General features: G+C 33.6%; 6 protein-coding genes across 6 annotated transcripts; 3 read left to right on the top strand and 3 right to left on the bottom strand.

Moving 5' to 3' along the window:
* Positions 1-1,688: 1,688 nt before the first annotated feature.
* Positions 1,689-4,942, bottom strand: LOC105769421 (glutamyl-tRNA reductase 1, chloroplastic). The gene is given in 4 exon segments (XM_012590043.2): positions 1,689-2,590; positions 2,592-3,178; positions 3,272-3,513; positions 4,431-4,942. Coding segments are annotated over 4 exon segments (1,653 nt in total). The 5' UTR covers positions 4,714-4,942; the 3' UTR covers positions 1,689-2,049.
* Positions 4,943-17,748: 12,806 nt separating this feature from the next.
* LOC105769414 (putative disease resistance protein RGA3) lies at positions 17,749-22,622 on the top strand. The gene is made up of 2 exons (XM_052631184.1): positions 17,749-21,653; positions 22,367-22,622. Exon 1 carries the CDS (start codon positions 17,901-17,903, stop codon positions 21,651-21,653), a length of 3,753 nt encoding a protein of 1,250 aa, XP_052487144.1. The 5' UTR covers positions 17,749-17,900; the 3' UTR covers positions 22,367-22,622.
* On the top strand, positions 22,509-29,073 carry LOC105766844 (uncharacterized; the record flags this gene model as incomplete). Its single annotated transcript, XM_052630240.1, is given in 16 exon segments — positions 22,509-22,619; positions 22,732-22,878; positions 23,294-23,424; positions 23,426-23,453; positions 23,542-23,604; positions 24,939-25,049; positions 25,156-25,238; positions 25,341-25,389; positions 25,597-25,671; positions 26,441-26,536; positions 26,761-26,841; positions 26,920-26,995; positions 27,462-27,505; positions 27,615-27,698; positions 27,834-27,937; positions 28,187-29,073. Coding segments are annotated over 16 exon segments (1,344 nt in total), but the record flags the coding sequence as incomplete, so codon positions are not given.
* Positions 29,074-36,871: 7,798 nt separating this feature from the next.
* LOC105769415 (protein DETOXIFICATION 48) lies at positions 36,872-39,055 on the bottom strand. The gene is made up of 2 exons (XM_012590034.2): positions 38,755-39,055; positions 36,872-38,633 (listed from the first exon to the last, which is right to left on the bottom strand). Exons 1-2 carry the CDS (start codon positions 38,887-38,889, stop codon positions 37,107-37,109), a joined length of 1,662 nt encoding a protein of 553 aa, XP_012445488.1. The 5' UTR covers positions 38,890-39,055; the 3' UTR covers positions 36,872-37,106.
* Positions 39,056-42,679: 3,624 nt separating this feature from the next.
* LOC105769416 (sucrose transport protein SUC4) lies at positions 42,680-51,164 on the bottom strand. The gene is made up of 5 exons (XM_012590035.2): positions 50,279-51,164; positions 44,397-45,145; positions 43,957-44,020; positions 43,818-43,861; positions 42,680-42,969 (listed from the first exon to the last, which is right to left on the bottom strand). Exons 1-5 carry the CDS (start codon positions 50,781-50,783, stop codon positions 42,811-42,813), a joined length of 1,521 nt encoding a protein of 506 aa, XP_012445489.1. The 5' UTR covers positions 50,784-51,164; the 3' UTR covers positions 42,680-42,810.
* Positions 51,165-57,460: 6,296 nt separating this feature from the next.
* LOC105771289 (protein ZW2) lies at positions 57,461-59,023 on the top strand. Its single transcript, XM_012592712.2, has one exon. It carries the CDS (start codon positions 57,861-57,863, stop codon positions 58,563-58,565), a length of 705 nt encoding a protein of 234 aa, XP_012448166.1. The 5' UTR covers positions 57,461-57,860; the 3' UTR covers positions 58,566-59,023.
* The last annotated feature ends 13,066 nt before the right edge of the window (positions 59,024-72,089 follow it).

Raw genomic sequence — 72,089 nt, 5'->3', positions numbered from 1 at the left:
TGGAACTAAGAAAAAATGGGTTTTCTGGTTTTCCATATGTTGAAAAAAAGCTCCTCATTTCGCAGCTTAGGGTGATTAGCCTTGAAGGGAGAGAGCCCTTTAGGTCCAGTTTTGTCGGAGGGGATCTAACTCTTAGAAATGGGGAAGGAGTAGGGACCCAAAAGATTTTCATGTTTTTCAATTTTGGGTCCCTTTGCAAATCCCCCAAATTCCTAAAGATTCTTGCAGGAAAGTTCCAAACTCCTAGCCAAGGTTAAAACATAATCCAATATATAATCCTGTAGATGGCCGTATAATTGGAAAAAGGCTTGTATCAAGGAGTTTACGTTGTGCTGTTTATTTAGTATGACATGTTAACAGAATTTGGCAGTGTATTTCGTTTCAAACTGATAGATGATGTTCATGCAATTTAAACCAAAATGCCAAACCAATCACAATTTGCCTTAGCTTGCAAGTCTTCTTAGTAGCGCAATTAGTGCTATTCTTTGTCAAAAAACGTATTCAAAACATCATGGACCCAAAACATTGCAGGTATTATAATGACGGAGAAGGGAACCGGTGGTTACAAAAACCTGCACGTCTTCTCATTTTCTAGCTCGGTTGTCCTTGGATTCAAAGCTCATAGCTGGTTTGTCCTGGGTGATAATATCAATTGGTGCCAAATGACAAAAATAAATGGTCCTATGTGTGAAGTCTCTGTCAGCATTATTGGTGAATAACGATAGCTGGGAGGGGGGGTCTAACCATAATTGGTTGATCTCTCATCTGATATTTGATGAACCATGTGGTTTTCATGGACCTTATTGTACAGTCAGGGTTCCCTTTTGGAGTCTTACTGTTGTCAGTGTGATTCCAAAGGCTATAACGATATATATCAGCCATTAAACTATCTTAGTTAGCAGGCAAGGTGTACCCTCCCTAGTTTGTATGTCTTCTTCCTTTTGGTTTTGAAAGAAATTCATTGGTCACAAAATTGTCTGCCATGGAGGCACCTGTTTGCACCCAATCCTCCACATATTGCTTCATTTGTCCTCTGGTGCAAGCCATGGACAACTGCAGCTCAGCTCAGCTTGGTTCCCAATCAACCTTTTCAAAAGGATTATAACTAAACTTCAAGTTTGAGAACACAAAGGCAGAGTGTTTTAGGCTGTAACTTCAGGTTTGCCCATAGATCATAGCCCATATGAATAGAAATACTTAGTATAGCCCAGAATTTAACTTCCATTGCTGCCCCTGATAGTAAGATTCCCAACCTCCACTATCCTGTAATGATAAACAAAATGAATTAAGCCCATATATGTGTATAGAGTGATTCCATTTATGGCTTTTTTTAACATTCCCTGGGAATCACACAAATACTTTATACCAAGTCTTTCACAAATTGCAAGCCAAGTAGAACAGCCAGGTATTTCAGACAGCCAAGGTGTACATCTAACCAATACATATTCATATTGCCGGTTCTACAGTCCACTTTCCCATGTAGTTCGTCGGTGAAACCAACGATTCTCTAAGAAATAGAGGAATATTTTGTTTCTAGATAGATTTCTATCAATGCAATGAAAGAACCATCCCTTCCCTGTTTCACTTTTGGGTTGGCTGTTTATAGACCGTACCTATCATTTTTTGGGGGTCATAATCAGCAATGCAGTTCACTTAACAAAAAAGAAAAAATAAATCTGAATAAATAATTTTACAGAGAATTTCAGCTTGATATTAAAACAAGTAGTGAATTAATTACAATGATTTATATTGTTCAAATAGGTATCTTACATTCTATAGATGAATGATACAGGGATCAAACTCACTTCATACTGCACACTACAAAGCCGAAAAAACACTAACAATCATGTTGTAGGACTGTGAAGTCAAATGAGATTCAAGCACAAGCGTCTGAATTGCACAAATTAATGAATTGAAAGATGACCCCACAAGGACCCTAAATAGATTAGTTACTCCACTAGAAACTCATGACAATGTGAGGAAAATTTCCTCTTATTTGACTGTGAGGGAGTGTAATTGGTCGTAACGCAAGAGATTCTATATTGACACTTACTTTTGGCTTTGTTCCACCTTGGCTCGAATTTTCTGCTCGAAAAGTGATATATCTGACTCGAGGCCAAACATTCTGTTAAGTGCATGCATGTTCTCAAGGGTCTCACTGAGAGTTCGATCGTCGCTACCGTCACACCTCAGGTGCTGCATTGGACCATGGAGAAGTTTATTCACAATTCCCCGGCTGAGATCATCCACAGCCCTCCTTGTTTTCTTAGGGATATCTTCACCCATCTTTGATAAGCATTTCTCCAACTCTGCAACTCGAATTCTCTCTGCGTAGGCTCTCAACTTCTTGATGGTTGGAACAGTTTCCAGTGAATCCCTCCATGCTTCAAACTGTTTCGATTCCTCAGCAATAATGGCCTGAGCTTCCATTGCTTTTCGTAGTCGGTCCTCTTTATTAGCAGCTACAACCTCCTTCAGGTCATCAACATTGTAGAGACGTGCACCTTCAACATCTGAGACACATGATCCCACATTTCGTGGAACAGAGATATCAACGAAGAGCCTTAAACCGCCAACTTCAGAACTGACAGGGGAGATCCTTGACATGCTCTTTCAGAAACAATGGGGTTTCTGATGCGGTACTGGTGAAGACCACATCAGCTTCAGCTGAACAAGCGAGCATGTCTGTCAAGGGCCTGTAAATAATTTCAACACCTTGCATCTCCTCATGGATTGCTGCAACTTTCTCCTCACTTCTGTTAACAACAACCATCTTGGTGCAACCTTTTGCCACCAAGTGCTTGATCACAAGCTTCCCCATCTTTCCTGCTCCAATAACCAACATTCGAGCAGTAGCATGCGAGGACTCAGGCAGCTTCATTAAAGCCAGTTCAACAGCAGCAGAGCTAACAGAAACAGCCCCAGCAGCAATGTTAGTCTCTGTTCTAACACGCTTCCCAACAGTAATTGCGTGCTTGAACAGCCCACTAATGTTCCTTCCAAAGCCAACAACACCTTGCCCAACTTTGACAACTTGTTTAACTTGTGCAAGGATTTGACCTTCTCCAAGAACAAGAGAGTCAAGACCAGCAGATACTTCAAAGATGTGCTGTGTAGCATCCTTGTTGTACAACAAAAACCGGTGCTCGCAAATCTCTGAAACTGGGATACCACTAGTCTGCAACGAATTTGCAGTTACTTAAACTACTGCCAATTTGGAGTTTTCGTAGAGGTAAATATCACAAACTATAGAGTCCAACGAATAATGTACCTTTGACATCCATTCAGTTACTTCTTTGACTCCACGATGCTGCGATAGAGCCACAACATATATTTCCATCCTGTTGCAGGTGCTGAGAACAGCAGCCTCTTCTATGTGATTCAAACCACATAATTCGGCAATGGCTCGTGGCCATTCTGCTTCAGGAATGGCAAGTTTCTCACGCATCTCCACAGGCGCAGTGTGAACACTAAGTCCTATGACCACAATGCTGCTCCTTTCCTTTGTATACCCTGGTATGGACCAATAGCAAGATTTTCAGGAATATTAACATGTATATTTTGCAGAAAGGATTATACAATGTACATTTGATTAAAATACCTGAAAAAGGGACTTAAATACAGTGAATTCTAAGTTAGAGATAAAAGGGTCCCATATCAAGATTTTGTTCTTAAAATCTAGAAGTTTCCAGACAGTAAAGGCATAAAATAGGGAACCATCAGTATTAGGAGTTTGTTCATGGAGACAATTTCCTTCCATGTTACTCCGACTCTTCAGTTTTTGTGATAGTACCATGTCCCACACATTCTCAGACAAGAGTATCGGGATATGATCCTCCAAGGACCCTCCAATTACATGAAGACTTCAGTAAAAAATTAAATACCCGTGTTGGACATATATCCATATTTGACACCCCTGAGTTCAACCAACATAGCTTTCCTCCCTCTTCTTCAAAGCAAATTCAATAAAAAAGAGATTGATTATGGTTTTATTCATACAATTCCAAGGTATATATAAAGTAAAGAATAGGTTCTATATTTCAAGGCATAGCACAAAGTTTGAATTTTTTCCCCATTCAACCACCTAAAAGAGGCAAATGCATGCTTAGTAGGTTGAAATAAAGCAATTCTTTTGCATAATATTTCTGTTTAGCTCATAAAGTATAAAACTATACAAATATACCAAATACAGAAATAAAACAATTTTAATTTAATTGATGCTCTAAAAAATCTAAATATTATAACTGGTCAAACATGTCTGCTTCTAAACATTGAAACTTTTCAGTCTAATCACATTGTTAAGCAGCAATTCATCCAATTACAAATTCACAATTCAATCTAAAACTGAATAACACAAAATTCAGCCAAAACAAGTGGAGGAGGAAGAAAAAAAAGAAGGAAAATTTAGCAGAAATTAAAGGTAAACGTACTGTCAGCAGCGGAAGTCTTGAGCTGTTCAAGAGCGGAGAGTGCAGAAGCCTTGGAAGGATCCATTTTATCGCCTTCGTTAATGGCGTCGGATTGAGCAACTTCACATCTAACTCCACCAGTCCTCTGAGCCAAAGCTTTTCTTCCACGATTAGGCTTGGAAAAAGCCTTCATTTGCTGGTGAGAAAGAGAACAAGCCCGCAAAGAAGAAGCAGAGGGCGATGAGCAAGAATTGATCAACAAACGCTCCAATTTAGCACCGGAAAAAGTCGAAGAAATCGCCATTGTTTTGGAGAGAGAAAAAACCCGAAAGCTCACGATCCGAAAACCCAAATTAAAGGGAGGAACAGAGCGTGAACTCAAGTATTTGTTTTTGTCCAAGAAAAAGGATGAAAAAGGGCCTCAGGGTAAAGGCTGGAGGTGAACTTAGTTTAATGGGTATGGAATTATAAGCAGAAAATTCAGAATTGACGGGTCGGGTCAATTCAAGCTTTCTGTTTGGGAAAAAGAACAAAAAAAAAAAAAAGTGGGAAAATTCGAGTTATTAACTTATGATATAAAAATGGAGGATTGGGATTGAGATTGGAGGATTCTGATTTTGTTTTCTGAAATATGATTGGCTGAAGAAACACACGTTTTATCCACACTCCTTTTGCCTTCGATTTTCATCCTTTTATAGGGTCCCCCTCTCCTCACCCTACTAATTATTACTTGTTTGGAGAGCAAGAATTTTTAATTTTCCTCTCAACGTTTTTCTTATTGCAATTTGTTCCAACCAGATGTGGTTTGGATTGATGTTTCATTAATCAAGCAAGATTTTAGTTTTTTGTTTTAAAATTTTCTTTAGAGGTTAAATGTTAAAATTAGAACCTCCAATTTCTGATTATAACTGTATAAACTAATCATATTTGATCCTAAGTTCTAACTGTATCAACTTTTAATTTGTTATGAACCAATTCTTTTTTTATAATATTAGACCTCAATTTCAAGTGAAGTACTATATATTTGAAAGCAGGTTAAATATAATCTGGTACTCAAACAAAAGGTTCATTATTCTTAGCAAGTTAATCAAAGTGGTTTTTAATGCTTTAATTGGTAAACTTTGTGATTTACAATAACTTGGACTATCCTACAATTTTATTTTTTATACTTCAATAAATTAATCTACATTTAAATATTATTTCATACACTTAATTTAACTTTAACTAAATTGACATGTCTACTGTTATAATAACAAGAAGAACACGAGCTTGAGTATAATAAAGATTGATGTATAATTATAAGTGTTTTTATCCGTTTTATGGAACCAACAATGTCGCTTCCCAGATTCGAACTTAATTCAAATGCCGAGTCCGCTCCCACTGTGTGTATAATAATACTTTAATTGCATATCAATATATCACTATTATTTAAATAGAGAATGGATGGTATAAAACTGTGATTCCACGTCATCCTTATCCATTTCTAATAGGAGAATGACAAATCAATTTTTTTCCTCTTGATTTTTAGCATTTTTAGTTGGATTTGATTTTTTTTTTCAAGAGGAAAAGGCTGAAAATCAGGAGGAAAAATCTTATTTGTTATTCTCCTATTGGAAAAAAAATAAGGATGACGTGGAATCACATATTCAAACAATCCTTTCTCTATTTAAATAAAATTTTCTTTTATTTTACCCTTTGCCTAACTTAATTATAGGTAAAAATAGAAGGAAAAAATATCAAAAGGAGAGTATCAAAGCATCGTTATAAATACGATTCTTCGAATTTGTCTACATTTACATTATCGTCGTCTAGCTGATGCTAACTAAAGATTGACAGCTTCACATCGTGGACCTCTTCTGGCCATTAAGTTCTTCTTTCCACATAGGCTATATGTATGCATATATATAATATATAGAAAGATAAAATGAAGAAAAGAGATAAGATGGGGCGAGCGGCCATTTGTGGTGGACATTGGGTTTCCAAGATTTCACTTCAACACAGGGATCTCCGGTCGCCACAACTTTTTTTTTTTCCTTACAAGTACTGACTACTGAACTGCCAAACATATAATGTTTTGCTCATAAATTTTCAGTTCACTCTTCAACTCTTAAATGTTACATGAATGAATGATCATGTTACTCATCCAACATGACCCACATTTAAGATGGTACCATACATAATCCCAATAGAACTTCTTAATATATTCATTGACAAAGCACATAAAATTAAGTTATGTAAGATTAGCCATTCATACAAGTTTATTCAGAATCACTTATGTAATGGATTATGATTTTAGTTTGAAAGAAAATTAATAAATTAAATTAGGTATGCATATTTCAATTATATCTTAAAATATCGTGTACAAAGAGTTTTAAAATATAAATTAGTGCGCATAGTATCCGTTTTTATTACGGTTTTTATTTAAAGTTACTTAGAAGTTAAGATGGGTATTCAAATGTTTCCGTAGGCACAGTTGTGATTGTTTGATACTCATAATCAATAATCAAGTGGAAAAATGTGCAGTAGGCACAACTTGGAGAATGTTCCAACCAACTTGAGGCAAATGGTTTTAACAACTCTATCGAATATCAAGGATTTATTAGCCTATCTAAATCTAACCCGACAATCTTGCCTTGATGCTAAAGGATATGCCTATATAATATATATAATTAAATAGATTTTAATACGGAAATGCTTTCTTCATCTTGTTTGTCTTAAAAACTCCCATGGCACAAGACAGAGCACCTGCAATTTTGTGTTCTACAAAAGCAAAAACAGATGTCCAATTAAGAGTCAGACTCGTGCAAGTGCTTAACATGGTGTTATTGGGAAGGTTTTGCTTGGTGTGAAGATTAGGGTTTTCCCAATACTAATAAAGGAAAGCTTTAGCTTGAAAAGGTTAGTTTTTTGTTTTCATTTCAGGTACAAGGTTGTAGTGCATTCCAAGAATCTTACACAAGTTGTCGCTCATAGATTTTAGTTCCATGAGTTCTGCTTTTTGCAACACTGTTCAAGGAAAAAAAAAAACCAGGACTCGGTATTTGGTAAAGCAAAATGAAAACCAGCCTATCTTTTTTGATGTATAAAAGTATCTTTATAAGATCTTGTTCCACAACCTCGGAGCACGGGTCCCGACAAAGCTGATTAAACTATGTGTACAGATTTCAATGAAGTTAATTAGTAATAAAAGGTTTAAAACTTCTAGTCGACAGTAATTAGCATCCATATCAGGTTGTTGGATTCTTCTCACTCTTCCCAGCCAGTTAATGGAATGATGAGTACTAGTTCAGCTGCATATACTTCTAACTGGCTACATCTCTATGGTACTCTCGGATTCGTCGTATACATGAGTACGAGGTATACAAGAAGGAAGCTAATAATAATGATAAGGGAGGCCGAAATTAGAGGCATTTACAAACCATATTGCTATCCATATTTAGAGAACTTTTTACCCAAAATTGATTTAGGTTTTGGTTAACCATCAAAATGAAATTTATTAGCGGTGCATTTGGTTCATTGAATCTTAAATTATTGTAACACTCCTAACTCGTATCCTTCGCCGAATTAGGGTTACGAGACATTACCAAACAAAACATAGTTCATCATGGTGATTTATTACAATTCATGCACAATTTACCATTTATGCCCATACCCAGATAACCATCAAATAAATTATAAAACATATTCATACTATGCCATCACAAACCGTACCTAAACAACCAATATACAAGCAATCACTTATACATAATTTAGTTTATGGTAACATATGCATTATAGTGAAAACACATCCATCAACTAAATCGTTACTCAACCAAAGCATATAACCAATATACCATACATATATATATCATGAAACATACTTCCGAAAATAAGCTTATACTATGATCGAGTATACACAAACATTAACATCATTATCAAGCCATTTTCGCATGGCCACATATATACAGATCAAAAGAACCATATCGAAACTAGCCTATACATGCCATAAGTCGAAAGTACAAACTTTTAAAGTACCGAAATAGCGATCAACAATGTGACAATGTTCCTGGATGATCCCTGAACTCGAGCTAACTTTCAAAATCTATAAAACAATAAAAAGACACAAAAAGTAAGCTTTGAAAGCTTAGTAAGTCATAAGAAATTAATTCAACACGAGAACATATATAATTTAATTCAAAATAGGCCGAAATTTAACTAATATCATACATATATAAAATCATTTATCTCATATATTCCAAATTACCATATTAAATCACTTCACTTACCCTTTTTTTTTTTGAACATGTAAACCTCATACGCACCTGAGCCATTCAGCTCAAATTCACATTCAAATTTGTTAAGTACACACAGAAATCATATAAAGCTCGTACAATGCCATATCCTGGATATGGTCTTACATGTTAACGCATATCGATGCTACTGTCCCAGACAGGGTTTTATACGAATCATATACGATGCCGATGTCCCAGACATGGTCTTACACGTTTTCTTACTTCGATTCCAATGTCCCAGGCATGGTCTTTACACGTTTCCTTACTTTGATGCCAATGTCCCAGACATGGTCCTACACGTTTCCTTACTTCGATACCGATGTCCCAGACATGGTCCTACACGAAATCACACCTTAGAAGTCCTAATATCATGTCATCAATATCAAATACATTTTTTAAGGTTCATCCAGAGCTATCGACTTCGTAATTAAATAATTTCATGCACGAAACCAATCAAGTTCGGCAATGTATAATCATATACAAATCAAATTCGGCAATGTATAACCATATACGAATCAATTCGACAATGTATAACCATATACGAATAAAGTTCGGCAATGTATATACAAATCAAATTCAGCAATGTATAACCATATACGAATCAATTCAGCAACTTATATCCATATACAATTCAATTTCAACAATGTATAACCATGTACAATTTAATTTCAGCAATGTATAGTCATATACAAATCAATTCGGCAACTTATATCCATATACAATTCAATTTCAACAATATATAACCATATACAAATTAATTTCAGCAATGTACAACCATATACGAATCAATTCGCAACTTATATCCATATACAATTCAATTTCAACAATGTATAACCATATACAAATTAATTTCAGCAATGTATAATCATGTACAAATCAATTCAAAGAACTTATAACCATATGCAAATCAATTTCGACAATGTATAACTATAAACAATTCAAATTCGGCAATATATAAAACAATCAAATTCGACAATATATATCTATAATTAATCAAATTCGGCAATGTATAAAACATATACATTTAAATTCAAAAACATTTATTTACTTATGAACTTACCTCGTTCAGAAACGAATGGATCAGAACGACTATTCAACAACTTTTAACTTCCCCCGATCCAAATCCGATTTCTTCCTTTCTTGATCTAAATCAATTCAAATTTAACTTATTTAATCAACTATTTATTCAATTTAATCCAAAACACACATTAGGGCTATTTTACATTTTTCCCCTAAGCTTTCACATTTTTACAGTTTAGTCATTATCACATAAAATTGCAAATTCATGCAATTTAGTACAAACCCGTGCTTAACCGAATTTAATATATGTTACTAGCAGCCCATATTTTCAATTTATTCACACTTTTAACCACCACATTTAACATTTTATCAATTTAACCCCTTTTTGACAATTTTGTCAAAAATCACTTTACAAAACTTGTATATCTAACATTAAACCTTCATGATCTATCATTAAACACTTAAACAACCAAGCATTCAACAATGGCATCATTTTAAATCTATAACAATTTCAAAAATGAAGGTACGAACTAGCTAGATTAAGCTGCAACGATCCCGAAAACATAAAAATAATTAAAAACGGATTAAAAATACATACCTAATCAAAGGAATATGAATGGCCGAATGTCAAGCTTAATAATGACTTCTTCCTCTTTTAATTTCGGTTGAAAAAAGATAATGGAAGATGATGGTTAATTTATTTCATTTGTTTTTTTATCATCAATTACCTATTTACAATTATAACCTTTAAAATATTACACAATATGCCAAGCCATCATATTCTACTAACACATTTGTGGTCTATTTACTACTTAAGGACCTTTACTTTAATGTTCTATAGCTATTAGACACCTTTAGCTTATAAAACACAACTTTTACACCTTAAGCGATTTAGTCATTTTTACCGAATTAAGCACTCAACCAATAAAATTTCTTTACGAAACTTTCACACACATATATTCACATGCTATAAATACCAAAATAATATTAAAATAATTTTTGATCTCGGATTTGTGGTTTCAAAACTACTATTTTGATTTAACTAAAATCGGTATTACAATTATGTTTTGTAATAAAATTATGGAAATATTAGATTCTTGGTGAAATGCGAGATTATTTTGTTTGATTCATTTGATTAAAATATAATATTCAAATGTTGGTTGATTGAAGGTAAGATTACCTAGAAACACATTTTACTCAACTGTCGATGTTACAAAATTTGGTTTTTAACAAGTATAGTTTTTAACAATTTTAATTCCTTTAATATTTTGTAATTTCAATTTCCAGAAAATTATGATAAATTATTACAATTTTTACTTTTTATTATAATTAATAATTAAATATATGATATTTAAAGAAATTCATAAATCATACTTATAATAATTCATGAAAAGTGACGCCAACCATAATTAATAAATTATTAAATAAAATATAATAATTATAATTGTAATGTATGAGATCTTTTGGTTCCCTATTAAAAATTTATTTTTAATTAGTCTTAAACTTTATTTTAAAAATGTCTAAATTGATTAAAATAATAAAATAAAAATAAAAGACAAATTGATCCAAAATTTAAAATTATGGTCATAATCTAAGTAACTTAAGGAATGAGTCGTAATAAAATTATAACCTACATTACAGCAGTAATTCTGTAATGTAAGATTACGTGATGATTAGAATATTGATAATCTAAACACTGTAATCTCATTTCGAAATGTAATATTGAGAAATCGTAATAATACATTGAACGAATAAATGCTTTTTCAAGTGAGAGAATAGCATTTAACTGCAAAGGCTAAATGGCCGAAAACATATATACAACGGCCCAAAGGCAATAGAAACAAAAAAGAACCATAAGATGATAGGGAAACCTCAACGAAAAACCATGCAAAAATAAGAGATTCATGATTAGATGAGACAGGGATATAAACTTAAAGTCTTGCCTTGATTTAGGCTCTGCTATTAAAATCTTTTTGATGCGTTGACGGTGTTTGGATTTGAGAGTCTAGAAAGGTGAATCTCCCTTTAAGCAACTAGCGCAAACAAAAAGGAGCTAGCTCTACCCAAACCATAAGCAAGTAGAAAAATGACGCTCCCAACTGAAGTAGGCATTGCCCCCTGCCTTAGATGAAATCATTGCCATTAATGGAAATGATAATAGAGGGTGGTATCGAAACTTTTTTTTTTAAATAGACTTTTTATTTTTAAAAGAGTGAAAATGAGAGTCGCCACCAATCATTTTTATTAGGTATGATCGGGTCACCTCATAATTTGATTATTTTAATAAAGTTTAGATTTACTAGAACGATGATTTTCGATTTACAAAATCTAGGAAATGGGTTCGGGAGTCGGTTATGCACGAGTAAGGGTTAGCACCCTCGTAACGCCCAAAATTGGTACCTAATTGATTAATTGATGTCTCAGTGTCGAGAATAGAAAGTTTGAAGAGAATTTAAACATGATCCTACCTTGCATGATGATATTTGGTTAAGATATCGCTCAACTAAATTTTATGGAAAAAGGGCTTTATTTCAAGTTAATCGAGAAGGAAAAAATCGTGCCCCGTAAGTTAGAACACGATCTCTCAATTTATCAAAAAAAATTAGAATAATCTACGTTTTTTATCATTACTTAAATCTTGCTTTTTTTTTTTAATTTTAAATAGGATATTCTATTACTTTGGTTCTAGGAAGATGCTATACTCCGTAAGTCAGGAGCACGACTTCTTTGAATCCCAAAAATAATGAACATTGCCTCGGTTTTGAATATTTTATATGCATTAGATAAAACGAGTGTAACCTTTAAAACGAAGTATATTTATTTGGGCAAAGTAAAAATGATAAATATATCGTCATAGCAAAATAAAATGAAATAGTCATGTAGGCAAAAAATGAAAGGATAATAAGCAAAAATAAAATAAAATAAATGAAGAAATTAAAAATAAGAATAAAAATAAAATAAAAGAAACATGTTGGTAACTAATAATAATAATGCAGCTATAATAATAACAAGAATATTAGTTTATAATAATAACAATGATAATCATATCGTAACTATTATCATAATAAGAATATGAGTAAATCAAACGATGATAACACGAATAACATAAAAATAAAGTGGATCAATAAAAGGAAAAATATAAATAACATAAATTTTAAATACTAAAATAAATAATATAGTAAATAAAGAGTCAAAATTAGCCAAATAAGGATTAAATTGAAATTTAAGAGAAACTTAAAGCATAAATCATAAAATAAATAAAGAAGAGGAATAAAGGACTAAATTTAAAATATAACAAAATTGACAGTCTAAATTATAAAGAAAAAGAACTTAAAGGATTAAATTAAAATAGGATAAAAACTTTATGGGTCAAAGAGAAATTATCCCTTTCATATTGACACGCGTCACTCCCCAAGGGGTTCACAGTGGGTCAGGGGACTAAATTGCACAGGAATTCAAATTATGAGGCGAAAATTAAAATAAATAAAATTGAACAGGATTAAATTAAAAATATGAAAAAAGTATAGGGACCAAATCTGACAATATCCTCTCGCCTTTAAAAACACGCGGATCCTAGGGGGATCCGGGTCGGGTCATTGGGTTGGCCTGAAACAACGCCGTTTTGGCGTCTGAAGTTATGCCCAAAACGACACCGTTTTATAGGCCTATATAAGTAAAAAAATGTTTAAAATTCATTTTGCTTCATTTTTTTTTAAATTCATTTGGCGGCTGTCGCCTCCGGTGGCCGGAATCTCAAAAATACCCTTTTTAGTTTCGACATTTTTTACACCTTTTTAGAACTCGGCCTTGCATGGCGCAGGTAAGAAAACTTTATTTTATTTATATTTTCGCAAAATAAATAAATAAATAACTTTTTAATCTTCTTGTTTTTTTCTTTTTTATTTCTCAGTTCTCTTAAAAATTATTCCCCGAATACAATCTGTCTTCTGGCTTTTATAGCCATTACACACTTGTTCATTATACATTTTTTCTATTTTTTTCTACTGTTCCTATTACTTTTGCGTGTTTGCGTCTATCCTTTTCCTTTCTGTTTTTGCAGGTGGCGGTGGAGGCTCAACAACCAGGAAGGAAGCCTGCCCTTGCCATTTTGGTGAAACGGCAGCAAAGGCGCGTCAGGCCACGGGACGAGGAGCCTCGGGCGGCGTGTATGCGAAGGGGGGTGCGGCGTAGGGTGTTTTAGGGTTTTTTGGTTTTACTGAAAGATGTTTAAGTTGTAAGGCCACTGAGCCATTAGGTTTTTTTATTTTGGGCCATTCGGGCCTATAAATTTGGGTTTGATGTTTTGTAAATGGACTGGCATATTTTGGACTTTTTATTTGTTTTTTGTTTTGTTTATTTTTATCTGATTTTTATTTGGGCCGGACAAAATTGGGCCCTTAGCAGTGGTATTACCCCCAGTCCTTGGATGATGAAATCGCAAGAAACACAAACAACGGTAGCAACAAAAAACATTTGTAACACTATGATCTGTCGTTAGAAAGGAAATCAAGGTAATGTTCCCTCCCTTAGACTGCGAAAAATCCAATCAACCAATTGTAATACTCAACCAATAAAGCCCAATCATATTTGTAAGAGTTTTGAAAAAAGCCCATGAGTAAATAATATGTGAGGGTTTAAAAAAAAGGAAACTTAATCGTCAGTTTCTTATCAAGCATACAGGAAGGAAGAAAGTCGAGTGAAAAAGAAGAGATGCTGCAAAGAGAAGAGGAACGAGGGAGATTGATTTTTGGTCTTCCAATTTAAAGATAAAGGTAAGAGAAAGCTGTCGTTTGATAAATAATGAAATTATTTGGATATATTGTGATGATGCGGGTAAACATTATTATGGAGAACAGCTAGAAAATTTATGAAATTTCTTAGGATTTTATTAATCGATTTGGTAAAAATATTGGGTTTGTTGTATTATCGATTAAGTGATAATAAAAATATGATCTTGGATTGAATCTAAGGGTTGGTAGATGAAGAAGAAAAACTTTGCATGAATAATGCAAGAATGAAAATAAAAGGAAGCGAATTTTGAGTTTTGTAAAGAAAGCTAATCAATTTTTACTAAAGAATGTGCATGCTGTTTAAGAAGCAACAGAAGTGGTATATTACGTAAATCACTAAAAATAATTGAGATATGAATGAAAAGATATTTAAGGGTTGTTTTCAATGGTTTAAACGAAACTAGAAAACGAGTGTTGTAATTAAAATATGAAACCTCTATGGGCAACCTTCATGACCAAACAAGGTAGGGCTCCAAACTTAAAAGTCTTACTCTGATTTAGGCTCAGTCATCAGAATCCTTTTGACGAGTTGAGAGTGTTTGAATTTGAATCCAATGAATGGGGTTTAGACCAAAAGTATTATCAAAATTATAATTTCAAACTAATTATTTTACAATGACCCAAGTTCAAAAAAAAAAAAAAAAACTTTTGAGGGATCAAACATCATTTATCTAATTTTTAAAGATACTTTTAAGATAGAAATTTTGTGAAGTCAAATGCAAATATTTTAAAATAGCGTTTAGAAACTTGGTTTAAGAATAGTGTAAATTGAGTGATGATACACATGCATATTCTTGATTATCTATCAAGTGCATATATTTGTTGGAGGCCTATTTAATAGTAAACTTGAAATTCTTCAGGAATTTATGAATTTGACAAATTCATGCGTTTTACACTTTCCAAATACTTATTATATCATAATATATGCCTTTCATATAACTTATTTTTATACCATCAATACGTTAAGGGTAATGTCTCATTTGGTATCTAAACTATTAATTTGTGTTTTATTATGGTACTTGGGGTTGACACCATTAATGAATTGTTAAACCAGTCAATGAAATTTTGATAGGTAGAATTGTTTTTAGGTCATCAAGTCCACATTGATAATATAATAGTATGTGAAAAATTAAATAAAAATAAATAACTAAACATATGATTAATAAAAAAGATGTATTGATAGTTTAAGTACCACATCAGACATTTTCAAAATGCATGTTCCATATTGGACATTTTATGAAAGTACATATATCATAGTAAAACACATCTTGATAGTTCGGATGCCACACTGGACATTTTCAAAGTACAAGTGTCAAATGGTACATTATCCCACATTTTAATGATCTAACTATCATATTCCATATTTCTTTCATGTAGATCACGCACGTCAAATTTGAAGTGATTAAAATTTATGTTTAGTATTGAGATAACATGAGTTCAAACCCTGTAGATCATAATAGATACGAGATGGCCTAACTGATCATGTCAAATAGTAAAAGTGTGTTGTTCTACAAACTTGTGGTTTGTAGTAACATGTGCCTCAATTGCACTAATATGTGTATAGTATAAACTTAACGAAAAAGCAGGTAGTCTTTTCCAAACACATTTCTTTCCACATTTAACAATTGTGATATATAAGTATTCAATATTTTTCTTATTCATAGTCTCAATATGATATCCATTAAGGCAAATATCTTTAAAACTCAATAAATTTGTTTTAGATTTAATAGAAAATAAAGTATCATCAATGACAATTTTATTCTTTCGGATAATAATATAATAGCTCTTTCAGAGCCTTCAATAATTTAAATTACTTGATCTTTTATTAATATAAGCATCACTCATTGTCAAATGAGAATTTTTTTATTTTATATTTTAGTATAGCATGTGTTGTGCCACTATTTGCAAGACACATGTTTCCATTGATCTTGGATCCAATAAAATTATGGCGAATATCTTTAAAACTCAATAAATTTCTTTTAGATTTAGTAGAAAATAAAGCATCATCAATTTGGATAATAATATATTAGCTCTTTCAAAACTTTTAATAAATTTTGAATTACATGATATGGTATTAATATAAGCATCACTCATTATCAAATGAGAAGAATATTTTGATCTTTTAGTATAGTATGTATTGTAGCATTATTTGCAAGACATGTGTTTCTATCGATCTTGGATCTAATAAAATTACGATGACTATTCATGTTTTCATTAAAACAAACAAAATTCACTATAAAAGTTAAAAATATGAACGACCTTAATTATTAACTAATTAATAATTTAGTCCAATGACTAAACAACTAAATTGTCAATTACTAAAACATTAAATATTGAAAATAAAAACATTTCATCTACGTAAACGCTAGAGAAAATAAATGAAGGAAAGACAAGATTGAAAATATTTGATAAACATAATTTTACCGATACATATTTTATAGAATTATAATTATAATAATGTTTTTAAGAATGAAAAAAGAAGAAGTAGGATAAAGATATATAATTTAGGATTACCATGAATTAAAAGAGAAATTAAATAATAAAAACTTTTTAAGTAACGAAAATTAATAGAATTAAGAGAGAATAGTAAAAAACAAAAGATGATTCAATTTTCACTCGGAGATATCAAAAAGCTTATACGTGTCATCTATTTATAGGCATTTAATCATCATAAGTTACAAAACTCTAATATATATAATTAAGGTAATCTATAAATTTTAGGATTACCACAAGAGTTAACAAAAAAAGTCTTAGAAGTTATAGGAGTAATATGGACCTCTATTTTACAAGTAATTTAATCTATTTACCTTTAAATAATATTAATTTAAAATAAATTTAATATGTATGTTTTAAAATATAATTCAATAGAATTTAAATTTTTTATTTTTATTTTTAGAGAAAATGTATTGTATTAAAATAATAAAAATAAATAAAAGGAATATAAAATTGAACATTCCAATTATATAGGAAAGCTACTTATTCATCGTTGTTTATAGGGTAAAATATAAACAATAATAAAATGCAATAACATTTATTGTTAAATTAACTTCAACCTATCAAAATAAAACACATCGCTCTTCACATCACGGAAATGAACATATGGTTCTTTCATCTGAAAAGTCAAAAGTTATTTATGAGTAAATTGATGTTCTGATTGATAAAAAACAAATTATTGAGATTTGTACACGTATTTAGTTACGTACAAAACTGTTCTCTTTTTCGATCAAAAGTTTAAAGCAGATATCGAACGGTACTCATTCAAAACAGCTAGATCTTGACTTAGCCTGTTGCCAGAGGTAGTCTCCCTCACATTCTTTCACTTAATCACCCATTCCTGTGTCGGCAACTGTCTCCTCACTCACTTTGCTTCTGCTTTTCTCCTTCACAATCAGCTTCACTCTCATTCAGGAATGGAGGTGGCTTCCTTAATTGTATCACCTCTTCTACAGGGGATCTATGGCAAATTGGCTTCTTATGTCAACGGTGTGGAAACTCCTAAAGTTCAGAAGAAGAATATCAAGAAGTTACAAGATAAGTTGTCCATCATTCAAGCTGTAATTCAAGATGCAGAAGAAAGACAACTAAATGATAATAGGGTGAAGATTTGGCTGTCAAAGCTTAGGGATGCGGCTTATGATGCTGATGATCTCTTGGATGAGATCACTACTCAACGTTTGCTGAGGCGTTCGCTGAAGGAAAGGGTTCCAAGTGAATGTTCGCCCTGGAACTGGAAGGATCCAGTCAAAGACAAGCTTAGAAGAATTCAGTCATCGATAAGTAAAGATACTCAAAGGAACGTTCGGATCACTACTTTCGCTATTCAATCCATCTTTAGTAGCTTTAAAATGCGAGGTAAGCTTACAGATATTATTGAAAGATTGGACGATATAGCAAGCGAGATGTCTACTTTCAGTTTCAAAGATGTGGTAGCTTATAAAAGCTCAGATACTAGAGAGAAGCGTGAAACTGGACCTGACGTGGATGAATCAGAAGTTCATGGTCGAGCAGATGACGTGAAAAAGATTGTTGATTTGTTATTATCATCCAGTGCTGATACTTGGGTGATTCCAATCGTTGGGATTGGGGGAATCGGGAAGACAACCCTTGCTCAACTAGTTTACAATGATCCGAGGCTGGATGGTCATTTTGATAAGAAAATTTGGGTTTCTTTGTATGACAGTTTCAGCACAAAGAGGCTTCTGACTGAGATTCTGGAGTGTTTGACTGAACATAGATGCGAATCCTCTCATATGGGTGTTCTTCAATCCCAGCTGCGAGACTCATTATACGGAAAAAGATATCTACTTGTGATGGACGACGTGTGGGGCGATGATCAAGAAGAGTGGGATAAAGTACGGAGCCTGTTAAGATGTGGAGCAGAAGGAAGCAAGATTATAGTCACCACCAGGACTGAAAGAGTTGCTTCTATAATGAGTAATGCTCCTTCCCACTTGTTGGAAGGCCTAGCCAAAGATGCTTGCTGGACTCTGTTTAAGCAGCAAGCTTTTGCAGATGGAGAAGAAAATGAATTTCCAAACCTATTGCCTATTAGCCTGCGGATTATAGACAAGTGCCAAGGCGTGCCTTTAGCAGCTAAAGTACTTGGTGGCTTGTTACGGTCCAAAAGAGAGGAAGATGAATGGTTGCGTGTGCAAGAGAGTGATCTATGGAGCCTTGATACAGGTGAGAACAGAATATTGTCAGTCCTGAGGTTGAGTTTCAATCACTTGCCATCAAATTTAAAACGATGCTTTGCATACTGTGCCATATATCCTAGAAATTATCATTTGAATAAAGAGAAGTTAATCCAACAGTGGATTGCTGGGGGCTTTGTTCAATCTGCTGGTGATAATCCTGACATGCTTGAGCAGATGGGCAATGAGTGCTTTAATGATTTACTGGAGATGTCGTTTTTCCAACTCACAAGCAGTAGTGATGCAGGGGAGTTCAAAATACCCAGTTTGATATATGATCTTGCAAAACTTATAGCTGGAAAAGAGTTCCTGACAATAGAAAACAGTGATCAGGCACAAGTGGTTACTGGTCATAATCTTGCAGAAACTCGATACGCATTGGTAGAGAATAATTACGGGTCTAGTCTCCTACCAAAAGCCTTATACAAAGCACATAAATTGTGTTCCCTCAACTTCTTGGCTTCCGGAGATATATCAATGGAAGCCCAAAGAAACCTAGTCCAGTGTTTTAGGCACCTTAAAATGCTGAATTTGAGTGGAAGTGGCATCAAAAAGTTGCACAGATCAATCGGTGATCTGATATATTTGAGATATCTTGATCTCTCAAATACTCCTCTCCAAACATTACCGGAGACAATTGGTCATCTGTGCAATTTGCGAACTCTTGACCTCTCAGGATGCACCGATCTGCTAGAGTTACCTGGAGAAATAGTAAAGTTAGTAAACCTGATGCATTTAAACGTAAAGGATTGTACAAGGCTTGCTAGCTTGCCTGCTTGTTGGTGGTCTATGGTGAGGCTTCGGACTTTACCAATAGTTATTTCTAGTAAGAACCTACGTTTGCTTCGTCACCTAAAAAATCTTCAAGGTGAGTTGAAAATTAAGTACCTCGAGAATTGTACAGATCCATCACTTAGGATGCCATACGGTGCCATAGAATTTGAACAGAATTGTAGAGATCCATCATTTAGGATGCCACGCGGTGCCAAAGAATTTGAACATTGTTTGGTTCTGAATCATTTGCAACTTCGCACATTGGATCTATTTTGGGGTGATGGCGGCGAGGGCAAGTTAAATCAAAACACATCCAGACAAACAAGACGATCAGAACTTCTTTCTCAACAACTGATAAACTGGCTTAAACCAAGCCCGAATATAAGAAGGTTGTCAATAAAAGGATATTTGGGATGCGAATTCCCCTTCTGGATGGAGTCCGATGCAATCCACAACTTGACAGTACTCGAGTTAATCAATTGCAAAACTGTTGAAACTCTCCCCATGCTTGGCCAACTTCCATTCCTCAAGTGTCTCAACATCCAAGGGATGGACAATGTGGTGAAAATCGATTATGAGTTCTATACTGGAGCTATGTGTCCGTTTCCATCATTGAATGAACTTACCCTTCAAGACTTCCCTGAACTAAGAACTTGGGAAGGCATGGGTTCAACAGAAGCTTTCCCTTGCCTCAAGAAACTATCCATCATGAATTGTCCACTCTTAAAAACAATGCCATCCTTTGGTTTTCCTTGCCTCAAGAGACTATCCATCATGAAATGTCCACTCTTAAAGACAATGCCGTCGTTTCCAACTCTTCAACACTTAATGCTGAAGGACTGTGATCCATTGTTACTTAGATCTGCAGCAGATCTAAGAACACTTTTGACTCTTGTTATTGACTCTTTCTGTGAGTTAGATTTCATACCAAAAGTACTACTGGAAAACTGTCTGCTTCTTGTGTCTTTGACAGTCATCTCTTGTCCCATGCTTCCTAGATTGCCTGCTAATTTGGGGAGAGTCACAGCTTTGAAGTCATTGAAAATTGGTTGGTGTGCGATGCTAGACAGTTTGCCTCATGGATTAGCAAATCTCATCTCTCTAGAGAATTTGGAAATCATCGAGTGCCCTTCTTTGGTTACTCTGCCAGAGCAAAGCTTAGAAAGATTGAGCTCTCTCCGATCCCTCTCTTTCGAAAACTGTAATGGCTTTACTTCTTTGCCGAGAGGAATGCAGCATGCCACGGCCCTTGAGCGCCTAACAGTTATGTATTGTTCGAATCTGGCTTCTCTACCTGATGGCCTTCAAAATCTCTTGGTGCTTAAGAGCTTGACCATTTTAAGTTGCCCGGAATTAGCATCTCTCCCAGACGGAGTTCAACATATGAAGATGCTACAAAATCTGGAAATCCGTATCTGTCCAAAGATCATGGCACTGCCGAAGGTAAAGGACCTCATTTCTCTAAGATCTTTGGCAATTTCAGACTGTCAAAATATAAAGTCTCTTCCAGAAGGCATCGAGCAACTGAGTGGACTTCAACACCTGTCCATTCAAGATTGCCCTGAACTTGAAAAACGATGCAAGAAAGGAGAAGGTGAGGACTGGCTGAAGATATCTCACATCCCATATGTTTATATTGGAGCATCAGTACTTCAAAACCGACGGGACACTGCAGCCAGCTCCTCAAGTTCTTAGGTATAATAATTTTTCTCATTGCTCTTTTGCTTTGTAACTATAAAAAAATGTTTAATTAGATTTAGTTCATTGTCCTTTCTTTTAATACATCTCCCTCGTTAATTTTCCGTCATGCTTGTATTCCTGCTGCTATGTGTTTTCAGTATTAACTAAAATTCACGACAAAAGTAAATGCAGTTATTGAACAATAGTATAACTATGTTGAGTAAAGATATCTTATTCATGAGGATTAAAAGCATTAGTTATTACCGTTATTCCTGTTATTTAGTTGACAAATTGGAGTTATGTGTTTTAAACTAATTTAACTGCATGCAACTCAACTCAATTATGCTAAATCTACTCTTAAATAGAGACTTTTGCTCCATTGGTTAAACACATCAAATATTAATTAATATCCCAAAAATATTAAAATAAGAAATAGGCATACATAATTGAGAACAACAATCAAGTATTTATCGCGTAAAACAGAAATTAATTAATAGATTTCATCATATGTTTCATCTTCCCTAGGTATGGATCATTACCGGAGTTTACAGATCAAATAAATAGACATTTCATATCATATAACATTCATGTCAGAAACCAATTGAAATCAAACATATTGTCTATTATACGAGCTCTTGGGGCCCAAAATGCGCATTAGAAACAAGTAGGGACTAGATAGAGTACTTATAGAATTTTTCAGAAAATATTAAAAATTTTCAAAGCTGCAGGGGTCACACTGCCATGTGGCCAGACCGGTGATTCACACGGCCAAGAGACACGCCCGTGTCTTAGTCTGTGCAGACATTTGAAATAGGGACACACAATCGTGTCCCAACCTGTGTACGTGCCCGTGCCTGTGTAACTCTCTGAGTTGGGTCACACGGCCAAGTGACACGCCAATGTGCTAGGCCGTGTGGGTATACTGACTTGCATACGACCGTTAATTCTCAATATGACATTCGAGGCAAAGCCATCCAGCTGGTATAGAACTTGCCCCTTTACAATGTCCTGTGCTTCTGCTATCTAGTGTTTCAAGATTTCTGCTGAAGCAAAAATCCGTCCTTTCTCAATTTTCTAAGTTTATACTGCACAGGTAGCAAAAAAACTTTATCAGCTGGACTACATATCTGGAGAAATTGAGCAATTTGCAACAAATATGTTGCTCTCTGCTGTTGATCGGCATGCTGCAGGTGCAGAGTTTTTGCATTCTGGGTCCGCTGATGAAAGAGGTGAAATGAAGGTTAGGGAGAAATTCTATAAGCTCCTTCTTGTTTGCTTTTCCAAGTGTGCCGAATTTCAACATTTAACCGGTGTCTTTTATAAATTTCACCATCATAGGATGTGAGATAAAGTTGGATTAGTATCTTCTTGGTGTTTGGTGCATATAATTTATTAGCAATTTCTGTTGTTTATTCACAAGGTACTTTGTGTATGTTTAAAAATTTCATACACTTTTTGTGTTATGCGGTCAAGTTCTATTTTGTGAGTTCTTTTTTGCATGCCTTGCCCTGAGAACGTGAACCATTATTTATAGCATATATCACCAAGTAACACAACCTACACATTTCTGCATGTACTGCTTCATAAAAATCTAGACCTTTGCTAGTATTAAATTTGTTTCAAATTTGTATTTTCTTGCCCAAAATTCTTCTCAGGTAGGAAGTGGAGATACATCCACTACTGGCAGCCAACTTCAAGAGCCCAGAGTTTCCGAAATTGACTCCATGATTGCAGAGTCGACAACTAATAGTGCTTCAGTAGTGTCATTTGCTGAAGCTCAAAGACTCATCTCTGTTTTTTGCTTTATGCACAAAGGTTTGCCTCTCTTGACTATTACTGTCTTTTAATGCTTATTTGAGGCATGTGTCTTACGGTTAATGGTCTTTTTTCTTTTTGGTTTCAGAAGCCTAGTCTTCTTCAATTCTTATTTGATGTTTATGGGCGAGCACCAAAAACTGTAAAGCAGGTATCTCTTTTCTGTTTTTATATTACTCATTATATAATTATTACTACCAAATTAGATCATGCTGTTTGTCCTTATAATCTGTTTTCTGGTGTGTGACAGGTTGATGTAGCTTCATAGTGCATGGTTTATAACTTTTTATAGGCTCGAAGAAAGTAATAGAGTAGCATGTGTTTCCTGAAAGTGACATAGTTTGTATGTGACTTAGGGTATGTTTGGTAAATCATTGAAATTTTCAACATTATATTTTTCAACGTGTTTAATAACTCATATTAATTTTTACATGATACAAAATTTTCAACAAACTAGTGTTGAATAGGATAATTAGCCTCATATTAAATTTTACATGATACAAAATTTTCAACAAACGAGTGTTGAATAGGATAATTAGCCAGAGAGCTACTTATCACTTATTGTGAAAATGCTTTTCATTTTACTTGATTTTGACATATATTATCTCTTTCTTTCTTTCTTTCTTTTACAAAATATGAGAAATATTCTATTAATAATATTAATAAGATTAAAATTATGAAATGAATAATTTTCAAAATTCAAGATTTACCGTTAATAATATGGTTATATTTTGGTACTTAATTTTTACTTATATACCAAACAGGTTTGTAATATAAATACAGCACTTCCAAAGTCCAGAACTTAATTTTTCAATTTAATTAAAGGCCCCATAGTTCTAGTAATTTCCTGGCCTCTAGTAATTTTTACATTGGATCTTTCTGAGCTTGCAGCAGTTAGGTTGATTTGAAAGTTTGAGTTTGGCCCTGGAGCGTGTCTTATACAAATGTGAGATTAAAGTGCTTGTAGGTAAGATTAAGTTCTAAATCCAAGGAGGTTTGATCTCATTGAAAGAAAACCACGGTCTTGGTTTGTCTGCTGTCTAACAAGTATTCTTTTTAAGTTGACTTCTTGGTTGTAAATCAGGACTGAATTGAATTAGGTCTAGCTACCTTGAAGTTCAATGTTCGTGGTCCTTGGCTGAAGTCAACTTACCTCCATGTTGAATAGAATCCCATTCGAGTGAAACTGTAGGCTGGATATGTCATTATCTTTTCTCTGAATACTAGTCTGGAATGTCACGAGAATCAGTGACTGGCTTTTATTCTGAACTTAGATATTGTGTAGTTACATGAGAAAACTTAAGATTCTGCCAGATGCTGGATTGGCCACGTGCTCTATTTAAACTTGGAAATGTGATCCTTTCTTGATCAAGAAAATTTCTTCTGGTTGAATAAATGAACCTCTATTGCAACCTATTTGTTACTTCATTTAATCATAAACTGTTACTGGTTTCTTGATTTGTATTCTATTTGCCGCTGATGCAGGTGTTTCATCGTCATATCCCTATTGTAATTAGAGCCTTAGGTCAGTCTTGCTCTCAGTTGCTCCAACCAATATCTGACCCACCACAAGGAAGTGAAAATCTTTTGACATTGGTAGGCTCCAGTTCCATTTCCATTTTGAAAATCTAGTTTACATTAGAAGTTTATTTTGTCTGTTTATTGTTGAATAACACTGATAGCAGTTCTGTTTCCTGGTAAGGTGCTGCAAATACTGACTCAAGAAACAATTCCTTCTCCTGATTTAGTAGCTACTGTGAAGCATTTGTATGAAATTAAGCTGAAGGTCATTTTTCCCTAACATTACGGCTCCTATGTTTTTTTTCCTTTTGCAGTCTATTATGATCTTTTTTCTGCCATATGAACCTTTGTGACTGATTACTTGCTGGATGCCACCATCCTTATTCCAATGTTATCTTCTCTTTCCAAAAATGAGGTTTGTTTAGAATTTTCCGTTTCTTTTTTCTTCCTTTGCTTATTAGCATGATTGTATGTTCATTGCATTTGAAATATAAAGACTAGTGGTGCTGATGTGACTTCACATTGTACATCCATGAAATGGCTCGTACTCTCTGCTAAATAACTTAATTTTCTTGCAAAAGTAACGTTATTCAAGTTGGCTGTATTCATTAACTTTTATCAGGTGTTACCTGTTTTTCCTCGGCTTGTGGACCTTCCATTGGAGAAGTTCCAGCTTGCGCTTGCTCACATATTACAGGTACATGTGAATGATACAATTTTGCAATTTCTTCTAGTATGATAACATATGCCAGTCATTTTCAGCTCCTAGGTATGAATTGTCAGGAGACATCAGGTCTGCATATTTTTGTACTTCCACAAATGACTTCACATTACTACATTGTTTTATCATTCTGAAGGAAGTACCAGGGCAGGTCTAGGATCAACAAATCTTGAAGATAGTAATTTTAGCATTTTTTTTCTTCACTGAGATATGTTTATAGGATCTTAATAATTATTTGGGTTGATAAAAACATCAGCTGGAAACAATAATGTCCACTTTCTTTCATGAAGCTGGACCTTTATGTGCAACTTTAATGCTTGTTTTAGTTTTGTTCTTCTTGGGGAAGTGAACTTACTTTCAAAGTTTGGGCCAATGCCCCTTGTGATTACTCTTTCGCTACTGGGTTTTTGTATTTACCATTTTCTTTCTCAAATTTTACAAAAAGAAAAGAGAAAATCGCACTGTATTTATAAGAGTAAACAAATGATTAAAGTGAAACACGATAAATGTGCGTTAAAGAGAACCTATCTGTATATTAGTTTTAATTTAAGTTCAGCAATATTTGTTGCACTATGTCCAGATATTAGTATGCACATCCTTTTTGTATCGCAAGCAAAAGAAGTAGTAAAAGTAGCAATCAAGTTGAGTCTTTCTTTATGGATATTTTGCAAGTCATTGCTCAGAGTTAATATGTTGATTAGTACATTGTAATTTGAGGTTTTCCTTTGGCTCTTGGTTCTTACAGGGTTCAGCTCACATTGGTCCTGCTTTGACCCCTGCCGAAGCTTTAGTTGCCATCCATGACGTCATCCCTGAAAAAGGTGGCCTTCCACTCAAGAAGGTAAATTTTTTATTTCCCTCCTGATCGACTGATTTTATATATAATATTATATGCTCCATACTTACAAGAGATTAATTTGGTACTTAACCAAATAGGGAGAAATAGAACTTTGGACCTGTAAACCCTTCAAAGTATTGTTCATTTTGAGGATTTATAAATGGTTGTATTTATCGCACATTGTTATCATAGTATTCATATATTGTTCTCTGTTTAAATTTTTCCAGATAATGGATGCTTGCTCAGCTTGTTTCGAGCAGAGAACAGTTTTTACGCAGCAGGTCTTAGCTAAGGCCTTGAATCAGATGGTATGTGTGTGCACTATGTATCTGGGGTTGATACCATGCTTTTACATTTGTAGTAATGTTTTCCTCAATGGAATTCAGGTTGATCAGATCCCTTTTCCTTTACTTTTCATGAGAACAGTTATACAGGCAATTGATGCTTTTCCCACCATGGTAAGTCGTAATATTGTTCATTTCATTTACACTTTGGTTCTAAATCATGTAGACTTCCTGGTAAAAACTGGAATGGAAGATTTTGTAGTCGGCAAGGTTTTCTTCTTTTTTTTTTGTTCAAGGAGTCTGTGTGAGTTTGACGTTCTTGACCTGATCAAAAACCATATCTAAATGTTGTTTTCATATGTTTATTGAATCATATGCGACAAACTACTGCTGAGCCTCTTTGAGATTCTCAACTCCAAAACAAAGTACGAGTGCATGATCAAGTCATTTGTTTTGATTGTATTATGATTTCATTTCTTATTCCTATGTGAATATTTTAAGGTCTTGTTGAATCGATTTTCTTTTGTAAACCAGGAGCTACTGCCCATGCATGATTCTTTATGGCTTCTATCAGCATATGAATGAAATCACATGATGCAAAGATTGACCAAATAATTTTCTCAGTCATATATTGTGTATCCAAGTTGATTTTGTCATGGAAATCCTATCCAAACTTGTCAGTAAACAGGTCAGTGACTCAACCCATCGTTTGCTTTGTAAGCTTTAGAAGTATGAACACCCATGCTGTTTAACCTTGCCAGGGGTCAACTAATATTCTGTCTGCTTGTTGAGCGTAGGTCTGGAGAATGCCAAAGTTGTGGGTTGGGTTCTTGAAATCTGTGGCTCAGACACAACCACATTCTTTTCCTGTTTTGTTACAGGTAAACTACAGGATCCACTGCATATGAATTCCCCATTTCCGAAGTGCATATGAAGAAGCTGTGGTTCTTTGTTATTATGTTTACGTTTACACTGTTCTTTTCCTGTTTGGTGCTTTTCCTGTTTGGTGTTTGCAGTTGCCGCCTCCACAACTTGAAAGTGCACTGAATAAATATGGTAGTCTCAGAAGTTCTCTGGCTGCTTATGCAAGCCAACCAACTAGAAAGGGTTCACTGCCTAGGTACAGTTCATCTTATTCTAGTTGAGAACCAAATACTTGAAAAGAAGATAATGTAATACTGGTTCCTATTCTTTTCTTCTTCTTGGTTCAACTAGTATTTCAAGCTTTTAAAACAAGTTATTACTCGGACAAAGTTGCTTACATTTCCAGCTTTTAAAAGTTTTTGACATTTACTGTAAGCATCTTTCTTTTTTTGGTACATATGGTGCATATAATTTCTCATATCTCTTTGTTTATACATTTTGGCAGATCAACACTAGCTGTTCTTCATCTTGCAAATGAGTCCCATATGCAGCAACCGCATGTATGAACCTTGCATCCTTCAGAAACTTCTTCAGCCCAGGGAGCAACTCTGACGTGATAACTTCTAGATGTTAAGATTTTAAGAAATTGACCGGCTGCAGCACCTCGAGCATTATGCAGATCTGATCAACTCCCCATGCAAGGGTTTGATTCACTGAGGAACATATGAATGAGCCTCTATATGACCATTGCTTGAGATCAGTATGAGATAACACGATAACCAGTTGCTCATGAAACAGCAAGGGGTCACCATTCAAGAGGTGGTCTGTTTCTTCCCTCCAAGCTCCTTCAAAGGTTGTACCATAGCGCCCTTTACATTTGAGAACCAACTTACTGCTAGTTTTTCCGGCACATGTGAATCAACGCCAGTTAGATTAGGTGCGCATTAACTTATCATGGTTCCCTTGTTTTGGCGAAAGGGAATCCTTCGATTTTGAAGGAAAAATCAATGTAAACATATCAAATGACTCGACCCTAAACTTTTAATATGGTTTAAAATTTGACCAATTAAAGTCCATATCTAAATTACACATGAAAGAACAAAAGAATTTGAACAATTATATGTTGTTTAAGATTTTCCGAATGCAGCATGGACATCAAATTAATCGGGTATGTGCATTTTGTGTGCCTCTGTACTATCTATTGTCCGCTGCTAAAATTTGAGATTGACATGAAACTTGTCTATATGATATAGGTCCAACGCTGTGGGCTAAAGTTGCTATATATTTGTAGCTGATATCTATTTCGTGTTTCTTGGACTCAAAAGACAACGACTGGTAAATATCGTATTGTAGGAAATAAATGACTCGTGCTTTTTCATCACTATTTCTCTACTTTGCTGACTTCTCTATTTTTTTTATTTTTAAGAAATCTCAGCCTCTTGTCCCCCCCCCCATCCCTCTGCTGTTCTCATTTCATTGGGTCTTGGTGTCACAGATGCTGCAATTATTTGTGGCATTGCGTGCTATATATGTCGTACGTTTTCTGAGTCTGGCATAAGAACTGTGCTCATTATTCAGCCTCAAGGTCATATATTATATAGGTTCTTTGACTTGTGAGAGAACCAGACAATTCTAGCGGTAATGTCAAATAATCTCAAAATTGCCTGCAGACATTTTACCAAGGTAGAAACTTAAGTGAAAATCTCTACTCTTAACTAACCTTATCATGACTTGTCTCTGAAGTTTTCCTCCTTTTATCTTATTAGCTAGGGTCTTCTTCAACAGGTCCATTATTACCATTCCCAGACAGAGTGTTGATTTGATTTAGCTTAAAGTTTTACCAATTAACCAATTAAACTTGCTGCTAGAAAAGACTTCTTTGGCTTCAAAATTTACGATTTACATTCTCAAATTATTAAATGCTGAGTTTTGAGGTGGAAATTTATGCCAATCAATTCCTGACTCAGAAGAAATTGATGAGTAACTTATCAGCTAAATGTCATCGTTTTAATGAAATGTAACTATGATGATTGTAACTCAAATAAGATTTGAATGTAAATGCCATAATCTGATACAGATTTTTGGTGATCTTCGTAAATTGATAGGATCTTTTTTGTTCATGATCAATTGTAGATCATATACACAAGTACATATCATATATGTTACTTGATTTAAAAGCTACAAACCTTGACTTGTCTTGCCATCAATAATTTGTTTGACAATAATTGTATTGGTAGTATACTTTCGTGTCATTCGTTGCCAAAACCATCGCTTAAAGTCTAAACATCAAACCTCCAATGTTATGGTACTTTACTTGAAGGAACTTCTTGTCGCTTGTATAATAACAATTTATCCAAAGGATTAGTGTTGATCGGAATGGGCATGCTTTCTTATTGCACGTTGCCAATGCTCAAAGGCCCAAACCTTTTTCATTTTCTATCTGTAATTGGAGAATCTGTTTTTGACTGAAAATGGTCTCATGGTCTTCAACATAATCATCAGCTATTACAGGCACTAGTGTTTGAAAGCTTTTGCAAATACCCCCCACTCATAATGGGAATGTTAACAGGGCAAGTTTAGCATCTTTTCCTTTTATTCCAATGAGATTATGTCTCATAATTCAACAGGTTCCCATTGTACCAAAGACTTTTTATATGGCTTATTGGACTGAGTTTTCTCAATCCCTCCCTTATTGGTCGGGTGGTTGAAACAAGAAAGGGAGAAATGAAGTAAAACCACCTAAAGCTTACATATAGTCAAACCACAAAAGAAAATCAGGTCAAAGTGTCAAAAACACCATGAATCTCCCAAATAGCCAACCCCCCCCCAAAATGTCAAAGTCACTAAGTCAGAAGTGGGAATCTCTTTTTATTGCTTGCTTAGCTTTCACTTCATTGCAAAAAAATACTTCGCAATAATAATCAAGCAAAGCAAATACACACTTAAATAAAAAACATAGTTCTCTCCCACTCCTTTTTAGCCTTATCAATCCACGTGTTTATCAGCTGAAGAACTTGGTGTTTACACAATTTCTTTTCACCCAAGAACATATATAAACAAAAAAACGATATATTGATTAATCCTTTATCCTTATAAAGCTTTGCTTTGCACTCTTTTAGTGGTAAAAGGCGTGTCTTATCTTGGATCATCAAGGGTGGCTGGCTTCGGTGAGTATTGCTTTTCTAATTCATTGACTTTTACATTAACAAAAATATCATATAAAAGTGCCAAGATTGACTTTTTTGTTGTTGGGGAGAGCTATTAGACATGTTTGAAAACATTGAAAACAAAAAGAGGGAAGGGTTTGATTGGGTGAGTTCTTGTTTAGAGGAACTGAAATATATAGCTCTCCACAAAGAGACAAAACATCAAATACCCTTACTATTTGTCAAACCTTTACAAACCCAAATTGCCCTACACAACAATTGACTATTCTCGTTTCCTCCTAGTGGTACCACATGCCATTGACACCCCCACACCAAAATAATACCGGTCCCATAGTGCATATACCCTACGGACATATATATACACACACATACTTGTGTGTGTATATATATATATATATGCAAAGCAAAATGCATTTGCAACAAGCAATACTTGAAATAAATATATAGGGGGATACTTTTGGAAAAAGACATTACCATAACTGTTCACTGCTGTGCTTTTTGATGTTCCTTGGTGACCATCCAAATGCCACAGAAGTGGCATCTTTGAAGGAGAAGTAATTTGACATGATCCCAAACAGCTAGCTAGCTAGCTATGGCTACCTATCCTAACATCGCTCATTGGCCAACACCGCATATTTTGATCGCTTGCTAGCCTGGCCATCTCATTCACTACATAATATATATAATAGAATCACCCCCCCCCACCCTATAGGTTAACCTTTTAGCTTTTTTGCACTTTCTTTTTCCCTAGTTCTAAAAAATGCTCCAAAGCATTAATTACATCCATTATTCAAAATCTTGTACATAGATTCTGTAAGATATGTAAGAGTTGTTGATTTTTTTTCCCATACAATAATTCAGGAACTCATTTATCTGAATATTCCTTATTAAACACCTAATTTTTATCTTAATTTTGATGCAAATGCTGTATGTATAAACTATTTATGTTACGTAGCTAAAGTTGGAAATCCATCTTCCAAATAATAAGCCATGATATCTCACATCCACATGAAAAACATATGTTCACTTTATCAACTTGATTGACTTTTTATGTACTGGTTTGGCATCTGTCAATATCGATCAAAGAAGGAATATCATGGCATGGAAATGCACTGCATAGGCCAAAAGGGTACACTTAGATATATAGGGTTGCATGCAATCCCAAAGGTGATGCCAATGGCTGCATGGGAGGGGGGGGGGGGCATGAATCAGGACAAGACAATGCAAATTTATTATCACTTTACGAAATTTCACAAGCGTAGCTTTGACAATATAGGCAATAACTGGCAAACGAAAAGCACGTATCAATAATATGGATCATTGAGGAGAAGACCTTTTTTGAAGGCTTTTTTATAACCGCAAAAAAGGGGTGGCTTTCGGCCAAGGGTCATTGAAAAAATAATAGTACTCATAGTAGTAGGGGTTTCCAAGCTTTTTTTTACACAAATTCAAGGCCCTATAAACACTTGTTATGGTTTTAAAAGATGATGGCCACTGGCCACCGCGGCATAGCTCAGTTTCATTTCACTGAAATGAAAAAGAAACCAAGAAAGATAAAGGGCCGACCACCCACCACAGCTTCCGCCCATAAAGGATGGTGAGTTGGTTTCTTTGAAAAGACGTTGTTACAAGGCAAAATTATAAGCTAAATGGCACATATACCTTTACCAGTTTTAGGTACTAATTGTTTGTTGTGGTAGCTTAATCAACCTGTTAATATACTGATTAGGACTTGAAAAACCCTTTCTTTAGTAACCCTTCTTAGTTCTTTTAGCTTTTCTTTTTTTGGTCACTTTCTTTAGTGCATTAACACTCTACTCCACTATTTTCAAGCAATTGGGGCGGTTTGATTAATTTTTAGGTTTCTTTTCTTTGTTTTGTTTAGAAATGTTGTTTTCTCGGGGGATTTTTTTAATCGGTGAAAATGGGATTCCTGTGGCACTCCAAATGATGCCATTGGAGGACTACTAAGTTCAAACAAAGTGGGTCGATGTTAGAGACGCGTGTCACGTTTTTAAGGAGCCACTTGTCCTATAAAGAATTGGAAATGGCTACCAATGACACATGGCATAAATTTATTCGATCTAAAAGTTCACATTTATTTGCTGGAATTCAAATGATGACTTGATAGATATACCCCATAATGGGTGGCATTGTGTGCAGATTCTCCACAACATGTTCTTTACTTCAAATGTTCATAAGATAATTACGTGATAGTTTATTGAATGCAAATACATATAATTATAATCAATTTCGAGTTTAATTCTTAAAAATCCCTACTTTTAAAATGATGAAAGAATAGAAATCTTAATTTTAGCAGCTTTATTGTGCATAAAGGAAAGCTATACTTAAAGCTCCAAAGGATGGCTTCTATTTTTCAGCTTTTGACTTTGTTTTTCTTTTGATAAAATAGAAAACCAATTTTTATAACTTGGTTTGAAACCAAATTTACCTAAGTTTTAGGTGAAACCTAATCAATTAGCTTGGGGATAAATCTTATTTTATTCAAGTGGTTAATGTTTTCCTCAATGGATTTGGAGTAGTATATAGTATATTATCTTTAGAGTTAAAATCAATATTTAAATAGAGTCACTATTTAGTACATTTTGTTATTCATCAAACCTAATTTCATAGTACATACCTCAAATAAAATAAGTAACTTTTTAACCATTACTTTGCGCATTAGTTGAGATAACATTCAAACACACCAAAATTAAATTAATGCATTTTATTTTTTAATTTTTTGCTGAAATTCGTACTTACATATAAAACAAACACTTAAAATAAGTACCCACTCACAAAAGAATTATTGAGTGAAGAATGCCATGATGAATGTCACATTAAGTAGTTTCATTAGGAAATTTTAACATAAGTTTGAGACCATATAATGGAAAAATATCAGAAATTAAATGTGTGATATTATATAATATAAAAATATCTAGTGTACTGATGTAATTTTGAAGGGTTCCAAGTCCATCTAAGGCTAAAGGGTAACCTAAGTTGGCTACTATATATGGGACAAGAAAACCTTTGGAAGGAGATGGTGGCCGTGCATGGATTTTACTTTCATTGTCACATTGGAGTGGGACTTTGATGGGGATCCTGCATTGTCATGACAATGGTGAATTTATAAATTTTTAGTAGGGGTTGCATTTTATATTTTTGAAATTTTTATTAATTTATAATTTCATCATTTTTTAAGAAATTAAACATTTTTTTTTATTTTGGGGGTCAAAGTAAAAATTTACCATACATTAACTTATAATTTTATCATTTATGAAGGGACTTAATTACAAAATTTTCATTATGAAAACCCCTGCTTGCCCCTCTTTAGACTTGACTTTGAACACCGACCCATTTCAATCCCGACGTTAAAGCAATTCTGTATTAATTAATTTGACAAGTTGTTTAATTAAAAGATTAACATATAAATTAAATTATCAAGATGATGAGGATATGGCATTGTAACTTTCTATGTAGTACTTTACAACTTTATACGACCAAAAAGTCCAAAAGCTACAACTTTTGGAATATATACAATATATATATATATATATATGAATAAATAAAAAAGAAAAACAGTAGAGCATATATACAAGCATAACCAAGTTCATGGAGTTGAAATATTTAGAAGGAAAAAAATGGTGTGCCACACGTTTTAAAGGAAATTCCTTACCACGGTTGCATGCTATATCTGATATATGGGAGATACGTAGTAGATAAGAAGATAAGGAAAACCAAAAGAAAGGTGGTGTATACTGTACAGGAAGAGCTATATATATATATATATATATATATAAAAAAAAAGAGGTTGAAGGTACCACTCACAATGGAGCACTTTGCATGTTATTATCCTCTTTTCTTTTATTTTTCTTATACTCTAGTGTTGCATGCACATGTTATATGGACAAAAAATAAGAACGATTAGGAGGTGGTGGTGGTGGAGGAAGGTGGTGGAGGTGGTGGTGGTGGTGAGAAACTGCCAAAAGCATAGGCAGCAGTGTGTCATGTGAGAAGTAGACAGGTAATAATAGGTAGATTTTGTTTCTTGAGTTGAAGCAGAAGAAGCAGGGGACCCCCCTTAACCAAGACCCTTCTCTTACTTCACACTACTCCCAATTATTACACTTTCTTGTATTCCATAAATATTCTCTTCCCAAGGTTTTCTTTATTGGTTTAATTATGACATTGGTCCTTGTACTCTTTGGGTTTTTCGAAATTTAATTTTTCTATTTTTTTAAAAAAATTTAATCACATGAAAATTAAAGCCTAAAATTCCTCAATTTTGAATTGTGTGACACTCTTCTATTCAAGTCACCAAATTGTTAGAAAATCATTGTTCATTGACCATGTCAACTGCGATGCCCTCAAACATTGAATGTAACATATTGAGTTCGTTGTCGACTCAGATTAAAGTTGTCATATTTAATGGTTTAATTTAAAAGTTAAAGTTCAATTGATATCACTTATTCAAATTTATTGATGTTATCAATTGGATTTTTATTTTAAATCAAACAAATAAATAGATTAAATTCTTGGAATTAAAAGTAGAGTGTTGATTTTCAAAAATGTCTAAAGACTACATGGATTCAAAGCAGAATTAAACTCATTTTATTTTATGTTTTCCATGACATATAAATCCATCAGAAAATGAGTGAAAAATTGTAAATTATTTAGTAGAAATTTTTATGATGAAATAAGATTATACTAAGTTAGCAGGAGAAAAAGAAAGATGTCCACCTGTTTATATTCAATTTCCAAAGTGAGTGTGAACTTTAATTTAATGTGGTGATGGCATTTAATACACCCAATTATTCCACTTTACAATAAATACATATACACATCTCCATTGAGTAGTAAATGGATGGCCTTACAATGAGAGATTCTAGCATGAGCTTAGACTTGCCCTTTTTCATATTAAAGCACAACATGTATATATAATAAACACAACTATGCATTAAAATCTTATGTCTGCTTTTACAAAATTCAGTGGAAAGAAAAATAAATTTTCTTCAAAATTTGTTGTTAATTTTAAAGCAAATGAAAGCTTTAAGGAATAAGGAAATAAACAACTAGAATATAACAGATAATAAATCTATACTCAACGGAGCATTAATTTAATTAAAATATTATTATTTTCAGAAAATATATTGTATTATTTACAAGGTATTTTTTTACTTTTTATATAAAAATAGAAAATATACACATAATGCAATTTATAATTTTAAACACTTTTTTTTTCTTTTTAATAAACGAAGAAGCTAAATACAATTAGTCATGAAAAATCTTCTCTTGAATACCAACACTCTCTTATAAGACTTCCAAAACAATCGACTTGGGGGGGGGAATAGAATCGTTCTTACGTAAAGCTGTCATAAAATCAACAATCATATTTACTGTGCGTGGAATATATATCACCTTAATAGTCCATTCCCTAGCTAACAGTGCTTTAATAATTCGCCCTGCTAACTTGCATCGGTCTCCAATGTTTAACCATTAAACATATTGACAACAAGCAAGCAATCACTTTCCACTAACAATTGAAGGTTTTTTTTCAAAACCACCAAGGTAAGTGGATTACGGGTTATAGTCAGAATATAAGTGTGTAATCAGCTCTAGATACAGAATTTTAAGTAATTATGAATGAATTAAACATAAATAACTTTACTTTATCATTTCAATCAAAACTTAATTTATTTTTTATATTTCGCAAAAAATAATTTATAAATTTGAAGCGGAGATATGAACATTAACATTTGTAGTATTATTTTTGATTGGGTGGAATCATTTGTATTATTATTTAAGACTTTTTGCGTATATGTTATTATGCTAAATTTCCCTTTTAGGAACTACTCAAGCAAATGGGTTTCCAGCCTTAAAAAGGAAGGGAACAAGAAGAAAGGCAGGCAGAATCACTTTCCACACATCTTTAAAACAACCGACAGCTTAACCCTTTATTTATTATTTTATTTAACTTTACTTTTCTCAATCGGTCGGTCCAAAACATATATACCAAGGAGAAGTAAATTAAATATATCTATCTCATTCTACATTCATTATTAAATACATAATGGGGACTTAAATAGAAAAAGGGAAAAATGGAAGGAAAAAAAATCAAGTTAAAACAAGAAAATATAAGTAAAAGGGCTCTCTTGTACAGTAGAAATTAATAGTAGGAACAGTAAATGTTCAGATCAAACTCAATTTATGTGATGGGGTGGTGGCAAAAATGAGGCAAAAGGGTAATTGAAACTCTGGTTAATGCTCATCAATGTGTGAGTTAGATAGGAGAGGGTGTGTTTCAAGTGTAGGCTTCACAAGCTCATCATTGATGCACACTATGATCTCTTCAACAACATCATCACCCATTTTCTTGTTGTTAGTTTCTTTAGGTTTAGGTGAAATCAGCAATGGAGGGACTGGTTTATTGTTACATGTATTTGTTGTTTGTGTGAGCAATCTTGCTCTCTCCACTTGGACCATCCAATCTGTTCTCCAAAGAACTACTAGCATGAGGGAAGCGCATGATGCTTGAGCCGCAAGCAAACCGAGCCAGAGTCCGGCGAACCCCATTTTTATTATGAACCCCATTAGGATAGCTACTGGCATCCCCACGAAGTAGAATGAACCCAAGTTTATGTTGGCTCCAATGGTCGGCCTGGCGCTACCTCTCAGCACACCGCAACCGGTTGTTTGTGGGCAATTGCCGAGCTCGCAAAGCCCGGCAATAGGCAATGCAACGGCTGTAAGCTCGAGGATTTCGGTATCGTTGGTGAAAAACTTGCCCCATTGGTGTCTCATCAAGGTTGTAAACAACATGGCCGAGAGGCCGATCGATACTGCGCAAACGAGGGAGACGATCATGGAAATCCGAGCTTTCCCGGGCCGGTTTGCGCCGAGTTCATTCCCAACTCTTGTGGATACTCCAACGCTTAAAGCTGAAGGGAAACAATAGACTAGAGAAGTTGTTTGAATAAGGATCCCCATGGAAGCAATGGTAGCCTTGGGGTTAACAAGCAAACCACACATCAATATCATGAACTCGTACCACCACCATTCAAGGCAAACCGAGGCACAAGTTGGTACAGCAAGAGCAAGCAGAGAGGACCATCCCCTGAGACAATCGGTGCTTGGAGTTACCCAAGAATCTTTATATACCCCCGAGAAGTAGACGAACGAAGAGAGGAAGAGGAAGACGTTGAGGTTGGTCCAAACCATGGATATAGCCACCCCAGCAACACCAAGCTTGAAATGGAAAACAAGGAGGTAATTCAAGGGGACGTGGAGAACCACAGAGATGGCTGAACAGTAAGTTACGGGCAATGTAATGCTTTGAGTCCTGAGGTAGATTCGAAGCGGGTGAAGAAGTGAGAGGAAAAAAAGGTCGGGAATGGCGAAAAGAATAAATGTATGAGCCACGGATGATATTTCCTGGTTTTGACCACACCAAAGAAGGATAGCTTTCATGTTGACCCACATGAAAGAGATAGGGATAGAAGCCGAGAGGAGGAGAAGCACCGTTCTTTGCAGTGTTAACCCAAGGAGTTTCCATTGTTTGGCCCCATAAGCTTGTCCGCAAATGGGTTCCATTCCCATGGCTAAACCAGAGATTACAGAGTAACCAGTAATGTTGGCAACACCAATGGCAAGAGAACCACCAGCGAGCTCAAGTTCACCAAGGTATCCAAGAAAGAGCATGGAGATCATAGCTCTTGAATATAGCAGTAAACTACTGATCGCTGTCGGGCCTGAGATCTTCCCGATGGCTTTGATCTCTTCCAGGGCCTGAAAACAAACAAAAGCAAGATAAATAAGTCATTGGGTGATATATTGATAAAAAAAAGTTATCCTTTTCTAAACAGCTACAGAAACATGATGATATATAAATTTTAAGCTGTTTTTATACCTCAGAGAGAGTAGGGAATCTATGTAGTTCAACATCATCATCATTGGGAATGGGAAGATCCGCAGTTTTGTTGAAAAGGGTTTTTGTACAAGGGAGAAATGAAGATGTTGGAGAAGATGGTTTTTGGTTATACATAGCTATAGAGGTTGGCTATCTTAAGATTTTATGGATAAAAGAAGTTACGGGGAAAAAGGGAAAGGAATGGATAAGTTAAATGAGAGTGATTGCAATGGTAAAGAACGTCGACCCTATTTGTGCTTATTATGTTGCTTGTGCTTATTATGGGGGTTGGAGATGATGGAATGAATGTCGATATTTATACACAGGCGATTGGGGCCTACTCTTTGGGGTTCTCAGAACGTGTCGATGTTACAACAGATCGAAGCAAATGATAGAAATACGTATACTCAAAAATGCTTTGGAAGTTGGAAGGGGGAAGAGAGGGGGGGGGGGGCCGCCCATCCTATCCTTTCTTTAGCTTTTTTGTTCTTTTTTCTCTCTCTATGGCTTGAATGTGAAGGTTAGTCACTTCGAATTTGAGTTCCTTTTGTTCAGAGGTCAACAATCTATACTTAGAGAGAAAGATAGGTTCAAGTTAATAAAGCCTTGTTGCTCATCTTTTTGTTTGTATGATATAATATTTTATCATTTGGAAGATGTGGTGAAAATCCCATGATGATTTCGCATAACATTTTGTTTTTGGTGTCAATGAAATTTTGTTTGGTATAATGATAATGGACAATTTTTTTTTTTTGGTTATTCTTTAGACCATTTGTATGTATTTCTGTATTACTTTAGTTTATCTTGAGTTTGTCAAGTGGGGATGGATTGACGGGCAAATTAACTTCAGCCTCTAGTTGGAGAAATGACAGTGGCATATATATCGGCATAAAGACATATATTTTATTTATATTGGCAATGGCTGCTATGTTTGTGCTATTATATATGTGTGTGTGTAACTTTTGTAGGCAGGTAAATTGTTTTTTTGCATGTTCTACGGCAGCCATGCATATGTCCCTTTTTCACACAACCCATGTGATGAAACCCATACCAAGCACCAGTGGGAAAAACCGAACATCGATCCCTTTGAGACTAGTTGTTCAATATGTAAGGTGACAAAGCTTTGGCTGACATCTGTGTTTTGCATATATGGTCCCATCTGTTCTGGCTTTTCTCTTTTTACTTCATCCGTTTTCCAGGGTAAGTGATGTAGAGATAAACCGGCTTGGCATTCATTGAAAGCAAATAAAATAAAACTTTAACATTGGCACAAAAAAAGAACTTGTGGTGGAGTTTCTTTCTCTAACACAACTGGCTAACACTCTATAGGTGAAAACAAAGTATAAAAAGGAAAATTGTTTGTAGTTGCCCCATTAAGAGCCTACTTAATAAATATCGTCTTAAGCAATTAAAATAATACAACTATCGAGTATTGGAGTAGGATGAAAGGCTTTTATCATGCAACACCAAGTTGCAAGGTCTTCAGGTGTCGTCGGGATTTGCAAAGAAATGGGCTTAAGAAACAGTCCGTTTTTTTTCCAAATAGGGGAACAAAATCATGCTTTGTTTGCGGGAAACTAATTGAGAGCTCAAGGAAATGCTAAACAACATGTGGGGTTTTAGCTTTCAAGTGACCAATGTGTCATATCCAGTGTTTTTTTTTTTTTTTTGAAAAAAAAAGGGGGAGGGGAGCCTTTGTTTAAAAAAGGTTATCTCCATGGGTATGTGGAGGTAGGTATTGTTTCATGAATGGGACCACCAAGTGTGTTAATGGAGATATGACAGTAGATATGGCTGTATGGAAAACCAGCAGATGGTAGAGAGGGAACACTGATAGACAATTACGTGCTTCAACTGCAACCATTTATAATCTATACTCGTAACACCAGATGGTATAGTGGCTCTATGGGTGAGAAACACTTGACCCTTCCTATTCATACGAACCAGCTACCCTCCCCTTTTTTTGCTCTTTTTGGCTCATTTTGTAGACTACAAGCAGCTTCAAGAATCAGTTTTTACCTTTGTTGTTTGTTACAATAGGGTGGTTTACTTATTATCAGATTCCATGTGTCAAGCAACTCAAAAAAAACCCAATCAGACAAATGTTCGTCTCAAATTATAAACTTAGAAGAAAAAAAATGTGAACCCAATTTCCTTTTTGATCGAATTTAGCACTTGTGGAATGGGAAGTGGGGGAGTTGTAGAAATAGGAATTGACAAGATGTTCTAGAATGAAAACGATTATATTCGTTTTCTACCATTTAACCAGAAAAAGAAACATTCGACTTTTGATACCAAGTTGTTGTTGAGGTGGAGTCGAGGCAGAATTTTTATTGGCATGTCAAGAAAGAGCTTTCAGTGACAATACCCCAAATATATACAAGTTTCAATGAAGGAAAAGGATATACAACAGTGACAAGACCTTTCAGTATTTTTGACATTTAATAAAGATTTCTATATACTTATTGTCTAGAAACTCGAACAAATTCATAGATACCCCCATTAGAAAAAAGGACTTGATGCTTGCCTGCTTAGTCTTAATAAGCAAAATAAAGAAACAGATGGAATTGATGCCTTGAATAAGTATCACTTACTACATATGCCAATTAAATTCAGCTTGAATGTACCAACCAAAAAAAAAAAAAAGCAGAAAAGAAAAAATACGAATGGCGTTTGATATTTTTCGTTTTGTTTTGTACGGAGAAAAGTCATAAGTATTCCAATATTATTACTGCTGTTTTCCTGTTTCCAATGTTCCATCCAAATGCCTCAGCTGTGTCAGTGATGATAATTTGAAAAATGGCACCAAAACCAATGCATTTCAGCACATTGAGATTGTACAATTTTTAACCTTATTAAGGGTAGAAAGTTCTTCAACGAATCTAGGAGGCACCATAAAGGCTAATAAATAAGGTTACAGTACTGTTAATCAGCCATGTCATGATTGTTACTCGGGGTCTTTTAAATGCTGTGTTCTCAGGTTATGGGGGAGCATTCAAGGCAAAACAGCCTTTCATAAAAGTGCAATAAAACACACAGAACTTATTCCAATATTCAGATGGCAAGCAAGCAACAAGAAGAGAGGAAGATATATGTTAAAATTTAATAAAAAGAACAGAATAATCATAAAGAGAAACACCCGTTCCATAAAAATCAATCAAGCCTTTTTTTTTTCCAGGGAAAAATTAAAAGAACCAGAAAAATCAGAGCATAAAAGACATGTCTCTATCAAAGGTATTAAATCAGCACAACTCATACTGTTGGCCACAAAGCACAATTCACCACCTTCATACAGCAAATTCTGGCACAAAACAATGCACGAGATTCCAATACATCATGATTGAACCACAAATGGGCAATTGCAATGTTTTCTTTCAACCAATAAAATTCGTTGTACCAAATTAAAAAGTTGATGTTTTCTAAGGAATAGATCCCAATCAGCAGCAACTTATCTTGGTGCTAAAGGAAATAGTAGTCCCAGGACTAATTCTCGAATCAAACCCTCCAGGCTTTTTCACTAGCATTACCAGCAGGTGGGCAGATTTTTCATGCCAAAAAAATTCTCCACTGATTTTAGATAACTTGTCTCATCCAGAATTCAATGAAAGCTGAAGTATCTCTCTCTTTTTTTCTTTCTTCTTTTTAAGACAAACCTCATTGAAACTACAAATATTTGTTAGCATTACATTTAAGTTGCCATCATGATCAGAATGCAAAGTGATGCCCCATCGGCATTTTATTTTCCATCATTTCTATTTTGAAGGGCAGTCTCAATGAATAATTCTGGAAACTTACCGTTCTAGAAACAACCTTGTTCTAAGTTTCTGGCTTCTAAGCTCAAAGATGTAAAAGCTTCAAACTCACTACTTGCAGCATAATACACTGATAGTATTTCAGTGTTTCAAATGTCAAAAGAGAAATAATGTATTGCCAAACAAAACCTCAGATTGTAATAATTTTATTGATCAATAAAGTAACAATATCCTATATACAAATTCTATCTTAACATTTAATATTCATTTTGATGGCATACAAAAAATAAGGTACAACAATACCTCATGGGAGTGCTCTGATCTTCTGTGGACTACTTCGAGGGATAGCCAAGATTGCTATCAGTCCACTGGTGAGGGACGCGACACCAGCTACAGCAAAAGCTGGTGAGTTTCCACCACCAAATAGTTCATCCCACGGTCCACTTCCCATGGACACCACAACCTATTGTTAACAACCAAAGTTTCACAGTTTAAATTGAAAGATTAACACAAGAATTTCTGTCAATGAAACATTATATAATATATACTGCGTTAAGTTGGATTAATAGATCTAAGTATGCTCTTGTTGAACTACAGGAGGGGGGAGTGTTAAGTGTTGTTATTCCATATCTATTAAATACTGAATTTCCTATGCTCTTGATTTCAAGTTGGGCCCCTCCATTTTTTAACAATTGGTTTTAGGTTGGATGGTTAACAAAACTAAACAAAAAGAAGTGAAAAATTAACAAACCATCTTCCATTAAATTGTTGGAGCGGGATGCTTGGTAGTATCTAAAATATTGATGCTACCATGCATGCATTATCCGTGTGCATGTGTGAGTCCATGAGAGAGTTCCTACCAATTAAAATCCTTGGAATAACAATGAATTGTTTAAACCCCATATAAAAGAGAGGTCTTATTCCTCCCAAACCTAAATAATATTGATTACTAAGTCAAGTTTACATGGTTCCAACTTATTAAGTTCCTTGAATATAGTTTAAACCTCATATAAGAATGCTACAATAAAGGCTCAAATCCAGTCCACTTCAAATTTTAAAGGGGTGCATCAATCAATGAGATGATCATTTCAAAATACGTGAGACAGCCTAATATTGAATGACATCAAGAACAATGAATTGTTTAAACCCCATATAAGAAATTTATAGATGTTTATAAGAGAAGCTAAAGATGCAATCCACTTCAATTTTTCAAATGTACATCATGTATGAAAATGATCATGTCAAACAGCGTACCCAAAAAAGGACAAGAAAGTAAATCATGATAAAATGAGTTCAGGAGCTAAGCAATACCTGTGGAATAACAATAGCTAGATTTAGGACTCCCATCGACAATCCTGTAGGACACAACAAAGAGAATAGCACCTTCACAACTTATCCAGAAGGTAAAAAATAGCAACATTCTAGATACAAAAATAAAAATATTGCCTACCTTGACCAAGTCCCAAAGACTCAATACGCGTGGATATCAAGGCATATGGAACACTGTAAGTAACCTGCAATAAAATACTAATAGCATCAGTTAAACAGACAAACTAAAAGCTCCCAACTTTTTCTTTCTTTTTGTAAAGAAGATCAATTGAGACTTCAGCAGAACAAGGTTAACCTCAGGCCTAGTCATTATTGGACCAGTTTTAAGATCCAGCTGTCATGGTAATTGTATTGACCATTAAATTACAGTACATAGACAGCCAAAAGATGATGTTTTAGGATTTGAACCAAGATCACCAAGTTGAGATTGATTAGACTGCAATTTTCTCAATGGCTGCATGGTCCATGTCGAGGAAACAACTAAAATCAAGATACCTATGTTCTTTACAAATTCAATCAAAACTTCAAATGATTTTCTGTAGGAAAGAGAAGGCAGCTTACCGCCAATGGAAAGCCAAGGATGGAAAAAATCAGTAGTGCAGCAATCACAATGCCAGCTGGGGGTAGGTCATGGCCAATATAATCCATATGGTCTGTTACATACGATAGAATGAGCATTGAGAGAAAGCACAAGGCCATGACAATGTTTGAAACTCCCCAGATAAAGCCAGCTCCCCATTTGCTACAAAGCTTCTCCATAAGAACTGAAGTAATTCCTAGAACAACGGAATTCAACATCAATCCAACTGCCCCCATTCGGACCCCAGAATTATAGTTCGCCCCTTCATTTGGCTGACCACCATAGATCTCTCGACCCATCCAGTCAGTGTCAAAGAGAAGAAAAGGGAACCATCCAATCCAATTCAGTGCAGTAACAAACAAGATTATCCATATAGTCCCTGAGAAATATCTAAATGTTCCAAATAATTCCCATAGAAAAGCTTCTTCAGCATTGCCACCTGAGTGTTCAGGTCTCTCTTCATGAGAGGCTGTAGACATCTCAACTGAACCTAGAGGCACTTCCTTAGCAGCTAAAACACTTACATATGTTGTAACTGCAATAAAAATAACGTCTAGAAAGAAAGCAGATTTGAGATTTGCACAGTCAACACCACAGGCAGCTGTCATGGTAAATGGAAGAACCTTAAACCACCCACTATAAGATCCTGTTGCATAGCCAAGAACATTACCAACAGCCATAAATAGCGAGAAGTAAGCATTTGCCACTCGAGTTCTTCGATGATCCTTTCCTAACATAAGAAAGACAGAAGATAATGTCAATTTGAGGTTGGTTTCATGGTTTCTATGTTTATGCATTAAAAAGTTAAAAAAACGAATTTTTATGGTACTTGACAATACAAATAACTACATTGTAATTTTAATTTGTTTGTGTGTACATTTGCGTAGCAAAAATGTAAACATAAAAGTATATTCGCTGCCTTGTGGTTAGAATTGCAAATTGGCAACAACTATCAAATTTATTCTATGTGAAGGAACTTTAGGTATTATTGTCATGAAATGTTTTAAGATGGGGACAACCTATTGGAAATTTTTGGACAGAAAAGTTTGGCCCCACGCTTAGAAAATACATTCGAAGGAGTGTCACAAAAGAAATTATAAGCACGAAGATTTATCCTCTAAAATGGCAATTTTGTCATGATTACTATGTGATAATTGAATAAACAAGAACTATGAGAAAAATATTGACTAGTTTGAAAAGTTCTTTGTCAAATACTTCATGAAATTGCATGACTAGTACATACATAGTCGGTATTTAATATTGAATAAACAAGACCTATGGGAAAAATATTGACTAGTTTGAAAAATCCACCACCAATGATCGCCAAATATGAGAGGGTCATAGCAACTAAACAAAGACTTGCTTATGCCAATATATATTTTGAGATGGATGCTCTGATGGAGATACCACAAACAATCGATGTGCAATCAGGAGGTGACACAGTATAATCAGCCCATTGCTCACATAGCTCAGTCTCAAAGAGATGGACTTCTTCCACTACCAAATGCCCAAGATTAAGGAACTCTAGTCACATTAACTAGTGCAGATTATGATGAATACTTATAGTATCAAACATCAAAACAATAGTCTTCTCCCATGGTTTCTGTTGCTCAATCGGGTAATTCCTTTGATTGCCTAACACAATCTCCCTCCAATGACGCTTGGATACATGACCAATAAAATCATTTTCTATACTCTTGCTTCTCCCTTACCTCCTCACCTAGCTAATAGATCTCGAACTGTCATTGAAGGGGTAGGAGAAATTCATCCTCTTTCTTCCATTTCATTAAGAGTCAGTTTTATATCCCCACAATGTCGTACAACTTGATTTCCAATAGTAAACTTTGTAAAACAACTTGATTGAAGAGTCATCTTTGATTCTCATTCTGTTTTTGTGTAGGATCAAAGTACAAGAAAATGATCGGCAAAGGACATGAAACACAGATTATAATATCTTTCTTACCTAGCTACATCAACCATTCTTCTTCTGAGATTCATGATTGAAGAGTCAGTTTATCTCTCGTTGCACTTGGTTGTTTCTCATGAAAAATAGAATTGAGTTGTTTAATATTTTCAAATTTTTTGTTCTGAGATTCATGATCAATTTAGTGTTTCCATTAGAGTTCTACACGGTGATAATGCTCTAGAATATAAACTCTCCCTTCCTTTTCAACAATTCATGACTTCTCAAGAAATCATACATCAAACTTCTTGTTGAAACACCCCCACAATAAAACAGAAAGGTTGAACATAAGGACCGCCATCTCATTTCAACAATTTGTATCATGCTCATTTATCATAAAGTACCACTTCATTTTTGAGGGGATGATGTTCTAACTGAATACTATTCAATCAATTGTATGCTCTTTTTGGTATTGCAAAATCAAAATCCTTATTCTATTGTCTTCCCAAGTTAGCCATCTTACCCTTTCTCTACTCGTGTCTTTGGTTATACTTGTTTTGTACACAATCATACACCAGAAAAAGATAAACTTCCTCCAAATTCATTAACTACATCTTCGTGGGGGACTCTCACCATCTAAAAGGGTACAAATGCTATGATCCAACCACTAACAAATATTTTGAGTAAGCAGATGTAACCTTCTTTGAGGCATCTCCCTATTTCCACTCTCAACCACTTGACCAAAAAGATGTTAGAGAAGCTCTCCCAATTCCTATCTTTCCTATTCCTAATGTTACACCATCAACTAGATTTCCTCAAGTATACTCCCGACGACCATCTACACTTGCTCCTAATTATCCTATTACATATACAAAACAGATGTGTTCCAAGTGGCTAATCTCCTACACCATCAATTTACCTCAAGCAGAAGACCCTATTCAACCCATAGCAAGGTATTCATTCTTCTCATAACCCTTAGTCCATTTAGCATGTTATCCAATAATTTGGGATGAGAATGAGTGAAGAAGATAACTCGGTCTTTTACCATCATACCAATCTGGTGGTATATGTGGATGATATTGTTATTATAGATGATGATCATTAAAGAATTATTCAACTCAAGCAACATCTCTTCAACCATTTTCAAACTAAAGACTTGGGGAAGTTTAAATATATTATGGGCATTCAGGTAGCGCAATCAAACAAAAGCATTGTTACATCTTAGAGGAAGCATGCATTGGATATTCTGAAAGAAACAAGAATGTTGGATTGTAAACCTATTGATCCTGTTGCCAAGCTTGTTTCACGACAGGCGAGCCACTAAAGGATCCTAGTCAATATCAAAGATAAGTTGGGAAACTTAATTATCTCATTATCACATTTTCATATATTCCCTTTACAATAAGTGTGGTTAGTCAATTCCTCCAATTGAAATGCAATAATACGCATCCTTAAATATGCCAAAGGTGCCCCTGGGCAAGGTTTATTATATGAATATAAAGTAATACACAAGTTGGTGGATACTCATATGCCAATTGGGTAAGATCTCCCTCAAATAGGTAGTTCACTTCAAGATATTGTGTCTTTATTTGAAGGAATCTAATATCATAAAGAGGAAAAAAGGATATTGTAGCAAGATCGAGCACAAAAGCAGAATATTGAAAAAGTAAGGAATTTTATTTACTTTAATTTCTTTCCTTTACTCTTATAACTAATATAAATAGGATACTATATGATGTGAATAAACACAAGTTTTCTCTTCTCATAAATTTTTGTTTACTTTTTCTCGATTTCTACTTCCATTACAAAGTCCATTTTGAGGCAGTTCAACAGAAGTAATTATGGGAGCATATCTAACAAGGTAAAAGCCACAAATAGGGAGTTAAAAGCTATTCAGATCTTAGTTTTGAGGAATGGTTCCAAAACAAGCTTCCTTAAACTTAGAGCTACGAGAACAAAATGAAAAGTGAGTGTTGTATAGACAACAGTCACGAGTACAATGGTTATGGGAACAAGATCTCCATATAGCTTACTTTTATATGATAGTGAAGAGTCATCAATGCAAGAATTCAATAAAGATATTGCTTGAAGAAAACAGGAACAGGTTGGATTTGTTCCCCCAAATTTCAACAGAAGTTTACATCTTCATTTCAAAGTCAACTTGGCACCAATGATCCTAACCTTGTTGCCTGTCCATAAAGCTTAACTATTGAGGTTTTGCAAACAATAATAACAACAAAAGAACAGCATTAAGATTTTCAATCTCTATTAATGGGGGCTTTAAGGTTTTTTTAAGGGAGCAAAAGGGGTGAGGGTGACCCCCTCTCCTATACCTCTCTATATTGACAATTATATTTTATCAAGACTTTTGGACAGTGCAGCAAAGGTTGGAATTTTTGCTTAACATAAAGAAGGCAACAAGCTTCGCATAACCCATCATAGCATCATGGATGACTTGCTCATCTTGACTTTGTTCAAGGAATCAAGATGGTATTGGAATAGTTCTATCTATTCTCTGGGCTTCTGATTAATAATGCAAAGTATGAACTTTACTCCATTGGAGTAAAGAAAAGCTTATGGCTATCCATGAAGCATCAAGGTTTAAGCTTGGTAAACTTCTAGTTAGGTACCTTAGAATGCCTTTGGTCACTAGAAGGCTATCCAAAAGGGATTGTAAACTACTTACTGAGACAATAGGGGCCAAGATTGCAGGATGGTCTTTAAAACATTTATCATATATTTGTCAAACTGATACAATCAATCTTCCATATTCAGAACTAATGGTGTAGACATTTCATGCTCCCAAAGCACGCATTCACAGACTCTCACTACCATTTTCAAGCTTCTTATGAAAGGACAAGGAGGGGATTGCTACTAGAGCCATATTTTTTTGCCAAAACTAGAAGCCCTAGGCATAAAAGAAAACATGGAACCAGACATGCTTTCCCAGAAATTTCTGGACTGTATTGACAAAAGTGTGTTCTCTTTGGATAGCTTGGGCAAAAATATATATATTCTTAAAGGGAAGGAAATCTAAGAATTTTCCTCCCAAATAAGTTGCAGTTGGAACTAGAGAGAACTTTTACAAATGAGGCAAACTGTTTTGCAAGTGGTAACTGAAGGAGATGGTGGAAGATGTAGTTGGCCTTTTAAAGGTAATAAATTTCAAGTACCAGATGTTTGGAATGCAATAAGGCATTGAGGGGAAATGTAACTTGGCACAAAGAATTACGGTCCAAGGCTCTTCATTCCAACCACTCACTCACTGATTGCTTGGATGGTAGTTTTGAACAGACTTCCAACCACGGACTTACTCATTGCCTAGGAGATGACACTTGACAAGGGTTACTCCCTCTGCAAGCGTGAAAGAGAGACTAGAGAACACTTGTTTTCAAAATGTAACTTTACAAAGAAGATACGGCAACAACAAGCAAGAAGCTGGGAGGAAGAATTGTGATGGATCGGTATGAAAATCAAAAGCAAGAGCTTGGCAAAAACCATCATATGCGTAGCTTGGACTACCATGATTTATTTTGTCAAGAAGGAATGGTAGAATCCATACACATAATGAGAGGACTGAAGACAACTTGCTAGAGCAAATTAGAGGAGTGGTAGCTATGCAACTGTACAACCAAAAAAAATTAGATTGGGTACTATGGATTTGACACAGTATACGCACTGGAAGCTAAACTTTGAGATGTTTGATTAATTGTACAACAAAGAGCATGAGTTGTAATTCTGTAGCAGCTATGCTGCTTTCTTGGATAATAAAATTCAACTACTTATTCAAATACATATATATGTATATGAGGGGTTTGAAACCATCTGATTAGCATATATGGTTTTATAACATATAAATGCCCAACAATTTCAGAAGTTTATTCATTCTTGAAGGAAAACTAACATATGATATAATAGTTAATCCGATCAAACTCCATAAATGAAGGAACAGATACTAACCAGTAAGATCAGCAAGTAGAGCTCTACAAGGACCTTGAGTCACGTTATTAGCAACATCAAGAATCCAAAACCCGAAAACAAACGCCACGATAGCTCTCGGCCGGGACGCCTCTGTATCGCCGAACAACCATCCGATATCGGCGGAGTGACCGATGATCAAAACGGCAACGATAATCGAAACTGCACCAGCCACGATAAAAGGTCGGCGACGACCCAAGCGGCTGGTGCATCGGTCGCTCATGTGTCCCACCAGAGGTTGTACGAGGAGGCCCGAAAGCGGCCCGCAAAGCCATATGATGCTGGCCCACTGGTGAGGTATACCTAGCTCTTGAACGTAAGGTGTCAAAAGCGAGAGCTGTAAAGCCCATCCGAACTGTATCCCGCATGCCACGGAAGTGACTCGAAGCAGCTGCCGGAGCCGAATTCTAGCTCGAACCGGCGGTCGTGTTGAAGACGCCGTAGGTCTCCCTCTGGCTTGTTGGCGGTTTACTTCGGGGATCGCCATCCCTTCCCTTTGAATTTCACGATATTTCTCGTTTCCTTCTTTCTTTCTCTCTCTCTCCCTTCTGCTTCTCTCGCTAAAACCGGGTTTTCAGGGTCTAAAGGTTAGTCCCTTGCAGAGAAAGTGGCGGTTCCAGCTGAGAGAGTGTCCACAGTGAGACTGGCGGGTTTGAGTGTGACGAGGGAAACAGCCAGAAATTTGAAATGGCCTTGGAATTGAACAAAATTACAAACAAAGCCTCCCACAAATAAAAGCTAAGAACTAGGGAGAGAGAGGATTGACTGAATTGGAAATTTCTAGTCTATTACAAGGGCAATTTTCGGATCAGACATATTTTTCGTTGTTTCGGACAGTATCGTAACCTCAACTCAAACAGCTAAGATTTTTTTTTCCCCGTTTCGAAATTCTAAGACGTATCCTCAAATGACGAAACTAGCCTTTGAAGAATACAAAAGAAAATGGTTATTTTGGGGAAAACAGAAACAAATTCCAATAATTAAACATTAGCTTTTAGCTTTCTAGCTTTTGAGGCTGTTAAAAAAGAGCATATGCTTAATTGCCAAGTACCCAAAGGGTTAGTGCTGTTTGAATTGTCGTCTTATGCGTGTCCTATCAGTTCAAATGAAATTGGGATTGGGATTGGATCTTAGTTAATTATAGTCAACAGGAGAAAATCTTAGCTAATCTCGGCGCTTGGGTTGGCAAACATTGTTTAGCCTAGCCTGCTTGACTCTTGACTTTTGGCTCTTATCGTTGCTTCTCCATACAATTCTAGTCCATGACTCACTACTTTGGTCACCATCTTTCTTTCTGTTCACCTTACTAGTAATTTACTTTAATTTCAAACCTAACTTCTTTTATTTATTTTTTTAAAACTATAAACTCTTTGATATATAATATATATATTCTTTAAAATGTTTAATTCGTCGCATTACAACTTAATATTAAATAAGATGGTACACATATTGAACATGTTTTAGAAAGTTAGGGTTTAAGAAAATTTTATGTTTATGTTTAATTGAGGATCTCAACATATATCGCAAATTAATAGTACATTAAAATCTTATTTAATAAATTGAAATTTTAAATGTTGAATTTGAATTATAATATTTGTTTGATGTAAATTTAAATGGAATTATATTATTTGATAAACATAAATTATAAATTATAAATAATATTTTACATTTTATCTTTAATTTTAAATATTACATATTTTTTAAAAGGCAATTTTAAATAATTTTACTATAAATATTGTGGTGGGTAATAGAGGATGAGCCATGAAAATCAAAGATATAGAGGAGACGGGAGACCAATAATTAGAGATGGTGGTTAGTCCAAAGAGGAATAGTCTAGTTTAATTATTACAACTAATTGAGATGACAATTTTATTTGTTTAAACTTTTTTAAGGAATGAGAATATATATACACACACAATCATATGCTCGTTTATAAACAGGTATGACAATTTTATTTGTTAAAACCTTTTTTCATTAAGGAATCACAATTTATATATACCTAGTTTGTATTTTCATACATATGTATAAAATTTAAATTTTAAATTAATTATAATACGAAAATATTTAGCATATAATATTATTATAATTTTACAAAATCATATTTATTATTTTCATATAAAAATTAAAAAACAATCTGTAATGATTTAGTAGCATTTTAAGATTGTTATTTTGATGTAAAAAATAACATTAATAACATTATGTAATATAAGATTAATTTAGGAAATTATCCATATTTATTAAAATAATCAAATATTACACTCTATAGCTATTAGGGCCGGGCCTAATAACTATTAGGATTTTCTATCGTAACATATTATAAGTTCCCAAGTAAAATACAAAGAGAACCAAGTGGGAAGTTATCGAGATCAAATTGTGCATGTTTATGATGGCGCACATGATTTTTAATATATGGCTTGAAATATGATTTATAGTCTCATAAATCTATAAAGTTTTTAAATACAGTAAGTTTTCAAATATATTTTGGAAATTATGAATCAAATATCTCAATTGCATTAAAATAACAACATAAAGCTATTTATCTCATTTAGGTGATGGGCATGGTTTTTATTATAGTCACAAAATGACTAATAATGTCCATGATAAAGGCTGTATAAATGTGTGATATTATAATTAAATGATAGGCTAGTTGTTGTCCTTAAATATGTCTGTGTTCTAAAAACATGAAACACCCCTGTTTGTATATGGTTTGTTGAAAAAAGAAGCCATGTTACTAGAACGTTTATACACAATGAGTTTTAAGGTCTTATATTGACTATGAAAATAAGTTATGAAACTTACTTGGTGGAAAAGAAATAAATAAACAAAATGTGAAGCCATCCTGATAAGTGATAATGGTAAATTGATAATTGTACAAAGGATATCCTTAATGACATTCTTATGCGAAAGAATGGGTAATTGAATATGGTGAGAGTGTTAGTATTGTACCTTCAAGAAACAAATAAATATAAAGTTTATTATGTGGTATATATTATTAACATGGAAGAATGAGTAATATACTCTTAATAGTCTCATAACATAAATGTGTTAGAATGTTATAATTACGGGAACACTCTTGGTGGAATCTACCTCTGTGAGTGGAAGTGTGACCGTTTTAGGAGCTCAAAGGCTTAGCTCTAACAACACTCATGAAAAGAGGTTATAGGCACGTGACTATAATAGTGTCCCTAGATATTATGCATTGAATGGTGTAGAAATCATTTTGTGAGATGTGTTTGGTTAATTAAATGGAATAGTTGGCTCAAAGATTAGCCTACCATGCAATTTCAATTAATTTTAAATTGTTTTGAGTGAGTGAAGGTTCAATTGCAAGATTCATTCATTTATGCAATTGATTTCAAATATTATCAAAATCTAGAATATTTTGAAATTGGGAGGGAGAGATTGTTGGAATATTTTCGAATATATATAACGTTTCAATAGCGCAAATGAAAAGTTATAAGTAACCAATAGTTACATCACTTGATTATTAACCAATAGTTTCAATGAGTTATGTCTCTTATTACTAAGAGTCTGTGTTACTTGATTATTAACAAACAATTATGATTATTTAAGTAATATGCAATGAATAATTGTGTTTGTTACTGAAAAACGTGACCATCCATTTGAATAGTTATGTTTGTATGAAAAGATATGATAACTATAAATAGGAATGAAATTTTAGTTTCATGGTACACCAAAAAACTTAGAAAAAGTTTATTTATTCTCTTCTATCTTCTAATGTTCAAATATCATTCTATAAACATAAATTCTTTATAGAATTTGATACACTTGCTATGCTCTGCTTAATGCTCAGCGAACTATTTTGTCAGCGTAAGACACCGAAAGTCATTAGGTTTCATTTTATCCTTGAGGTTCATTTGCAATAAACTCTTTTGCACACCAAAGTTTAGGTAGGGGCGAATAGAACCTTAAAAACAACAGTGTGGTTACACGCCTTGAAGCCTTCAATTAATTTTTCATAAGTTTATTTTCATCCCATGCACCCATGCACCAACAAGTATGGCAGTGGATTGATAATGCAACACGAGCATTTAAGGTGCTAAAGCTAGCTTTGTTTATAGCACTTGTGTTAGTGTTACCAGGCTTTGAGAATTATTTTGCAATGGGATAGAAATTGTTCTTACTAAAAAAGGATTGCCCTTAGTTTATTTAGTAAGGCTTTGGCCCCTAAGCCCCAAGCCTTATTCATTTATGATCAAGAAATGATAGTTGTTCAATTGGCAACATAGAAATGAAGCCTTTGTTTGGTAAGTGGACACATGAAAAAAATTAGAATTTATCATAAGACTTTGTATTTTTTATCCAACATTTAGGCCACTACTCTATATTAGTTATGAGTGACTAAAATACTAGATTATGGTTTTGAAATAATTTATAAGAAAGAAGCTAGTAATATAATGGCTTGTGTGCTTTTAGGGAATCCTAATTTTAGCAATCCACAACGTCTTCAAATGTTTACAATGACCATCAATCTAATGGCTAAAATTAGTGCATCTTAGCATAAGGGTTTTATGCTTCAAAAATTAATAGTTGAGCTTGAAGAGAATGTTGCATTGCATCCTATATATTATGGGATGGCAAGTAGTTGGAGAGAAAGGGTAAGATTGTGGTGGGTAATGAACTTGTACTTCAAAAAGAAATCTTGAAATATTTCCATAATAATCCGATGGAGGCATTCAAGTGCTCAAGTGACTGCCGGTAAATTAGTTGGTGTATTTTATTAAAAAAAGTTTGTAGAAGGTTGTGAGCCACTGAGAAAGAGAATGTATGGAGTGTTAAAGGTGCAAGACTGATAATACAACTAAGGTAGGTTTACTACAACTCTAACCTATTCCAACAAGGGCTTGGGTTGAGATTTGTATGGTTTTTTAGAAGGTATTCTTAATTCTAAAGGTAAAGACACATTTTTTATGGTAGCGATAAGCTAAGTATGTTACCCTTTCTTTGGTTTGGTTGTTGCACCAAAATCTTTTTCCCATTTTTTAAGGTTACATTGTTTGCTTGATAACATTGCCACAAACAAAGATAGAGTTTTTATAAGTTCCTTCTAAAATAACTTTTTAAAAGGCTAGGAACTTGCAGAACTTTCAATAGCTTATCATCCATAGACAACTGGTCAGATAGAGGCAGTTAAGTATTGTTTGGAGGGATATCTATGTTACATGATTTGTGAAAAGCCCAATGATTGGAGTTATTGGTTGGCTTTAGTTAAATGATATTACAACACTTCCTACCATTCATATGTTCACACTACTCTTTACCAGGGTCTTTATGGCTAAGCACCACTCATCCATTTACCTTATATGGTAGGATAGTTAGTTGTGGATTTAGTAGATAGAAGCATGCAACAGAGGGAAGTTGCTAACTAGACTTGATATTCCATTTGCAAAGAACTCAAGAAAATGAAAGTAATGATTGATAAGAAGAGAATTGAGAGAGAGTTTGAGGCAGGAAATCTGATTAATTTGAAATTATAACCATATAAGCAAAATTCAGTGAAACATGAATCTTCCAGAAGCTAATTGTTGAGTATTATGAACAATTCTATGTTGCACCTAAGATGGGAAAGGTGGCATATAAGTTGTTGCTACCACTTAGGTGAAAGGTAAACCTTACTTTACACATGTTGCACTTTAAGAAACAAGTGGGCAAAGCACTGATACAAGCAACCGTACATGTTTAGGGGGGGCAAATGGAACAATGGTGAAAAAATTTGACAAGATTTTGAATAAGAGAATTGTCAAAAAAGGTAATAGTGCGATCACACAAATGTTGGCGCAATGGACTAACACGTTTCTTGAGGATTCTACGTAAAAGACTTTGCATGAGCCTGAACAAAAATTTCCTCGAGTTCATCCTTGAGATGAAGGGAGTATTTGTTGCAGGAGTATTCTTCAATTCTTTGATTCTAATACTCATTACCTTGAATTGTTGTAACGGCGTTGCATAACTAGCCTATTATTTTATATGGTGTAAAGAATATTATATGAACTGTAATGTTATGTTTTATTGGAGTATTATTTTTTCCGCATGTTTTAGTCATTAATTAGCTATATGCTACTCGCAACCGGTAATTGTTACCCACTAACATGACTTATTTGTGGCAAAGAAAAGGAAAACTTGTCGCTTATTTTGAATAGGTCTTTTTACAAAAAAAAAATGTACTCATATTTCTAATTGCATATTTAAATTTGTACTAATTACTCTTTATTTTATGTCTAGCTATTTCAAGAGATATATTAAATAAGTGTTTTCTTTTCTAATCAAACGTAGCATTAACGTATAAGGGTGGATATTGTACCTAACCGAAGTTGCTGTAAGTGTTATTTCCTTTGTAATATAATAGACATTTCCAAATGAAATAGAGAGAAAACTAGATGGTAAGCTATCCAGATTTTTCTCCCTATCTGGTGTTTTTCGTGTTATTCTTTTCTCTAAAATTATAATTTTGGAAATTACTTGCATCATTTCCTCCTCCCAGAAGCCTATAAATTATGGCAACACCACCTAGGATAAGATATCATAAGACGTAATTTATAAAAGAAAAAGATGGGTAGAGAAAAATCAAGTAACCAAGCTTTAAGCAAAATGATGGCAGCTGAGCTAACCTCGTAGACGTTGGACGACAAAAGCCGCCCACATTCTCAGTTACACTTTAAGACAACAAACACAGATAAGGTAAGCTGCCCATGTTAAATACGTACCAAGGCGGCACAAAATGTTAAATCCCTTTCATATGAGTCGGCGGGTTTTCCCGTCACAATGAAACTCCATGTTTTTCTGCGCGCCAAATGTTTTATTCGCCATCACAAAACAAAAGAGAAAATCATCGTAGGCTACTCTGGCCCTGACATTTCCTTCTCTGGGCCAACACAAAGCCCTTTGCTCTTCATATGAATAAACAAAGCCCATTTCCTGGAAAAAGGCCACTCTTGTAATCTAGTGTTCGTAAGGGCTGCAATGCATTTAATAAGATTGACATGATACTCTATAAACAACCTGTTCGGCGTCAAACCCGCGTCTTAGTTGACTTCTTTTAAATTCTCCAATGTTCCACAAACATGATAATGATGATGTTGTTGTTTTGATTTTTTTTTTTTAAACAATGGGTTCTGTCTGTCTATCTGGATATTTGCAGAAAGCCTTCACCGCCATACCATTTTGTCTATTGTTTTTTTCTTTTTCTTTTTTCTTTTTGCTCCTTTGATATTAAGCAAAATGTCATTCTCACAAAACCAACATAATTCCAACACCTTTGCATGTAAGGAAAAGAAAAAATAAAAAAGCTGAAAGCTTTGTTGCTTCATTCTCTTTTAAGTTTCTATTTTTATTTTTAATCTGCAAATCTTAACCTTTAAGAAAAATTCAAAGATCATTGACTCCCTCGTGGAAGAAAGGAACAAGTAAAGAGAACTAATTTAAAATTCTAGCAAAATCAAATGACAGTTGGTAAGTGGTATTTCTAGAACTGTATATAAAAAGCCCCTCTCTTTACACTGTAACATTCACTTAAATTACTGCTTTAGCCAAATATTGACGGGCTATGGCGGATGGAAATGGTTCAACTTCAAGCATTGTTGAGAATTTTGGAGCTTTCTTCAATGGCTGGCTGGTCCGTCAAGAAAGATTCCTTGAACAACTGGTTCAAGCACTGAGATCCCAAGATGAAGAGGAAATTGAGCGGCGTGGGGATTTGATTCAAGAAGTGCTGTCCCACTACGACCAGTACTCAGCAGAGAAATTCAAGGCAGCGAGGGAACAAGTGCTCCTCTTCTACTCTCCCCCATGGTTAACATCTTTCGAGAAAGCTCAACTCTGGGTTGGTGGATTCAAGCCATTCATACTGTTCAAAATACTGACCAACTCAGTAACAGAGTTTACCCTAGAACAGGAACAAGCCATCGAGCGAGTTAAATGCGAGACAAGAAAGGAAGAACGAGAGTTGACGCAGGCATCGGCGGCGATTCAAGAGAGCTTGGCAGCCCTTCCGCTGCTGAACCTGGTTAGGCGTTGTGGGAGAGCGGTTGATGGCGAGGAATTGGAACTTGAGTCGGCAGTGAGGAAGCTGAAGGAGGATATGCTAAGGGCACTGGAGAGCGCCGATAAACTACGAGGATCGACTGTTAGGAAGTTGCTTCAGACACTGAGTCCAGTCCAGACAGTGAAGTTCCTAGCTGCCTCGGCCGAGTTTCAGCTTGCTGTAAGGAAATGGGGTTTGCAGAAAGACCAAGAGAGAGCAGCAACGTGATTGGGATGATAATAAAAGGCTGGGAATGTCCTGGAATTTTTTTTTCAATCATTTTATCAGTATAGTATTTCGTGCTATAGCAGAAATCGAGTCTGCCATCAATTACTTTTGTCAGTAGTACTTTTGTCAGTAATTGAAGTGATAAATGTTTAGTTGAATAAGTGTGATCAATTCTGGGATTTGCAAGTTTTGATTACTTTGTAATTTGATATTTGATGACAAGTATTTCTGCTTGTCTCAATTCATATCAACTTAGCCAACAATTTATTACAAACTTTCATAAAGGGAAACTGAAGCAAATGGTATGTTTCGAGAAGCTCTAGGCCCATGTCCTCGACAGTGATTCTAATGGGCTCGAAAGAAGCGTAAAAGGAGCTGTGGCCTATCTGCTAGTTGGTGGGTTAATCTCAGCTACGCACGGATCAAATTAATTTCAGCCCAAATATTTTGGGTTTCAAGATTTAAGCCCGGATGGATCTCCTAATCTTATTTATTCTTTTCTTCAAGAGTTTAAAATCAAAATTACAAATTAAATAAATTATACGGATTGAAAATTAAAATATATAAGAACATGATCCCACATACCAAAACCTAAATTTTACAATAATTTATACATATGATAAAACTCCAATCTTTACTAATCCAGTTAAAATTTCAGTGGCAAGTTTGATCCTTGTTAATCTTTAGGAAGAAGAAAAACTCACAGAAGATAATTTCAAAAGTGATCATAATTATACGAGTAGGTAGTTCTATTAACTGAAGCACCCAAAAGTTCATAGATTTCTGCTTACTTGTAGGGGGATCATGGTCCCAATTTTGAAATTAGAATAATGGGTCAGAGAGATTCATGATTTTAGAATTGAATTTAAGATCAATATTAAGGTTTGATGAGTTTAAACATCCATATGAGATTTTAAAATTTTCAATCTAAATTTTTTATAATTTTAAAAAAAATTAAATTTTGCATGCCATAATCTGATTTAATTCATTGGGTTGTATAGTAATAACATAATTTGAAATTATATTTTTATGGTTTTATCACACTAAAGTGCATCTTCATAAATTCCAACCTAAAATATCATACAACTTGACATAAACTGAATTTTGATTAAATAGCATTTTAACTTTAACATAATGGAAAAAAATTAACATATTTCTTATTTATATGTTTGCAGGGTCTTACCTAGAGAACAATCACAAGCATAAATTGTGATTAAAGTTCAATTCACTAGTCAAGTTGCAACTAGATCACTTTCTCTCAAAGTCCCCCCCCCCCACGAAAAGCTAGATGTAAACTGATAAGCACAATTTTGTTTACTCACAATTTCTCTCATTGAAACAGTTATTAATTAAACAGATAAAGTGTTCTCTAATTCATACATCTTAACATAAATAAGTCATTCATTGTACATAAAAAAAAAAAAGACTTGTTCAATTACAATCAATATCAATCACTACTTCCACTAAAATAGTCACTTAAAAAAGTTTTCTATAAATTGTATATTCGTCAGAGATCTTGTTATCAAACTCACTGAAAGCCATATATTATGTTTAAGGTAATTTCAATTGTATCGAAAGATTGAACAAAATCATTGCTTGGCTTGATTTTTGCACATAAAGATAAAAGATTAAACATCCAACATATTTGGTCAAAAACATGTCAATCAAATAATGCAAGTTATAATGTTCTGCCAACTGTTGTTGAAGTTGACGATTATAACTAGTACTAACATAGTTCCTTCTATCCAACTATATGTTTGAATATTGATGGATGGTAAAATTTGATGAATTTCAAATTGATTTACTCCGAATGAAGGGAAAAAAATTTGAATAATAGAGACATTTTTTTGAATGAGAGATACAGAGCAATTATGATATTTGCTTACCTCGTCCTATTCTAATATTTTGAAATCACCATTTTTCTTTATATATTCAACTTAAAAATGCAATATGACATTATACAATAAATTTGTAAATATTTAATGGATGCATGTAGAAATTATTATAAATAACTAATGAGAGGAGAGAGATTGGGATGGGAGGATTACTTTGTAGTTTGCAGGTCATTTTCAAAAACATGTTGAAAGATTGAATGTTGACGAAGCAGTAGTGGACTATAAGACTATGAATGGAATAGTTAAGCCTAGATAGTGACAATTATTACGATACATTTATTGTAACAAGTTGTACCTTTACACCATTTTCTTGGTCAAATCTAACATAATCGATGTACAAATTTCTTCATTATGTATTCTAATAAAATGGATCTAACCCATAGATAATGATGTTTTAAGAGATAAGATCACTAAAATTAAAGGGTGAAGAATGTTGGATTAATAATAATTCATAAATGACTATATCAACCAAACTTCAACCTTCAAAATTATCATGATTAATATTTTATTTTGTGAGGCACGCAACTAGATTTTGAGATATAATCACTATCTGGATAGTTATATTCTTTTCGAGGCAGAATTATGGGGTATACTGAATGGGATCCTCATTCTGTTAAATAGAAGTTACAAACGGGCCACAATTCAGATAGATAATTCAAATGTGACTAAAGCCTTGATTAATAAGGGTTGGAAGATTCAGGTATCACAGTACTTAAACGAGCTCAAAAGATTATGCGTTCTGAAGGACAGTGGCAGGTCAGATATGTGCTCAGAGAGAGAAATTTAATTGCGGACCTTTTGGCTAAGCTCTGTCGAGCTTGGAAGTCAAGCTTACAAATTTTCGATGTGCCACCTAATGAGGTATTGGGAGTTCTTCAACAAGATAAATCTTGTGGTACTTTTGAATAAATCTTGTGGTACTTTTGAATAATTGATTAAAGCAGCTTTAAATAAATGCTAAAGGAAGGGGGGGGGATAGGGCAAAGTAAAAGTGAAAGTTGGGAAAGTTTCTTATCCAAAAAATACAAAGAAAAAGGAAGTTGGGAAAGTGGAGGGATGAATGGGGTGGTCAAAGTTGTAAAAATCAAGTGGGTTGGTGAGTAGGAAAAATAATTTGATAAACAAATAAGATCTAAGCAACAAGTGATGGGTTATAACTTTATGACACAACATGCACTTCAATTATTGTCTATATTTTATAATTTTATACACACACATACATGGTATCAATAATAAATGGACCCATGAATCATTTCACAATCAATAAGGCATTAGCCAGGTCGACTCCACCTATTTCTTTTGTTTTCTTCTTCCATTATAAATCTTGTTTTAGATTAAATATGTGCTTTAAGTGAATTTATTCTTTTTTTATTATAATTTAATTATTTTTATTTTTATCTTTTATTTGTATTTTTACTTTATAAGATTTTTTTAGTTAATTTTGTCAAAAAATTGATATGTTTTTTTTTAAACATTAATTTCATATTAGTTCTTATTATATCTATTTTTTTAATACAATGCTTAGAACTATTCATAGCCCTTCCCCAACGGCCAACCCTTAAATGAAAGGATAATGTGATTCAATACACTCTAATTCATATCCTTTTACACTGGCAACAATACTGACACAAATCGAATTAAGACTCAATCGACTTGATTTTTTTTTAACATGTAATAGATTGGTATATGCACTTAGACTTTTTTTTGTACGACTGCATAATTCTTTTTTCTTTTTTACACATCTAAATAAATTAAAAAGAGGTGAGAAAAAAATGTGCATTATTATCAGAATTAGACCGGATTAGTTGGTTGAATTAAAAATTGGTAGTTCAACATGTTCAATTGATACTATAAAATAAGGCAAAAATATTAAATATCTTTAACCGAATTTAAGTTGGTTTAAATATCGATTTGGTTTTATAATTTATAAAATAAACATTTATATTTCTATCTATGTTTTCTATTTTTATGATTTTTTAAAATTTTATTTTATATGGTTGAACCGATTGAACTCAAAACTAAAATCACTACCTAATTTTTACAACATTGAGAGAAGATATATGTTTAACAACATAAAAGAATTAGAAAAGGGTATGTGCCACATCATTACATTTTAAAAACAAATAAGGTCAAATTATTTGACAAAATTGTCATGAAAAAACGATCAAATTATTTGACAAAATTGTCATGAAAAACGATCTCATGATTAAAAATACATATTTTAAAAATAGAGTAAATAATAATAATAATAATAATAAAAGAAAACACATAGCACAAAAACCTTTAATCAATTTTTTTATATATTTAAATATTATTTGATATCAAATATCATATTAAATTTTATTTTATATATTCCATTATTATTATTAAAATTTGATCATAAAGGCATATGAAAAAGTGATGGGAGTGGATTATGATTCCGATCTAAGAGATGGGGGACAGGTGAACGTGCGAAAAAGGAATCCAAAATTTGGATCCACACCTCTCACTTTTGAGTTGTGATCATTGTTGATGTGTGTCTGTACATGCTTCATTTTCAGAATGATCATCTTGGATTTTTGTGCTTTTTCCTTATTTAATTCCAACTCTTAATCAAAGGCAATCCAAAAGAAGAAAAAAGAAGGTTTGATCTTTCAAGCTTTGTTGCTATGTTTTGAGCTTGATTAAAGACTAGAATCTCTTCAATTAAATATTAGTAGGTTGGATTTTTCCTTTTTTTTTTTTTTGTTCATATAGAGATTGAATGATTGTCTGCATCATTTAACAGTCCCAGTTTTCAAGTGAGATAGTTTTTCTTTTTGTTTTTAATTTTGGTATCCGAAAGCCACAAAAGTTTAATTAAATATGGAGAAAAATATATCTGTATCATTATTTTCTACTTAAAATATATCAAAATTTTATCACTCAATTCAACGAATATTATAATTATTTTTCTGTTAAATAATGATGTGGAAGGTTAATTTAAATGATTAATTATTAATTTGTCCCTAAATTATAACTAAAATATTATTTTAATTTTTAAAAGTATTTCTTAATAATAATTATAAAAATTAAAATAATATAAAATACTTAAAATATTGAAATATTAAAATTATGTTAAAATATTTTAAAAATAAAATTATAAATAAAAATTTTCTAAAATTTCAAAATGTAAATGTAAAAATTCTAAAATATTTTTAAGAAAATATTAAAAAATTCATCAAACTTTTGAATCGAAACTCAAAACCACTCTTTTACAAGATTTTCTTCCTTATTTTACAAAACCCAGAAAAATCAAAATGATTTCTCTTACTTGATTGAAGCCAAAAAAAAAATTTGATTGAAGCAAAAAAACAGATCGACTAAAAGTTTTGTTTAGTCACTTTCAAATTTTTCATGCTTTCAACTAAAAGGTACAAAAAATATTATTTAACGTTTACTATTTTCTACTTTAGTGAATACTCCCTTTCGTATCTCTTAAACTTCCGTATTTCCTGATGGTGTGTAATCATCATTATAAAATTTTGATTACTCATTTTCGTATCCTCTTAGCTATTACAAATTTTCTCATTTGAAGATCTTATTGTTTAATACCCTAAGAAGGTTTAATCTTTAAGTCATTACAAACATTTCACATCAGCATTTAATGGATGGACTAATTTGCACGTTTGGAAATGTATAATGATTAATTTCCCTAACTACAGAGGCTTTCCTAATAAAAGGAAAAAGAAAAATTGAAAGAATGAAAAGAAAATCATTTTGAATGTGTTTATTAGGATTGAAAATGAGAGGAAAATAAAACAAATATCGTTATTTATTATGTTAATACATAAAAATAAATAATTTCAAATTTAAATAATAAGAAATGGAAAAAATGATAAAATTGTAAGTAGAGTTAAAAGAAATTTTCATGTGTCCCACTTCTTTTAATATTTTATCATACTCTAACCTTTTATATTCTTTCAATATTTTCATCCTTTTACCGAACATATCGATAGAAAGAAAAATGGCGCACATCTCTTTATCTTCCTATTTTTCTGTTCTTTCATCAAGTAAAACATAAAAATAGCCGACAATGAAATTAAAACATATATTCCAAGATGAGACAGAAAAAGAAGGAGGAATAAACAAGGTGCATAATTTAATAAAAAGATGGTAATTTAGAATAAGATTCATAATTAAACAAAAATATTGAAGTAGCCAATAACATGGGTTGGCAAAAAGTCCTTCACTCGACTGATGAAAGCAGCACCATAACAAAAAGTAGACAAAAGCTAGAAAGAGAGCATTTGATGTATCCATTATTTTGAAAGATGTGGCTAATTGCTTCGTGCCTGACCCACACACCATCAAATTTCAATGCGATTCGCAAGAAAATGCAACTTGGATTGCTCTTCTTTGCTACTTTTTTTCTCCATTCCCATTGCCAGCGGTGACTTTTGAGTATAATTTTAGAATTTTTTTTATTTATGTTCGAATTTTGGTGGAATATTGAGGTTGAATAGTTTTTTTTTTTTTTTTTATAAATATTTTTAAGATAGATAGCAACATTCAAAGATCTAAGTGTGGAAAACATAGAGTTTGATGGATCACGTTCGAACAACATCAAACTTGGGGTAGCAATTCAAGTACCATATCTGGAACTGGAAAAATATGCGTCTCCAACTAATAGATGATTTTTTTTCATAAAAAATATAAAATTATAATACACTCATGATAAGAATAAAAAATATATATAATATGTTTTTTTTTTTTACTCGTGCATTGTATAGGATTATTGCATGTATACAATAAAATTGTATAGGATTATTGCATGTATACAAAATTTTAAATATTGCACATTTTATATATGTTAAAGAAGTATTATAATTTTTTAAAAAATTGAAATCTATAAATATAAACAAAATTTATTTTTAACTTTTTTTATTTTAAGTAGTTTTATCAAATTTATTTTAATTTTGGTATACACAGTTACACATTGAATACTTTTTAAATGTAAAAGTTAAAAAGTGTAAATTGAATAACTTTCACATAATATATTAATAAAAAATCTTAAAAACAAAAAATCAATTAAAAATTGGGACTCATATCATACTTATAGTCAAAATGTTTACTAGTCAATCATAAAATGTGTCACTTACCCTAATATGAAATACTCCATATCAAGGGCAAAGGTAGAAAAAATTTTAGAGGAGCCAAAATTAAATTTTAATTTTTACGATAGCAAAATGCAATTTCACTATTTGAATAGCCTATATCTTTATAACTTTTAAAGGATTAAATCAAATTTTATCATTTTAGGAGGCCAAAATACAATTTTACCTTTATCAATTTAAAATTTTAAAAGAAATTTAAAAACCTAGATGAAAATTTTTCTAGTTTTTTTTGGGGGGATGGGACGGGGTCATTATCAACCCTCTTAACTACGCCCCTGATTCACATAGGAAAACAATCATAAATGTGTGTATACCTCGTATATAATATATTAGTTTATATACCATTGTATTGTATGAATTGATTGTATTGATTAATTAAAATATATTAATTTATTTTTATAAATAAAAAAATGCAATTTAAAAAAAAATCAATCAACAACTATTACAATACGACTATTGTTAACAAATTTAATTTACATAAAAAAATTTATATACAACTAATGGGAAACACACTATTATTAAACTCAATTTACTAATATCTCAACCAATTAATGGTAACACTTGACATGAGGAGAACTAATTTAGAACTAAAATTTACATAAAATAATTTAAATCATTTTAAGTTTAAATAAAATATGTTGGGGATCGACCTGATTAAGCAACGAATAAGTAAAAAAATAGCGAAAGAAATTGAGAAATTAAACACAAATTTAACGTGAAAAAACCCTTCAAAGAGGATAAAAAATCACGAGCAAAAATAATTTTACTATAATGACAAAAGAACGAATAGTACAAAAGATGAAGATAAAAAACTAAAGCCCGAAACCAAAAAACAAAGAATCCTCAAAGCGTAAATATAAAATTCTCTAAAAGTGTTATGAGTTCTAATATTTAATAGGTGTATTTTCTAATATTGTAAAAGAGCCTATTTATAGGCTAAATTCGTAGGTCAAATAATAATAAAATAATCTAAACTAATCAGAGTTCGACTGAAACAAATAAACAAAGTTTAACTGAGAGAATATCTCTCAAATTTAATTGAAATATGAGGCATACTCAACAAATCTCCACATTGACTCGTATTTCCACAATGCCATATTTGCCAAAGCCCGCCATGGGCTTATCTTGAACTATGCAGAGAATTAACTGAGTCGAATTTGTGCTTAAAAGCTGGAAGACTTCTAGCCTTCGACTTGTGCACTGCCAAATCAAAACTAACCCAGGTCTGATTTTCACAAACACAGTGCCCTAACTTTTCAAAACCTGCATCCAAAAGAGAACCTCTCTTCAACGAAACGGTCATGCATTTTTCCCTCCTATGACCAAGTTGTCTCTGCTCCAAACGAGTTGACTTCGACACTGTAACGGGCGAGGGACGTCCGGTTTCATCAGTCACTGTAGAACCTTCCAGAATATAAAGACTGTCGGTCTTTTTACCTTTTAACAAAATAAGATCCCATGAGACACCTTAATGCCACTCGACTCGATGTTGATTGTGAAACCTTTCGAGTCTAAAATACTTAAGAAAATGAGATTATTTCGTAAACCAAATACATACCTGACGTTTGAGAGTGTCCTAATCGTCCCATCGTGCATCCTAATTTTAACAGTACTAATACCGATTACCTTACTGGATGAATCATTTCTCATGCGCACAACTCCACCTTCAACCGAACTGTATAGAGAGAACCATTATCTGTTGGGACACATGTGGAAAGAACATTCCGTGTAATGGCCTGAATTTTCAGTGGTGTCAGAATGATGATTCGGGATCACTAAATCTGACAAATGAGTAGAAAATATTATTAATTTAGTGGGAATAAGTAAATGAGAAGTTAGGAAAATTTTTGAAATAGTGAATAGTGTACTAGGAATAAATATTGAAATAATTAAAATAAAAAACGAGGTATCGAGACCTCAAAGATTTTAAACCGAGCCATAAGTATTTTTAGAAATATTCATAGAGTGTCATTGAGTTGGTATTAAAGTTTCGTTAGAAAATTTTAACGTTTGGATAGTTAATTAACTAAAAAGGACTAAATTAGAAACAGTGTAAAATGTGTTAAATTGTGATTAAATAGCTTAGGTGACTAATAAGGAGGGATTTAAAAGGGAATTAGGCCTAAAGTTTGTGGGCTGGACGGTTGGGCAAGAAAAATCAGCAGAAAGTAAGGGGAAATAAGGGCAAAATTGGAAATTTTACAAATTAAATATATAAAAATATGAGAAACCAGCTTGTTTCAGACTTCCTATGGCATTTTTGCTGATAATTTTTGAAGAGATCTCTAGATTTTTCACTTTTATCTTTGTTTTATATTTAATTTCATCATTCATAATAAAGCTGTCCACTTGCGCAGTAGTCACTAAAATAATTATAATTCAAGCTACAAAACTCAAAATTTAGATCCGTAAATTTTCCCTAAAACTAGACTCATATATCTATTCACCATAAATTTTTCAGAATTTTTGGTTTAGCCAATCAGTACAGTTTATTAGTTGAAGTCTCCCCTGTTTCTCTGAACGACTATCCTGACCACTCATCACTAAAATTTAATTATCTCTTATTACAGACTTAATATGGTGCTTAAACTTATTTCTACTGAAAATAGACTCATTAATAAATATATAAATATAAATTATAACTCATAATTCCTTCTGTAAAATTTTTAATGAATTTCTAAACTCAGAACAGGGGACTTCAAAAACATTCTTGCCCTGTTTCACTAAAATTCAAATATCTAAAAGTATATAATTCTTTTGCTTACTCCACTTCTTTTATGTGAAAGTAAACTCTTTCAGCTTTAATTCCATATCTCACTCAACTTCTAATTCTATTTCCACTATTTTTGGTGATTTTTCAAATTTACATCAATGCTGCTGTCCAAGAACTGCTCCATTGCAATTTTTTTTTTAAAAAAATTCAATATAACCCCTTTATAATTGTCTAACCTTCCCTGCAAATTTTAAATCATAACCAATTCCAGTATTTCATCTACTTCATTTAAATACTAATGAAGTTCAACCAATCAACCATTTCAAACTAAAACATGTATATATTTCGATGTCTAACATAACCATAACATTCAAATTTACTTTGCATACTTAGTCATTCATTCTATTACTTTTTACTTCAATTTCCTATACATGCCATATAAATCCAAAAAGTTGCTTAACATAATCTACCGGAGTATATCTGGATAGTGTGATTCTTGATGTAGATCCGATCCTCCGAATGTATAAGTACGTTAATCTACAAAAACAATAAACATACACATGTAAGCTTATAGAAAAGCTTAGTAAGTTCATAGGCATAAAACATAAATCTTACCAAACACTTGTACACTTATACAATATACACCATTACTAAATTTACCTGTCAACCACAATCTTTGGTGAGTTCCTTGGTATAAACTCACTACTACTTATTCTTTTACCATAATTCCTTTGTGCCCATTCGTCACTTACCATCCTTGATCAAAATTAAGGAACGGTCACGGAAAATTGAGTACTTCACTTTCACTTTGCCATAGTATAACTATGGTCTTACGTATGATCACTTATCATTTGTCCCTGATCAGATAAGTGTAGCTAAACTACCATTTATCACTTTGTCACTTGATCAGATAAGTATAGCACTTATCACTTTTTCACTTGATCAGATAAGTATAACACTTATCACTTTTTCACTTGATCAGATAAGTGTAGCTAAAGCTACCACTTATCATTTTGTCTCTTGATCAGATAAGTGTAGCACTTATCACTTTTTCACTTGATCAGATAAGTGTAGCTAAAGCTACCACTTATCGCTTTATCTCTTGATCAGAAGTACTCAAATCCGGTGTTCCGCTTAATTTGATCATTTATTCGATTTTTGCATTTTATTTTACTCTCTTTTCAACACTAAATACATTTCATCATACATTATATAATTCATGAAATTAACATTTAATCATTAAATTTCAGCCATATGAACTTACCTGGGTCGATTTGTTGAATTTGTAAAAGTTCAGGGACTAATCAACTACTTTTTCTTTTCCTCGGCTTGCTTCGGGTTCTCGATATAAAATACAACTTATACAATATACACCATTACTAAATTTACCTGTCAACCACAATCTTTGGTGAGTTCCTTGATATAAACTCACTACTACTTATTCTTTTACCATAATTCCTTTGTGCCCATTCGTCACTTACCATCCTTGATCAAAATTAAGGAACGGTCACGGAAAATTGAGTACTTCACTTTCACTTTGCCATAGTATAACTATGGTTTTACGTATGATCACTTATCATTTGTCCCTGATCAGATAAGTGTAGCTAAACTACCATTTATCACTTTGTCACTTGATCAGATAAGTATAGCACTTATCACTTTTTCACTTGATCAGATAAGTATAACACTTATCACTTTTTCACTTGATCAGATAAGTGTAGCTAAAGCTACCACTTATCACTTTGTCTCTTGATCAGATAAGTGTAGCACTTATCACTTTTTCACTTGATCAGATAAGTGTAGCTAAAGCTACCACTTATCGCTTTATCTCTTGATCAGAAGTACTCAAATTCAGTGTTCCGCTTAATTTGATCATTTATTCGATTTTCGCATTTTATTTTACTCTCTTTTCAACACTAAATATATTTCATCATACATTATATAATTCATGAAATTAACATTTAATCATTAAATTTCAGCCATATGAACTTACCTGGGTCGATTTGTTGAATTTGTAAAAGTTCAGGGACTAATCAACTACTTTTTCTTTTCCTCGGCTTGCTTCGGGTTCTCGATATAAAATACAAATTTATTCATTCATCAGCATATAATTCTATTCTAATTCATTTCACAATTTATGCCCTTAAATTTTCGAAATTACACTTTTACCCCAAACTTTACAGTTTTTACAATTTAGTCCCTACTCAATTAACCCCTCAATTGATCTATTTTTTCTCAATTAACACCTTTTCCAACTATTTTAGACTACTACATAGCCTTTCATAATCAAAACCGCAACACCAAACCCTAACTCCAAACTTTTTCACAATTAGGTCCCTAAAATCAATTTCTACCAAAATTTCTTAATAAAATCATCATATAATAAAATTAAAGCTTTAATTATATGATAATTCATCATAAAATTCCATAACTCACTCATGGTAACTTTCAAAATCATTCATAGAATCAAAACTAATGAATTCAATAGTTGGACCTAGTTGTAAAAGTCACAAAACATGAAAAATTACAAAGAAAAAGCAAGAATTGAGCTTACATGATATAAAAATATGAGAAACCAGCTTGTTTCAGACTTCCTATGGCATTTTTTCTGATAATTTTTGAAGAGATCTCTAGATTTTTCACTTTTATCTTTGTTTTATATATTTAATTTGTAAAATTTCCAATTTTGCCCTTATTTCCCCTTACTTTCTGCTGATTTTTCTTGCCCAACCGTCCAGCCCACAAACTTTAGGCCTAATTGCCTTTTAAATCCCTCCTTATTAGTCACCTAAGCTATTTAATCACAATTTAACACATTTTACACTATTTCCAATTTAGTCTTTTTTAGTTAATTAACTATCCAAACGTTAAAATTTTCTAGCGAAACTTTAATACCAACTCAATGACACTCTATGAATATTTCTAAAAATACTTACGGCTCGGTTTAAAATCTTTGAGGTCTCGATACCTCGTTTTTTATTTTAATTATTTCAATATTTATTCCTAGTACACTATTCACTATTTCAAAAATTTTCCTAACTTCTCATTTACTTATTCTCACTAAATTAATAATATTTTCTACTCATTTGTCAGATTTAGTGATCTCGAATCATCATTCTGACACCACTGAAAATTCAGGCCATTACAACTCTCCCCCCTTTTTTAAGAAATTTCGTCCCCGAAATTTCGTACCTGTAAATAAATTCGGATACTGAAATCTCATCAATTCCTCCATCTCCCAGGTTGCCTCCTTAGATCCATGTCGATTCCATAATACCTTAACTAGTGGTACACGTTTATTCCTCAATTCTTTAACCTCCCGAGCTAAAATTTTCACCAGTTCCTCTGAATAAGTCATGTCAGGTTGGAGCTCTATTTCTGTATGAGGAATTACATGTGATGGATCTGATCTGTACCGTCTCAACATAGACACATGAAATACATTATGAATCTTTTCAAGTTCCGGGGGCAAAGCCAATCTATAGGCTACCGGACTGATTCTTTCAATGATTTCATACGGTCTGATAAATCGTGGGCTGAGTTTTCCCTTTTTGCCGAACCGCAAAACTTTCTTCCACGGTGACACTTTCAAAAATACACGATCACCCACATTAAACTCTATATCCCTTCTCTTCAAATCTGCATATGATTTTTGCCGATCGAAGGCAGCTTTTAAACAATCTCGAATAATACGAACTTTTTCTTCAGTTTCCCGAATCAGGTCCACTCCCACTAATTTCGATTCACTTAATTCAGACCAATATAATGGAGTTCTACATTT

This window comes from Gossypium raimondii, chromosome 5 (genome assembly GCF_025698545.1).
Source record: "Gossypium raimondii isolate GPD5lz chromosome 5, ASM2569854v1, whole genome shotgun sequence".
Lineage (NCBI taxonomy): Eukaryota > Viridiplantae > Streptophyta > Magnoliopsida > Malvales > Malvaceae > Gossypium > Gossypium raimondii.
This window is presented reverse-complemented; position numbering and strand designations above follow the sequence as displayed.

What these genes read in the sequence shown, in the direction of transcription:
- LOC105771289 (XM_012592712.2), top strand. Translation starts at nt 57,861, where the DNA reads ATGGCGGATGGAAATGGTTCAACTTCAAGCATTGTTGAGAATTTTGGA.
- LOC105769415 (XM_012590034.2), bottom strand. Translation starts at nt 38,889, where the DNA reads ATGTATAACCAAAAACCATCTTCTCCAACATCTTCATTTCTCCCTTGT. An exon ending in GATTCCCTACTCTCTCTGAG is followed by an intron (nt 38,634 to 38,754) that starts GTATAAAAACAG and finishes GTTTGTTTTCAG; the next exon opens with GCCCTGGAAGAGATCAAAGC.
- LOC105769414 (XM_052631184.1), top strand. Translation starts at nt 17,901, where the DNA reads ATGGAGGTGGCTTCCTTAATTGTATCACCTCTTCTACAGGGGATCTAT.
- LOC105769416 (XM_012590035.2), bottom strand. Translation starts at nt 50,783, where the DNA reads ATGGCGATCCCCGAAGTAAACCGCCAACAAGCCAGAGGGAGACCTACG. An exon ending in TCTACTTGCTGATCTTACTG is followed by an intron (nt 45,146 to 50,278) that starts GTTAGTATCTGT and finishes TTCTTATGTTAG; the next exon opens with GAAAGGATCATCGAAGAACT. An exon ending in TCCTTGGCTTTCCATTGGCG is followed by an intron (nt 44,021 to 44,396) that starts GTAAGCTGCCTT and finishes ATTTTATTGCAG; the next exon opens with GTTACTTACAGTGTTCCATA.